This window comes from Ranitomeya imitator, chromosome 3 (genome assembly GCF_032444005.1).
Source record: "Ranitomeya imitator isolate aRanImi1 chromosome 3, aRanImi1.pri, whole genome shotgun sequence".
NCBI lineage: Eukaryota > Metazoa > Chordata > Amphibia > Anura > Dendrobatidae > Ranitomeya > Ranitomeya imitator.
In genome coordinates this window covers 787929437-788001525 of record NC_091284.1, presented here as the reverse complement: position 1 = coordinate 788001525, position 72089 = coordinate 787929437, and the positions used below count along the sequence as shown (strand labels likewise).

The 72089-nt window shown below is 45.8% G+C and overlaps 1 protein-coding gene across 1 annotated transcript; it reads right to left on the bottom strand.

Moving 5' to 3' along the window:
• Positions 1-15122: 15122 nt before the first annotated feature.
• On the bottom strand, positions 15123-56579 carry ENDOD1 (endonuclease domain containing 1). The gene is made up of 2 exons (XM_069759175.1): positions 56175-56579; positions 15123-21878 (listed from the first exon to the last, which is right to left on the bottom strand). The coding sequence occupies exons 1-2, from the start codon at positions 56460-56462 to the stop codon at positions 20817-20819; spliced, it is 1350 nt and encodes a 449-aa protein (XP_069615276.1). The 5' UTR covers positions 56463-56579; the 3' UTR covers positions 15123-20816.
• Positions 56580-72089: the final 15510 nt, after the last annotated feature.

Below are 72089 nucleotides of genomic sequence, written 5' to 3'. Positions count from 1 at the left end.
AAAAAAACGTCCCAACAATTTCCTTCTTTCACTCATTTATTTAAAAAAAAAAACCACACCAGTCCACTGTAGTCCAAATGGAGGTCCCACATCGATCCCTTTCTCCGTCTTCCAGTGTATGGAGCCCTTGGCTTCATAGACTGGAGCAGCAGCCACTGGCGGGTCTCGTGGAGTCCAGTGTGAGACCCGGAATGATGAGCAGTGACCGAGAGTGACCTATGTAGCTTAGATCTCATGGCTGCATAGGTCACTCGCGGTCATGTCTCGCAGGCTCATCCCTAGCACCTTGTTATACTACTACAGTGCACCAGGTGGCAGCAAACACCAGTCCAACTATAGGAAACTTGCATACTTTTGATTGCTTTCATTCCAGCATTGGGATGGAACATGACCAACAAAAACCATCTCTGGAAATTGCATTTTTTTGTGCTTACTGAGCAGGAAGAATAAGCTATTTTGGATCATTATTGATGCAGCAATACTAAATAATTCCTTTTTTTTTTTTTTTGAGTATACTTATTTATAGAAATGTGAAGAGTGGGTTATGGTAGTTTTTGTGAGCTTTTTTTTGTCTTTCAAATTTTTTGAACGTTTTCTGAGACATGAACCTGTTATCATTTGATCACTGGTACAGTACGGTGCAAATACTAATGCATTGCAGTGTATTGTCCTGTTCAGGCACGGACTGGCCCACGGGAGAACAGGAGAATTCTACGGTGGGCCGCTGTGCATGAGTGCATATTTTTTTCTGTGTCAAAAACGCAGCGTTTTACCATTCCAGCAAAGTGGATGGGATTTATAGTTATCTCCTGCCCACTGTGCTTCTTTTTAACACAGCATAAACTGACCTGCAGTGCCAGTTTCAAACCTGCAGAAAGTAAAATTCTCTTATGGGTACGCCGAGTTTTTTGGGCGGATTTTCACCATAGATTTGCTTTAGATGCAAGTGCATTTTCCACAGTGGAAAAGCAACAAAAACGCATGTAATTCACACCTATCATATCAAAGTTTTGTGAAAACCAAATACCTGGAAGTATAAGAAATGCAGACTCAAAAATGCAATAAAAAGTTATGTTAAAAAAAACACATTAAAAAATGCAAGTAACCTAATTGACATGATAGGTGCAGAAATTCTGCAGCATCAAAAAGGACGGGAAGAAAAACATTAGACTCGAACAAAGAAGACCCAGGAAAACATACTCAGAAGGGAGGTAAGAACATTTCTAAAACAATCCACAGCAAGGAGATTGGAACAAAACAAAATCCTCTAAACTGCATGCTCGCAAACGCCAGAAGCCTGACAAACAAGATGGAAGAACTAGAAGCAGAAATATCTACAGGTAACGTTGACATAGTGGGAATAACCAAGACCTGGTTAGATGAAAGCTATGACTGGGCAGTTAACTTACAGGGTTACAGTCTGTTTAGAAAGGATCGTAAAAATCGGAGAGGAGGAGGGGTTTGTCTCTATGTAAAGTCTTGTCTAAAGTCCACTTTAAGGGAGGATATTAGCGAAGGGAATGGGGATGTCGAGTCCATATGGGTCGAAATTCATGGAGGGAAAAATGGTAACAAAATTCTCATTGGGGTCTGTTACAAACCCCCAAATATAACAGAAATCATGGAAAGTCTACTTCTAAAGCATATAGATGAAGCTGCAACCCATAATGAGGTCCTGGTTATGGGGGACTTTAACTACCCGGATATTAACTGGGAAACAGAAACCTGTGAAACCCATAAAGGCAACAGGTTTCTGCTAATAACCAAGAAAAATTATCTTTCACAATTGGTGCAGAATCCAACCAGAGGAGCAGCACTTTTAGACCTAATACTATCTAATAGACCTGACAGAATAACAAATCTGCAGGTGGTCGGGCATCTAGGAAATAGCGACCACAATATTGTACAGTTTCACCTGTCTTTCACTAGGGGGACTTGTCAGGGAGTCACAAAAACACTGAACTTTAGGAAGGCAAAGTTTGACCAGCTTAGAGATGCCCTTAATCTGGTAGACTGGGACAATATCCTCAGAAATAAGAATACAGATAATAAATGGAAAATGTTTAAGAACATCCTAAATAGGCAGTGTAAGCGGTTTATACCTTGTGGGAATAAAAGGACTAGAAATAGGAAAAACCCAATGTGGCTAAACAAAGAAGTAAGACAGGCAATTAACAGTAAAAAGAAAGCATTTGCACTACTAAAGCAGGATGGCACCATTGAAGCTCTAAAAAACTATAGGGAGAAAAATACTTTATCTAAAAAACTAATTAAAGCTGCCAAAAAGGAAACAGAGAAGCACATTGCTAAGGAGAGTAAAACTAACCCCAAACTGTTCTTCAACTATATCAATAGTAAAAGAATAAAAACTGAAAATGTAGGCCCCTTAAAAAATAGTGAGGAAAGAATGGTTGTAGATGACGAGGAAAAATTATTAAACACCTTCTTCTCCATGGTATTCACGGTGGAAAATGAAATGCTAGGTGAAATCCCAAGAAACAATGAAAACCCTATATTAAGGGTCACCAATCTAACCCAAGAAGAGGTGCGAAACCGGCTAAATAAGATTAAAATAGATAAATCTCCGGGTCCGGATGGCATACACCCACGAGTACTAAGAGAACTAAGTAATGTAATAGATAAACCATTATTTCTTATTTTTAGGGGCTCTATAGCGACAGGGTCTGTTCCGCAGGACTGGCGTATAGCAAATGTGGTGCCAATATTCAAAAAGGGCTCTAAAAGTGAACCTGGAAATTATAGGCCAGTAAGTCTAACCTCTATTGTTGGTAAAATATTTGAAGGGTTTCTGAAGGATGTTATTCTGGATTATCTCAATGAGAATAACTGTTTAACTCCATATCAGCATGGGTTTATGAGAAATCGCTCCTGTCAAACCAATCTAATCAGTTTTTATGAAGAGGTAAGCTATAGGCTGGACCACGGTGAGTCATTGGACGTGGTATATCTCGATTTTTCCAAAGCGTTTGATACCGTGCCGCACAAGAGGTTGGTACACAAAATGAGAATGCTTGGTCTGGGGGAAAATGTGTGTAAATGGGTTAGTAACTGGCTTAGTGATAGAAACAGGAACACATGGGCTACTTGCACAGTGAACAAGTCTGTATGATCATGTTCACACACCACCAAGAAACCTGAAGACACAAAAGAGAATAGTAAAACCAAAAACACTCAGTTTGAAAAAATGTTGCAGTAATCCGCAAGTGCTAGTAAAAGATGTAAAAAACAGGGTATTTGGTTGATACGTTTTTTGCAAAAAATGTATACTAAGCTGCTCTACCAATCTTCACGGTATACCCTTATCAGAGCAGTCCTAACTAATGTATGCAATCCCTATCTGATGTATTTAAAAACCTGATCTTAGTATACATTTTTTACTCTTTTGTGTCTTCTTAGTGATAGAAAGCAGAGGGTGGTTATAAATGGTATAGTCTCTAACTGGGTCGCTGTGACCAGTGGGGTACCGCAGGGGTCGGTATTGGGACCTGTTCTCTTCAACATATTCATTAATGATCTGGTAGAAGGTTTACACAGTAAAATATCGATATTTGCAGATGATACAAAACTATGTCAAGCAGTTAATACAAGAGAAGATAGTATTCTGCTACAGATGGATCTGGATAAGTTGGAAACTTGGCTGAAAGGTGGCAGATGAGGTTTAACAATGATAAATGTAAAGTTATACACATAGGAAGAAGGAATCAATATCACCATTACACACTGAACGGGAAACCACTGGGTAAATCTGACAGGGAGAAGGACTTGGGGATCCTAGTTAATGATAAACTTACCTGGAGCAGCCAGTGCCAGGCAGCAGCTGCCAAGGCAAACAGGATCATGGGGTGCATTAAAAGAGGTCTGGATACACATGATGAGAGCATTATACTGCCTCTGTACAAATCCCTAGTTAGACCGCACATGGAGTACTGTGTCCAGTTTTGGGCACCAGTGCTCAGGAAGGATATAATGGAACTAGAGAGAGTACAAAGGAGGGCAACAAAATTAATAAAGGGGATGGGAGAACTACAATACCCAGATAGATTAGCGAAATTAGGATTATTTAGTCTAGAAAAAAGACGACTGAGGGGCGATCTAATAACCATGTATAAGTATATAAGGGGACAATACAAATATCTCGCTGAGGATCTGTTTATACCAAGGAAGGTGACGGGCACAAGGGGGCATTCTTTGCATTTGGAGGAGAGAAGGTTTTTCCACCAACATAGAAGAGGATTCTTTACTGTTAGGGCGGTGAGAATCTGGAATTGCTTGCCTGAGGAGGTGGTGATGGCGAACTCAGTCGAGGGGTTCAAGAGAGGCCTGGATGTCTTCCTGGAGCAGAACAATATTGTATCATACAATTATTAGGTTCTGTAGAAGGATGTAGATCTGGGGATTTATTATGATGGAATATAGGCTGAACTGTATGGACAAATGTCTTTTTTTCGGCCTTACTAACTATGTTACTATGTAAAAACTCATTGCTTGAACGTAGCCCAAGAGTTTGGGGATTTTCAGCTAAACTTCATTAAACTGGATGTAGCTGATCTACATTATCACACGAAATTTGTGGTAGGTGTGGCATTATTTTCGGAAGAAAGTGCAGCAATGTTTTGCTTATCTAGTGGAACCCCTTAACTGCCAATGACGGACATAGGATGTCATAAGCGGGTGTCAGTTCCCGCAGCAGGACGTGCTATGCCCGCTATGACATTAAACTATCACTGCACAGTGACAGTTCCATGTCGACAGCTGTCACAGGAAGAGGTCCAGGGACCCATGCCGCGGGTCCCACACTCAGATGGGTATGATCGGTCACTGCCAACATGAGAAGTTTTCATCTACATATGGGGTATATGCATACTCAGGAGAAATTGCACAAAACATTGTATGATGCAATTTCTCCTGTTACCCTTGTGAAAATAAAAAAATGTGAGGCTAAAAGAACATTTTTGTGGGAAAAATTAGATTTTTTATCTTTTTGTATTTTCACGGCTCTACCTTATAAATGTCTGCAAAATACTTGGAAGTTCAAGGTGCTCACCACACATCTAGATTCATTTCATGTGGGGTATAGTTTCCAAAATGGTGTCACTTGTTGGTGGTTTCCACTGTTTAGGCACTTCTCCAAACGCGACATGGCATCTGCTAATGATTCCAGACAATTTTGTGCTCCAAAAGTCAAATGGCGCTCCTACCATTCCAAGGTCTGCCGTGCGCCCAAACAGTAGTTTCCCCCGCCCCCCCACTCCCCACACACATATGGAGTATTGGCGTACTCAGGAGAAATTGCACAACAAATTTTTGGGTAACTTTTAGGTATTTTCTGTTATATAGGTCCCCTAAAGTCACTTCAAATGTGATGTGAGTTGGTCAACTTTTAACCTTTCTAACTTTAATTTTTTTTTTGCTCAAATTTATCACATCCCTGCAAGTTGCTGAGCTGAACAAGCATGTTCAGCTCAGTGTCTCTGCTGGATGGCAGGCTGTATTGTTGCATCATGCAACAATACAGCCTGCCATCAAGATGTAGCTGAGCTAGACCCGTCGCCAGACAATTGAATTATTATCTTCACGTCAGGGACAGGTGAGGGTGCTGTTGCTTTATTATTTTATTTTTTTTTTACAGGGGACATGGGCTTCAATGAATTGGGTGTAGAGGGGAGTATAAATGTTCTTGGTTAATTTTAATTCAATAAAGGAGTCTGTTTTTTTTTTTCAAATAAAGGACTTTATTCTGGGTGGGTTTTTTTTTTTTTACAATTTGACTATGGGGTTAGTAATGGGGGTGTCTTATAGACCAGGGGTGTCAAACTGCATTCCTCAAGGGCTGCAAACAGGTCATGTTTTCAGGATTTCCTTGTATTGCACAGGTGATAATTTAATCACCTACACACATCATGATTGCAGCACCTTGTGCAAAGCTAAGGAGATCTTGAAAACACGCATGGTTTCTGGCCCTCGAGGAATGCAGTTTGATACCCCTGTTATAGACAACCCTCCAATACTAACCACTGGGCTTGATGTCACCTGACAATAAAAAGGTGACTCAACCCCAATACGATCACCCCACTTGCCACTGCACCAAGGCAAGTGGGAAGAGCGAGGCTAAGCGCCAGAATTGAATGCATCTTATGGATGCGCCGTTTCTGTGGAGGCTGATGTTTTTAGTCTGGGAGGAGACCATTATTCATGGTGCCTTCCTAGGTTATAAATATCAGGCCAAAGCTGTCGGCTTTCCCTCTGCTGGTTAATCAAATTTCTGGGGATCCCATGCCATTTTTTTTAAAGAAAATAATTTATTTACCAATAAAATACATGTACAGTAAGCTACACAGGCAAAGCACTGATTATTATTATTATTTATTGTTATAGCGCCATTTATTCCATGGCGCTTTACATGTGAGGAGGGGTATACATAATAAAAACAAATACAATAATCTTAAACAATACAAGTCATAAATGGTACAGGAGGAGAGAGGACCCTGCCCGCGAAGGCTCACAATCTACAAGGGATGGGTGAGAATACAGTAGGTGAGGATAGAGCTGGCCGTGCAGCGGTTTGGTCGATCGGTGGTTACTGCAGGTTGTAAGCTTGTCGGAAGAGGTGGGTCTTCAGGCTCTTTTTGAAGGTTTCGATGGTAGGTGAGAGTCTGATATGTTGTGGTAGAGGGTTCCAGAGTAGGGGTGATACGCGAGAGAAATCTTGTATGCGATTGTGGGAAGAAGAGATAAGAGGGGAGTAGAGAAGGAGGTCTTGTGAGGATCGGAGGTTACGTGCAGGTAAGTACTGGGAGACGAGGTCACAGATGTATGGAGGAGACAGGTTGTGGATGGCTTTGTATGTCATGGTTAGGGTTTTGTACTGGAGTCTCTGGGTGATGGGGAGCCAGTGCAGGGATTGACAGAGGGGAGAAGCTGGGGAATAGCGGGGGGGCAGGTGGATTAGTCGGGCAGCAGAGTTTAGAATAGATTGGAGGGGTGCGAGAGTGTTCGAGGGGAGGCCACAGAGCAGGAGGTTGCAGTAGTCGAGGCGAGAGATGATGAGGGCATGGACTAGAGTTTTTGCAGATTCTTGGTTGAGGAATGAACGGATTTGTAAAATATTTTTGAGTTGAAGGCAGCAGGAAGTGGAAAGGGCTTGGATATGTGGTTTGAAGGAGATATCAGCGTCAAGGATTACCCCGAGGCAGCGAGCTTGTGGGACTGGGGAGAGTGGGCAGCCATTTACTGTAATGGATAGGTTCGTTGGGGGGGGGGGAGGGGTCACGTGAGATGGGGGAAAGATGATGAATTCTGTTTTGTCCATGTTAAGTTTCAGAAATCTAGCGGAGAAGAAGGATGAAATAGTGGACAGACATTGAGGCATTCTGGTTAGTAGGGAGGTGATATCTGGTCCAGAGATGTAGATCTGTGTGTCATCAGCATAGAGGTGATACTGAAAGCCGTGAGATTCTATGAGCTGTCCCAGGCCAAAAGTGTAAATGGAGAAGAGCAGGGGTCCTAGAACTGAACCTTGTGGGACTCCGACAGATAGGGGGCGAGGTGAGGAGGTGGTGTGTGAGTGGGAGACGCTGAATGTCAAGTCTGTTAGGTATGATGAGATCCAGGATAGGGCCAAGTCTGTGATGCCAAGGAATGAGAGGGTCTGTAGTAATAGGGAATGGTCCACTGTGTCAAAGGCAGAGGACAGGTCCAGGAGGAGGAGGACAGAGTAGTGTCGCTTGCTCTTGGCGGTTAAGAGGTCATTGGTGACCTTAGTTAGGGCAGTTTCAGTGGAGTGGTGTGATCGGAAACCTGATTGTAGGCGGTCAAAGAGGGAGCAAGAAGAGAGATGGGAGGACAGTTCAAGGTAGACGTGTTGTTATTATACTTCACTCACATATTTATCTCTATCTCAAAATATGTACAATATATAAATTTAGGGAAGAATATTTCCTTGGAAAACGGTGTGTAAATTGACAGAGAATTCCTCTATGAAAAAGCTAATGGTAAAATCGCATTTCAATCGGATGTCATTCATGTGCTAGATGATAAATATCGCACTGTACTTGCATGAAAATCCCTTGACACTTTCTGGACAGAAATTGTACAGTTTTCTTTTTACGATGATGGGTATAAGTCATAACTTTGCAGGCAGCAGCGTATCCTTGGGATACACATAATGTCATCACATTGTTAAAAATAGCAAATAGAACCGAAGCAAAATTCTCAGTTTTCCACTTATTTGGAAGTGATTGGCTATTTTTCAGTTTAGACTGGACCTCCGCCATCAATGCACCGAGGCTGATAACTGGCAACGCCCGGACCCGAGTCATGTGCTGGTCTGCACGCAGTGAGGACAAATAAAACAGGCAATTAAGGGCTGTAGAGAGCCTGCAGTAATGTGGCATATAACTCATCCAATGATGCGCTGAGCTTACAGCGGCTTCCATAAAGCTGGAATGTGCATTTATCAAGGGAATTTTAGGTAAAATGATGAATTTGAGAAACACAGAAAGTAAATCTCTTTATAGATAGATCCCTTGTTTGCGGGTTGCAATGAAAAGATGGGGAATAAAACCATTGAATCTGGATGTGCGGCAGCTGTCACCCTTAGAAATTTCTGGTTTTAGAAAACCCTTGTCACCCAGCTGCAGTTCGTTACTCAAAAACACAACTGTGTTTTATTCACCCTCCCCGGGTCCAGTGCTGAATTTATAGTGTTTGTTATAGTCTGCAGCACAGATGTCATGTCGACAATGTTGCAGCAAGTATTGAGTACAGTGGTTCTGCCAGAGTCGTCGGCATGAGCCGTTGAGCTTAGTGATTGACAGCAGCCAATAAGAGGCACCAGGAGCCCCAATGGAGAGTCGACACAGGACCAGGGGAGGGTGATTAAATCAGAGGTTTTTTTTTTTGTTTTTTTTTAAACAAACTGCATGTGGGAGACAAAGGGTTTCTGAAAATGGTAAACCTAGTTAATTTCTCAACTGCATCGCCTCTGTATGCGAGATATTTACTCCGTTTCTTCATATCCAAAATAACAAGTGCGGATGTGTGTGTGTGTGTGTGTGTGTGGGGGGGTGTTGTGGATTCTGTTGTCGGGCTCCCTCCTGTGGTCATGAATGGTACTTCAGCTGGTTCTGTCCATGGGCTTCCTCTGGTGGTTGTGAGTGGGGCTGCGGCTTCTGAGTTTCCTTCCACAGCTGACGAGGTTAATTCGTTAGCTGGCTGCTCTATTTAACTCCACTTAGATCATTGCTCCATGCCACCTGTCAATGTTCTAGTATTGGTCTAGTTCGCTCCTGGATCGTTCTGGTGACCTGTCTTCTCCAGCAGAAGCTAAGTTCCTGATTTTCTCGTTTGCTATTTTTCTGTCCAGCTTGCTATTTTGATTTTGTCTTGCTTGCTGGAAGCTCTGGGATACAGAGGGCGCGCCTCCGCACCGTGAGTCGGTGCGGAGGGTCTTTTGCGCACTCTGCGTGGTTTTTTGTAGTTTTTGTGCTGACCGCAAAGTTACCTTTCCTATCCTCTGTCTGTTCAGTAAGTCGGGCCTCTCTTTGCTAAAATCTATTTCATCTCTGCGTTTGTGATTTTCATCTTTACTCACAGTCATTATATGTGGGGGCTGCCTTTTCCTTTGGGGAATTTCTCTGAGGCAAGGTAGGCTTTATTTTCCTATCTTTAGGGCTAGCTAGTTCTGAGGCTGTGACGAGTTGCATAGGGAGTGTTAGGAGCAATCCACGGCTATTTCTAGTGTGTGATAGGATTAGGGATTGCGGTCAGCAGAGTTCCCACGTCCCAGAGCTTGTCCTATATTATTGTAACTATCAGGTCTTTCCGTGTGCTCTTAACCACCAGGTCCATTATTGTCCTAACCACCAGGTCATAACAGGGGGGGTGCGTGGAAAATCTGAAATATGCCTTCTCTCTGAAGTTTTATTGGTGCCAAATAAAATGTGATTAAAGCCTCCTTCAGACATCCGGGTTTAAACTGATATGTGAAAAACGGTATCATCATCAGTATTGTGCATCAGCGTGTCATCAGTATGTCTGTGTTTTCCATCAGTTTGTCTTCCGTGTTTCCGTTTTTACCATCAGTGTTTTTTTCACCAGTGTGTCAACAAGGTATCATCAATGTATCCACATTTTCCATCAGTGTGTCATCCTTGTGTCTGTTTTTACCATCAGTTTGATCCTCAGTGTTTTTCATGGATGGATAAATAAATTACTAAGCTTCATCTATACTTTGCAATGTTAAACATAGACAGTACACACCGAGCTGCCACAAGGAATTTCAGGGCTCCATACTGGCAAAATTTTCAGGCCCCTTTAGACTCCACCCAGGTTCCACCCCAGCTCTGCCTCCATCCCCCGAACATTCCTCAGTCCCATCACCCACTCATGGAAAAACTCCACTTCTGCACCGTGACCTAACCAATCACACATTGACAGTTCCCATCGAACACCAGATCACATCCATAGCCATCAGCTTTTGTTTTGTTTTGGCCAAAAGATTTTTTTTTGAGCCGCCACCACGACAAGGTAGACTTTTTTAGCCGGGCTCTACTCCACTCTAACCTATTAAACATTTCTTGAAAAATATAATACTCTTTTTAGTTATATTTTTCCTTAAGGGAATGTGTCATATACATTTTTTTAAATAACCAACAATACCACAGACAAGGGACAAATACAGTCACACCATGGCCGGACCACATATTACCACCACATAGTGACCTATAATACCACATACAAGTGACAAATACCACCACACCATGACCAGACCACATATTACCACTACATAGTAATGGAATAATATCACATAGAAGGAACAAATACCACCACACCATGACTAGTCCACATATTACCCCACATAGTAACCAAATAATACCACATACAAGGAACAAAAACTGCCACGACATGACCAGACCACATATTACCATCACAGTGACCGAATAATACCACATACAAGGAACAAGTACCACCACTACATAGTAACCGAATAATACCACAAACAAGGAACAAATATCACCACACCATCACCAGACCACATAGTCACCAAATAATACAACATACAAGGAACAAACACTGCCACATGACCCGTAAACATATTACCACCACATAGTGACTGAATACTACAATACTGATCATTAATTCAAAAAAATACAATACTAATATTACCATAAGTACATTATAAACAGGAGCTCTGTACATAGCACACATTGTATAGTGTGAGTGTACAGTTAATAATGACTCACCAGTGACATAATATACAGTGTCAGTGTACAGGTAATACAGGGATCACCTGTGACATAACAGGTGCTCTGTATAGTGTACAAGTAATACAGTGATCGCCAGTGACATTAGACACAGGAACTCTGTATATAGTGTTAGTGTACAGGGATCACCAGTGACATTATACATGAGTACTCTGTATATAGTGTATAGTGTACAGGTAATACAGTGATCACCAGTGCCATAATATACAGGAGCTCTGTATATAGTGTCAGTTTGTATGTTCTCCCCGTGTTTGCGTGGGTTTCTTCAGAGTTCTCCGGTTTCCTACCACATTCCAAAGACATACTGATAGGGATTCTAGATTGTGAGTCGCATCGGGGACAGCGATGATAATTTGTGCAAAACTGTAAAGCGCTGTGGAATAGGTTAGCGCTATATAAAAATAAATATTATCATGGAGTAAAGTGTACAGGTAAGCCTAGCCAATCTCCAGACCTTAATGATCTGCAAAGATGAGTGGATCAAAAGTCCTCCTGAAATGTGCACTAACCTTATCAACTACAAAAACCATCAGCTGTGCTTGCCAACAAGGGTTTTGCCACCAAGTATTAAGTCTTGTTTGCCAGAGGTATCAAATACTTATTTCCCACTGCAAAATGCAAATAAATGTATATAATTTATACAATGTGATTTTCTGGATTTTATTTTTGACATTCTCTCAATGTTAAAATTAACCTACCTTTAACCCCTTAGTGACCGAGCCAAATTTTTGAAATCTGACTAGTGTCACTTTATGTGGTAATAACTCTACAACGCTTCAACAAATCCCAGTGATTTTGAGATTGTTTTTTCGTGACACATTATACTTTATGATAATGGTAAATTTTGTTCAACATTTTTTGTGTTTATTTATAAAAAATATCAAAAATTTGAGAAAAATGTTAAAAAATTAGCAATTTTCTAAATTTGAATGATTATCCCTTTAATCCTGCTGTCAGGTAGTTTATTAACCCTTCAGGTGCTTTACAGGGATTAATGCAAAGTGGTATGACAGAAATGAAAATGTGTATTTTTACCACCTAAATGTTGCTAACTTCTAAACAGATTACTATAGCCGTCAGACTCTAAGGCCGCTATTTTGTCATGAATTGCCATGGCAAACATCAGGACAACAAAATCATGATCTGAGGGCACCAATTGTGACAAAGAAGAAGCCCCCACACTCTGTTAACCATTTATAATGATGTAGTCACTATTGACAGCAGCATCTAAGGGGTTAAACAGATTTAGATGGTGCAAATACTGATCGTGGCTGGTACAGCAAGATGTCAGCTATAGTGTACAACCGACAGATGCTAGATTGTCATCTGTATGGGGAGGCTATTCTCTTATATCTCAGGTCAGTTAAAAGACGTATTGGCGGTCATTAAGGGGTTAAAATTTTAGACTGTTCATGTCTTTGTCAGTTGGCAAACTTAGAAAATCAGCAAGGGATCCAATACTTATTTCCCCCGCTTTATATATAATTATTTCATATTTTTTGGGTTAAATTTCAAGGACTAAAAAAGAGAAATTTGGGATTTGTTTTCCCGACGTTTACTAGTTTTAAAAATTTTGGATTATGATTGACCAGACTTATGGACACTACAATACTGAACATGCATATTTTTTTAAGGTTTTACTGGGGGTAGGTGATTATATAGAGAGAAAATGGTAAATGTCCTGAAAAATTAATTATATAAATATATATTACTCAAAAAAATAAAGGGAACACTAAAAAGCCACATCCTAGATATCTCTGAAATATTTCAGTTGCAAATTTTTATTCATTGCATGGTGGAATGTGTTCAGAATAATAAAACATAACAATTATCAATGTAAATCAAAATGAATATCCCATGGTGGTCTGGATTTGGAATGATATTCAAAATCAAAGTGGATAATCAAATTACAGGCTGATCCAACTTCAGTGGAAATGCCTCATGACAACGAAAAGATGCTCAGTATTGTGTGTGGCCTCCATGTGCCTGTATGACCTCCCTACTGTAAGCCTGGGCATGCTCCTGATGAGGCAGTGGATGGTCTTCTGAGGGATCTCCTCCCAGACCTGGACTAAAGCATCCGCCAACTCCTAGACAGTCTGTGGTGCAACGTGACTTTGGTGGATGGAGCGAGACATGATGTCCCAGATGTTCCTTGTCATGAGGCATTTCCATTCAAGTTGGATCAGCCTGTAATTTGGTTTTCGACTTTGATTTTCAACTGGAATTTCTCATTCAGAGATATCTAGGATGTGGTATTTTAGTGTTCCCTTTATTTTTTTGAGCAGTAAAGATATATGCTACCGTTCCAAAGTTTAGAGTCACTTAGAAATTTCCTTATTTTTGAAAGAAGTTTTTTTTCCAATGCAGCTAACATTAAATGATTCAGAAATACACTCTATACATTGTTAATGTGGTAAATGACTATTCTAGCTGCAAACGTCTGGTTTGTAATGCAATATCTTCATAGGTGTATAGAGGCCCATTTCCAACAACCATCACTCCAGTGTTCTTATGGTACTTTGTGTTTGCTAACTGTGTAAGAAGGCTAATGGATGGTTACAATATAGTGATGAGCAAGTATATTCGTTGCTCGGGTTGTCTCCGAGGATTTGTAAGTGCTCGGAGATTTACGGTAGTTTTTGGTGACGCAGCTGCATAATTTACAGCAACGAGTATACTTGCTCATCACTATTAGAATACCCTTGAAAACCCTTGTGCAAGTATGTTAGCACAGCTGAAAACAGTTTGGCTGATTAGAGAACCTATAAACCTGACCTTCCTTTGAGCTAGTTGAATATCTGGAGCATTACATTTGTTGGTTCCATTAAACTCTCAAAATGGCCATGAAAGAACTTTCATGTGAAACTCGACAGTCTATTCTTGTTCTTAGAAATGAAAGCTATTCCATGCGAGAAATTGCCAAGAAACTGAAGATTTCCTACAACGGTGTGTACTACTCCCTTCAGAGGAGAGCACAAACAGGCTCTAACAAGAGTAGAAAGAGAAGTGGGAGGCCCCGCTGCACAACCGAGCAACAAGACAAGTACATTAGAGTCTGTAGCTTGTGAAATCGATGCCTCACAGATCCTCAACTGACAGCTTCATTAAATAGTACTTGCAAAATGCCAGTGTCAACGTCTACAGTGAAGAGGCGACTCCGGGATGCTGGCCTTCAAGGGCAGAGTGGCAAAGAAAAAGCCATATCTGAGACTGGCTAATAAAAGGAAAATATTAATATGGGCAAAAGAACACAGACATTGGACAGAGGAAGAATGGAAAAAAGTGTTATGGATAGACGTATCCAAGTGTGAGGTGTTTGGATCACACAGAAGTGCCTGACGCCATCTGTCAAGCATGGTGGAGGTAATGTGATGGTCTGGGGTTGCTTTGGTGCTGGTAAAGTGGGAGATTTGTACAAGGTAAAAGGGATTTTGAATAAGGAAGGCTATCACTCCATTTTGCAACGCCATGCCATACCCTGTGGACAGCACTTGATTGGAGCCAATTTCATCCTACAACAGGACAATGACCCAAAGCACACCTCCAAATTATGGAAGAACTATTTAGGGAAGAAGTAGGCAGCTGGTATCTATATGTAATGAAGTGGCCAGCGCAGTCACCAGATATCAACCAAATTGATCTGTTGTGGGAGCAGCTTGACGGTCTGGCTGCAATGTCAACCTTTTGGTATCCCGCAATTTATGTTTTTGCGTATTTCTCAGCTGCGGAAACCATGTCCATCTCTCATACCACTAAGGCCACGTATAAGTGAGGCCTTACAAACAACCCTTCGAGCAAACACACAACTCAATGATGGGCTACAGACCATAGAGACAGCATTTTAAGTTACTTTATTTTCTTGTAATCATACATGTGAAAAAAAAAACAACATAATTTGACAAAGAACATGGCAAATGGTAACGACAGATTCCACAAGGGAGAGAAGCACAACGCTCGGGTTGTACGTGGTCTGTACTTTATTGCTGTGCAGCATGGATGTCGTAATGCCTTTCACTCTTGCACCATCATCCCTTTCTACAACTGAGGGTTGTCCTATTGCTTCGTAGCTCGTTTTACACAACACCAAGGTCAATGCCGTAAAAGCTGAGGAAGTTCTGCTCACCCGAAATTAGTTTGGGACCTTAGGTGCCATTATCTAAACCAGGCCTACGAAGGCGGCCATTTTGTGAGACTAATCTACAAGCATGAGATATTAGTAATATAAATACACTGGTGTCAGGCCTACAAAAGAGTCACCTATATCCTAAAGCCCCTTTAGAAAAAAAAAAACCTATACAAATAAAAAAAATAATACATTCGACCAAAAATGACAATAGTTATATAGGACATAGCAAATTTTTACAAATTATTTACACAGGTAATCCTACAGTCTTAGTATCTCTATGGGCTATGCTCACAGTATATAACAAGTAGGGTAAAGGTTAGTAACAGCAACATAAACCACCCAAATATTTCCCATAAATAAGACCAGACAAATTGCGTAGAACGCAAAACAAGACCCCCATAAATTGATTGCACATATTGATTAGCAAAATAATCATGATCAGGCAGATTTTTAAAATCTGCTTAAAAAGAACAAAAACTCCCTTTGTTGCCTATAGCAACCAATCAGAACACAGCTTACTCAACAATTCAAAAATGATTGGTTGCTACAAACAAAAATAGATCGTTTTTCATTTACAAACTTTTCATAAATCTCCCCCATTATTTTTTCGATAACACAAAAGGCATTGTAATATACATAAGAGAAGCTCCAAGATCCTACCCCAATATGTAGTAGGTGTTATAATAATACTATAAACAAATCCCTCCAATTAGAAATGTAGTATAGTTTTTCTGATTCACCATGTTTCTTTCCTCATGTGCAGGACCTTAGGTATCCATGGTTATGTCCACTAATATAGTGACAGCTAGTTGCTAGTGGTCGTAACCATGGATACCTAAGGTCCTGCGATGCCTGCACATGAGGAAAGGGACATAGTGAATCAGAAAAACTATACTACATTTCTAATTGGAGATATTTCCTAATATTATTACACGTACTACATATTGGGATAGGATCTTGGAGATGGGAATACACCGTTAACCTTACTGATATTTTATGGTCAGGTCATTAAAAATGTTAGAAAAAAAATAGGCAGACTCCCCCTCTAAGAATATATACGACCTGTAATGAATTTTAAGTATTTCTTATTAATTCTTTACTGTGTCACTGCCTATTAGTTTATAAGGAACGATACACCCCTGATGTGTCGCCCCCCACACCCCAATATCACATACTTTATTATGGCTATATATGTAGATGATAGTTTTATAAAGACAGGATCCGCTTACATCGCTTCATTATTAGTATATGTGATACTATATACTACAGTAATATATAGTTAGTATTATAAGGGATTTATGTGCCCTGTACTCCAATTAAAAATGCTAATTAGAAGCCGTATGGATTACTGCGAACACTACACATAACATGGTCACGGGAATCTTTGCTCGCTTCATTCGGAATACTTTTATCATTTATTTTAGGGTCTAATGTATCCCATTTATTGTTCTAAAAGAGAACCCGTCATTAGGTCAAAAGGGGACAATTTTGTTTCTCATCTTTATTCCCGCTGCTCCCCTGAGTATTCCATTATTATTTATTTATTTTTTAAAATCTCTCACAAGTTTCCAAAGATATGGGCCAGTTCATCAAGAGTTAATGGTTATAGTCTTTACTAAAGACCCGCCTCCAGGGAATCTTGTGAGCCACACCCACCTGGTAAAGAACACAGAAAGTGGCATCAAATAAAAGGGTCCATATCTCTGGAAACATATGGTGGATTTATATATATAAAAAAGGGTGAATATTCCAAAGAGCAACAGGAATAAAATAAGAGAAAAAAATGGCTACTTTAGATCCGATTTCGGAACCCCTTTAAGCTCATTAATTTTTGTTTGCATTTTATGTGTATTTCTATCACATCAATATATCTAGAAAACTATTTACTTAGCAAGAAAGGTTCATGATCACATATCAATCATGGATCGATAGAGGAAGTAAGAAATGGCTGCTCCTATTACTGCGGTCTTACTTTCGAGAAAGAACGGCTTAAGGGGACATGGTTTTCAAATATGGCCAGAATGGTGGTATCCATATTTGAGGTCCACAGATTGGGGAAAAAAGTATTACGATGAGTGGTAGATCTTGTTTTAGATACATGTGAAAAGGATAAAACTTCACGAAGAGTCGTCTCCGTAGACACGTCAGGCTTCAGTTTTAATAGTAGGCAGTTGGTTTGGAAACCATGAGATCACAGCTGGAATCTGATTGGCCCATATGGGTGAACATATCCTCATGCCTATTTTTTTTTTAGGAAAGAATCTTGGCAAATTTGTGTCCTCCTGAAAGTTAACACAGACCCCACCCAGAAATGGGTGTTTCTGTGTGGAATTGAGGGCAGGACTAAAGCGTCCATGTACTGTCATCAACACCAATGTTGGTAAGTATGAAAAGGGTGGTCTCAGACGCACCCCCTTTAACAGGGTTGTCCGGCCTTTGGGGAACAAGTCTGCAGTTTCTCTGTGCTGTGGGGATTCTGTAGTGCCAACGTCGGGCAGTCATGTGACCGTAAGTATGAGATTTGCAGACTTCCAGCCACATTCCAACTAGACGTTTCCGTCCTCGCTCAATTCACTTGCATTGAGTGAGGTCACGCAGGTCTAGTCGGCATGTGACCACATATATGCAAACCTCATAGTGCACCGATGCGCCCGCCTTCTTCCGATATCCGTACTGGAGAAGCTTGACAGCGCACGCTGTTGAGCTTCACATGTCCGCAGTCACATAAAATGACTGCAGTCTGGTATCCTAATACCGGACAACCCCTTAAAGGCTAGAAACTGGAAATGATGCCTGAATGAGATTTAGCGAGCTGTAATTTTCTATTTCCAACTATTGAGTCTGCTCAGGCATCTGGTGGAACGATCTGTTCTTCTACGATAGAAACCCTTAAAGCCATTTCTTTGATTTCTGCCTACTTCACAGGGTCAAGACTTTGCAATATCTGATTAAGAGGTCCTATAAATACGATTAACCAAAATTCAGTAGACAGGTCATAAAAAGTTTCATACTCACAATCTAGAACTTCAAACTATATGGAAAACCTCTAGGATTCAGACAAATGTATAACAATGTGGATTATATTAAGAGCAAAGAAGTTTTCTATGGAAGAGCGTTCCGTGGAAAAGGATCTTAAAGGGGTTACATTTTCTTATACTAGCACAAGCCATGAATATTTTCTTGGTAGTACTCCGACTCTTGGCACCACCAAAGGAGCTGAAGCTTCCCAGCTCCAATGTATGGAGCTCCATACGGTTGTGAATATGTCTGGTACCACGGCACACTCCGATCTACATGAAAAGGACGGAGCGGCAATACCAGACAAATGTGTGCTACCCCTTTAAGAAAAAAAAGCTTCCAAAAATCACACCAAAGGCTGCCCATACACATACAAGTACGGAAAGGTCGAACGTCACGTCGTCAAGACACGGAACAATTTACATGCTTATTTCTCGAGAGGTTGTTTCCAAAAAATGTTCCCTTTTTATTTTGTTCTCTTGAATGCAACTTTTTTTTTCATGAATTCAACAGGACATTTTTTTTTTCAGTGCAAACAGAACAAGGTGAGAAATAAACAATACGGATGGAAAGAAACAGGAGTATGACACGAGATGTAAAACACCAGGAATTTTCACATTCGGAATTTTGCTGAGTTTTGTTTCCCAAATTTAGAATTTTATTTTACTATCTAAAATAATACTGTTTTAACAAAAATCTAAGTAAGATGATAGATGTAAAGAATATAACACGTTATCAAGTGTCAACACAAGCTGCCCGAAATAAATAAAAAAATTGGGCCATCATACAGTCATAATAATCCGAACATGAAAAATTAATATTTATTCTAATTCAACTTAAATGTGGGGTGTTTTTTTGTAACTTTTTTTTTACTTTTGGATCAATAGCATTAAAAAAGTTGCTAAACCTAATCCATAGACTTTACATGCCATATTTGATTTCCCATTTTAAAGGAATTTGTTTAGTGACGAGGAAAACTCTTTCACTTGAGAATCCGCTCCCGAAAACTATTTATATGTGAATGTAGCTCTTCCCAAGACAAGTCCAGCAATACCTTCACATGGCCGGTCCGTTCTTCCTTTACTGAGAAATCAGCACTTGAATTTATATGCAAATGAGGCTGAAGGACCATGGTATATCTATAGCCTCTGTCACTCCAGCTCTATTCTCTACCCAGCGCCATCTCCTCCTGCTTGACTCTTGGCTCCTTTGCCTGAAATACAGTATAGAGGCTGTCAGTCAAGCTGGAGGCATCGATGCTGGGAGGGGAATAGAGCTGGATATAAGGACCATGGTATATCTATAGCCTCTGTCACTCCAGCTCTATTCTCTACCCAGCGCCATCTCCTCCTGCTTGACTCCTTTGCCTGAAATAATACAGTATAGAGGCCGTCAGTCAAGCCGGAGCAGTCGGTGCTGGGCGGGGAATAGAGCTGGAGTGACACAGGCTTTAGATCTACCATAGTCCTTAAGGCTCACTTCCATATCAATTCAAATGCTGATTTCTCAGTAACCGAGGAGCGGGCTTGGCCATGGAAAAGTATTGCTGGACTTGTCTTTGAAAGAGCTACATGACCATATAAATAGTTCTGGGAGGTGAAATCCTGCTGACAGAGTCTCTTTAAGGGCAGATTAAGAAAAAAAAAAAAACTACTAATTTCAATAATCTGAATCACCTGAAATTTGTCATAACCTGAAAGAGATTAAATCCCCCCTTTTTTTGCAGCAGTGCAGCAAGGTGAGGACAGCTGATTTTTGAGAATTTTTTTCTTGATTATAACATCTACAGTAAATGCTCTCTTTTTAAAAAAAAAAAAAAAAAAACAAACTTAGAAATCACCAAAGACAGAAGCCTACCCATTCTGTAATTTAAATCAATGTGACAGCTCACCGAAAAAGTAGTAATCATTTTATTTTAGCAATACTTTCTAAAAAATATGAAAAAAAAGCCACCAAACTTCCCTTTATAATTTATACCACAAAACGCCACCTATCAATCAAAAATCCTCATTTGATGTTTTTGCCTAGAATGTCAATTAACTGCATTCACTTTACTCATCACAAAATTGCTTAATTTTCAAATCTGCGCCATTCCATAATCGCTTATTATTTAGAGGGGTTATTACACCCGCCACAATAAAATATAGAGAAATGAGACTAAAAGCCGGCTGGTCATTCCTTTTTAAATTTACTGAAAAGCCGGCATTACCATGGCATGTAAAGGAGTTGAACTGTCGTGTGCTGACGAAAAATGCCGATAAGCAGGATAAAAATAAATGGAAGTTTCATAGAAATTCCATAAGAATTCCGAATGACTTGCGGTAAAGTGCGAGCGCACCTATCAATCAGCGGTTGGGTTGTCGGCCCTCGACTGATAATACCGGTCAATTTTCATAACCCTCAGACTGTCCAATGAACCTTTGGAAAACACTGCTTCCTGCAAACGATGCCACCGAGAACGAACCAAAAAATGCACCAAACACGGTTGAGAAACCCAACATGAACACCCCCCAGACACCACTTAATATGTCGATACCAACATCCGGTATGGCACAGATTGTATAATAGGGGAAGCTGGCCATGTCGCAGAGGAATCTTGTAGGCAGCCTAAGTATGAGGCATACAACTGAAAACGCATTGTTGAGGATTCTTACAAAGCCGCAAAGAACGTTGCCAAATACACAGAGGACATCATAAGGAATGTTCAGCAAGACTTGGCTCAAGGCCAAGATGTAGGTGGTGAGCGCCGTCCAGATCCAGTACAGTCGTCCAAAAATTAAATTACACACTTGTTTGAACAGGAACCATACCAAACACAGGACACTTTTTATAATTTCATATATGATACAAAAAATGAACTGGAAGAATCTAGAAAACGCTCCAGGGGTTTTAACTGGTGGTTCTTCCTCGGTTTGAGTTGAGGCATCGGAGGCTGATCTCAGTTCGGGGTGAACAGCTCCACCACCGCACTGGTCAGAGAATAACTTTACACCACCAGAGAGTTGGTTTTCTAGTTCCTCCACAGTGACTTGTTCCAAGCCCTCTACATCTCCAGTTCTCTTAATAACCGCTAAGGACCACGCTTTGGGGAGGTTACAACATGCTGCCAGCCAGACATACTCTGGAACAGAGACTTTATCATTTATTTTGGCATCAGATGGGACAGCTCCAGCTATGAGGTGAAGGTTCTCTCCATTCTCGCAATGAGGCAATAACTTCTCCTTAATCAGAAGATCCACATCTGAAGCCCATTTTTCCTTGAAGTCTGGTGTCACTGGCACAGCGCTGGTGAGAGCTGGGGAGGCTCTATGGTAGAGTGGACCAGGCTGGTAATCTGTTGAGGCATAGTCTTCTTCTAAAGCCTGATTTGTTCCTAGAGTAGCAACCTTATCGGATACTTCAGAACCTGTGCTGACTTCATCTAAACTGCTCTTGGAATCGTCCACCTGCAAATGATCAGAAGATAAGAACTGTAAGTAAGTGCAAAAATGGCGATGTAAGGCAATATTCAATAGCTCTTCTGTGTAAAGTTCTTCAGAACAAGTGCTTACTTTAAGAAGTATGCCAAACATCTACAAAAGGGACCTTAATTTGTAATGTGGTCTACACCTTCTTACAAAAACAAAAGCGTCCATAAACATATCAATGCTAATATATAGGGACCTTCACAATGGAAAGACTTCCCAAAAAGCATAAAAGTATAGGGGTGCAATAACCTCACACGGATCCAAAGCATCCAAACACACCACTCACAAAATGAGTGTTAAAGAGATAACAAATTTTATTAGAGGTATAGTTAATAGAAATATCATAAATAACATGTCACAATACTAAGTAGGAGGACAGGCTTTATACAATGCATGTTGATGTGTCAGCATTTTCACATGATCCCATAGCCTGTATGTATTCTTATTTTGGGCAATATACTCGGGTGAAAATTCTTTCCTCTTACTTAGTATTGTGACATGTTATTTATGATATTTCTATTAACTATACTTCTAATAAAATTTGTTACCTTTTTTTTTTTTTTTTTTTTTTTAATTCAAATAAATTTTTATTAAGAATAACATTGCATTTTACATATTAAATTCTTGTGTTCAGTACAAAGTTTTCTCAGTTTTAAAACCATTCCCAACTAATCCCTCCCCACCCCCATAAGACAGCTCGCCTCTTTTAGTAACACCTCTATCAATGATACTTAGAGGATTTTATCCCACTTAGGACTGCATACGCCATGTTTAGTTTTCACCGAGTCAGGCCCTTGACTTTCCCATCCTCTTTACCTGTCCACATCCCATTTCAATCCACGAAGACCACAGCTTATCAAACATTTCTATTTTCCCTCGTTTCTTGTAAATCCCTTTTTCCAATGTCAGACCCTGCTTTACATATTGGAGGAATTCTCGTCTTGTGGGCGGTTCTTCGTTAATCCAATTTCGTGCTATTACCTTTCGGGCCATATACAATAATCTGGCAATTGCTGTCTTCAGGGTGATAACACTCCAATCTCATCTACATACCCCAGCAAGCATACCATCGGATCCCTTGGTACCGTGCATCTATACGCTCCTTCCATACGACTCAAAACCACCAACCAAAATGCAGCCAGTCTCGGACACGTCCACATCATATGAAATATTCCAGCATCTATAGTCTTACACCTCGGGCACTCAGAATCAGCACGCAGACCTGCTTTATACAATACTTCCGGAGATTTGTAGACCCTGTGCACTATATTGAGCTGCGACAGCCTATACGGTTCACTTAGTGACAGCCATGGAACCCACTCCAGTACCGACTCCCAGGTTTCGTTCTCCATTGGGCCCAGATCCCTCTCCCACTTAGCTCTCGCATTTATCGGAAATCCCAAAAGGTATGTATGCAGTAAATCTTTATATAGGGTGGAGATAACCCCCCTCGTAGTCCCTTCACCACACACATATTCCAACACTATATCTTCTTGGACTCTAATACATTCGCCCCTGTTTTGAGCTCCAAATGCGTGCCTCATCTGCGCATATTGATATCCCCCGAGGACTTGAGTCCAAACTCCACCTGCAGTTAGGAAAAGGATTTCAGCTCTCGCTACTAAATTATCTGATACACGTAATGAATTCCCTTGGCCTGCCACTCTGGTAATACCCCCAGTGCCACAAACTCCGGTAAATTATTGTTATGCCATAACGGGGAGAACCTAGTCAGACCCGTAACCCCACAAATTTGTTTCAATCTACCCCACAGCTTACATATCAAAAATATAGTTGGATACAGTTTCCCCAATGCCCCCAGGGAACCATCTTCCAGAGACTATTACTGGACTTCTTTTCGTCACCGTTTCCATCAAATGCTGTACCGCACTGAACGACGCCTCATGCGCCCAGCCCTTTAAATGCTGACTCTAGGCTGCAAGAAAATATACTTCAGGGTTGGGCAAAGCCAAGCCACCATCTTCCTTGGGTCGCTGAAGCGTCTCCAGTCTGATACGTGGATACTGTCTCCCCCATACCAGACTCCTAAACAGGGAATTAATCTGCCGAAATTTCCCACGCAGTATCCAAACTGGCGCATTATGAAGAACATATAGTATTTTAGGCATCAAAATCATTTTAATGAGATGAACCCTGCCCACCACAGATAAATGTAACTTAATCCAAGCATCCACTTTTGCCTTAAATACACCTAAAACCGGAGTCAGATTACTATGTAGGAAGTCCGTGACTGGCACAGAGATCCACATCCCCAAGTATTTAAATTGATTTACCACCTTAAGTCGCCCATCCTCCAGAAGCTCACTCCCATCCTCTCCCACGTCATCCACTTTAAACAGAATTGACTTACTCAAATTTATTGTCAGTCCCGACAAAGAGCCAAATCTTTCAATGAGCCCAATGGCACTCCCCAAGGAAGCGGCCGGGTCAGCCAAAAATAGTAGAATATTGTCCGCGTATAGCGCCATCTTCTCTTCAATTATCCCGTATTTAAACCCAGACACCTCATCAGACTGTTGAATTTTGGCAGCCAATGGTTCCACAGCCAGAGCAAACATAAGGGGAGAGAGCGGACATCCCTGCCTTGTCCCTCTAGCTAAAATATGTTACCTTCTTACAAAAGTAGTCTGGTACACCCATTTTCAGATGTACAATTAGAAAATTATAAAGAAAATCCCTTATTCATCTATACGAGATTGGAGAGTGGTTAGATTGACTGTCTCTAGCTCTACAGCACCCAAAGCTAAGCGTATTGAATGGAAGTGTGTCATTTCACTTGTGTAAGGGATTGAACCACAGATTAAAAATGATTGGTGGAGATCAACCAGTGATCATCTTATGGTTAGAGTACAGAATAGAACAAAATTCTTGCTGCCCTGTACTGGCATCCAGTCAAGTTCACCGTGGCAGGACCAAAGCAGTTCTTCACTTCTGGGTGCCTCCTAAGACCGTATGTGACGTCATGTCGTGGGCCTAGTATGCTCAAGAGGTGCTCTAGGATGGACACTAGGCCCGGGCAGGACTGGACACTAGGCCCGGGCAGGACTGGACACTAGGCCCGGGCAGGACTGGACACTAGGCCCGGGCAGGACTGGACACTAGGCCCGGGCAGGACTGGACACTAGGCCCGGGCAGGACTGGACACTAGGCCCGGGCAGGACTGGACACTAGGCCCGGGAAGGACTGGACACTAGGCCCGGGAAGGACTGGACACTAGGCCCGGGCAGGACTGGACACTAGGCCCGGGCAGGACTGGACACTAGGCCCGGGCAGGACTGGACACTAGGCCCGGGCAGGACTGGACACTAGGCCCGGGCAGGACTGGACACTAGGCCCGGGCAGGACTGGACACTAGGCCCGGGCAGGACTGGACACTAGGCCCGGGCAGGACTGGACACTAGGCCCGGGCAGGACTGGACACTAGGCCCGGGCAGGACTGGACACTAGGCCCGGGCAGGACTGGACACTAGGCCCGGGCAGGACTGGACACTAGGCCCGGGCAGGACTGGACACTAGGCCCGGGCAGGACTGGACACTAGGCCCGGGCAGGACTGGACACTAGGCCCGGGCAGGACTGGACACTAGGCCCGGGCAGGACTGGACACTAGGCCCGGGCAGGACTGGACACTAGGCCCGGGCAGGACTGGACACTAGGCCCGGGCAGGACTGGACACTAGGCCCGGGCAGGACTGGACACTAGGCCCGGGCAGGACTGGACACTAGGCCCGGGCAGGACTGGACACTAGGCCCGGGCAGGACTGGACACTAGGCCCGGGCAGGACTGGACACTAGGCCCGGGCAGGACTGGACACTAGGCCCGGGCAGGACTGGACACTAGGCCCGGGCAGGACTGGACACTAGGCCCGGGCAGGACTGGACACTAGGCCCGGGCAGGACTGGACACTAGGCCCGGGCAGGACTGGACACTAGGCCCGGGCAGGACTGGACACTAGGCCCGGGCAGGACTGGACACTAGGCCCGGGCAGGACTGGACACTAGGCCCGGGCAGGACTGGACACTAGGCCCGGGCAGGACTGGACACTAGGCCCGGGCAGGACTGGACACTAGGCCCGGGCAGGACTGGACACTAGGCCCGGGCAGGACTGGACACTAGGCCCGGGCAGGACTGGACACTAGGCCCGGGCAGGACTGGACACTAGGCCCGGGCAGGACTGGACACTAGGCCCGGGCAGGACTGGACACTAGGCCCGGGCAGGACTGGACACTAGGCCCGGGCAGGACTGGACACTAGGCCCGGGCAGGACTGGACACTAGGCCCGGGCAGGACTGGACACTAGGCCCGGGCAGGACTGGACACTAGGCCCGGGCAGGACTGGACACTAGGCCCGGGCAGGACTGGACACTAGGCCCGGGCAGGACTGGACACTAGGCCCGGGCAGGACTGGACACTAGGCCCGGGCAGGACTGGACACTAGGCCCGGGCAGGACTGGACACTAGGCCCGGGCAGGACTGGACACTAGGCCCGGGCAGGACTGGACACTAGGCCCGGGCAGGACTGGACACTAGGCCCGGGCAGGACTGGACACTAGGCCCGGGCAGGACTGGACACTAGGCCCGGGCAGGACTGGACACTAGGCCCGGGCAGGACTGGACACTAGGCCCGGGCAGGACTGGACACTAGGCCCGGGCAGGACTGGACACTAGGCCCGGGCAGGACTGGACACTAGGCCCGGGCAGGACTGGACACTAGGCCCGGGCAGGACTGGACACTAGGCCCGGGCAGGACTGGACACTAGGCCCGGGCAGGACTGGACACTAGGCCCGGGCAGGACTGGACACTAGGCGAGGGCAGGACGATTCTTTTTTACTCAACTCTAGTAGAGTACCTCCTACTAAAAAAGGATTGTTCAAAATGGTGAAACCCTTTAAAAAGATTGTTTAAGCTAATATGTAAAAGTAAAATACCAAAGATCATTTTTTGCTATCTTTATCTCAATGTATTTTATCTCAATGTCTTTCCATCTGTTCCCATTTAGCTAAACTCTGGGTAAGCCATGTCGTTAATATGCGCACCCTTTCTAAATAAAGGATGATAGCAATGTACATATTCGCTGAAGATAAAGTAGTCATAGCTTCCCTCCCCCATGCCAGATTTTAGCTTTCCTCCTTGGCTAATGACCTTGAAATAGGACAGAGACACTTTAATGCTCTCCTGAGTGCAAGCGTGGTCAATAACAGCCTTTAGCAAAGATTTCTAATGCTTCCCCTCCTTTGTGCCTGGAAGCCTGCTAACGAAGAGGAGCATACAGTGCGGTATGACGTGTACCGATGGATGTCCATTTACCGCAATTAGCTAATGTGCTGAAATGCAAGCTGACAAAATCTACTGTTTCGTCTGGGACGTCTCAGATGTTGAGTCAGCAGCTTAGGTATTGATCCAGAAAAATAATGAAGAGTTGCGTTAAAGGCACCAAAAAAAAAGCCTTGTTCATAAGAAAATTAGACAAGAAATTGATTTAATGTATATGCGTGATTTTTTTTAATAACAATTGATAAAGGGACCTCAAACCCTTAGAGTTTGCACTATTTTGGAACTGTCTACAGATTTTACAATGCAAACTGCATACTTCTTAAATAGATCTCTTTAAAGAAGCCCTCTTCCCATGAAAATGTTTATCCTCTTAATATATTGCACTCATCATACTATATAGCACTGTGTACTTACAATTGTTCATTTTGCCTTTCTACCCAAGTAATTTGCCTTTTGTCTATGACATCAAGTGATTGAAAACTGACTAACTGAATTCTTCTACGCTCTATGTAGAAATAAGAGGTCAATTTTCCCTGTATGAGTCATAAGTCACTGTAATAGTCACTGGCGGGGAGGTGGAGGGAGCAGCTGGGTCAGGAGTTGACAAGAGGAATGATTTCTGCAGGGACAAGAGGCTTCCTGTTTTTACATAGAGCAAAAAAAAAAAACAGAAGAATTATCTGGGTGGAAAGGCAAAATGAGCAATTGTAAGTACACAGTGCTGTATAATATGATGACTGCAATATATTAATTCCTTCACAACCAATGACGTACATGCAAATCATTGCCCATGTCCCTGCCTTTGATGCTCACAGGCCGAGTCCCCCCACCTTTCCTCACACTTGATGGCTGACAATCAGCCATCAAGTGCCACTAACACCCACGGGTACTAACCAGTTAAATGCCGCTGTCAATCACTGACAGCGGCATTTAACAAGTGCAGACGGGAAGTGAGTCCTTGATCCCGCCCATCACGTGACGGCGGGTTGCCAATAAGTTGTTATGACAGCTGGAGATCTGCTGAAGACCCTTGTGCCTGTCATTCTGATCCTCCTGTGAATGTCGGCCTGCGGCCGGTGTTCAAAGGAGATTGTGATTTTTGCTTTGCGGAGTCTACTAAGGGAACTATTAAATACAGTGAAAAGTGAAAAAAGTTTTTAAAAATATAAAACACAATCTGGGAGACTTTAAAACTTTTTTTCTTTACTGTATTTAACAGTCCAAGTTGCCCTATTAAAAATAAAACAATTAAAAATAAGAGGATAAAAACTTTGATGGGAGTGCTCCTTTAATGTGACTGTATTTACTTTGAAAATTTATGATAAAAATACTGTTATAATAATATTTTATGAAAGTTTAATTCAACTTCAACCCACCTAACCTGACTGACAGCTCCTCAGTATGCTTCCTACCTGCCAAAATCTCTCACTGCTCAGTACAAGCTGCCGCTGTCAGTCAGGCTGTGTGGAGAAAATGAGAACAGCTGGACTCATGAGGCAATTCATTCTACAGTTGGGTTTAGCAAATTCTTATCTAAATATCCAGTTATACAGTCAATCTGATATGAATTTACAAAGTAAGTACAAGAGTGTTATCTGCTTAATAAAAATAAGAAGTTTTTGTGCTGGCGCATTCTGAGAGCCCTAACTAGCTGAGCGAAACATCCAAGTACAGTGATCAGCCATGTCTATGACTCCCATAGACTTGAAAGGCGTGTGGCAGCATGCAAGGCCTCTACTCCTTCCTAGACTATCTGTGTTCTAACGATTAGAAAGACCCCCAACAATCAGCAACTGATCTGTGGATAGGTATTAGTTTATAATATAGGTACAACCCCTTTAAGGAGGACCTGTCACCAGATCAAAAGTGACCAGTGTTTGCTCTTATATTTCCACTACTCCCCCTCCCCTAATTTTTCTGGTCTTTACAAGGGGGCGTGACTCAATGGATCCTCTGGGGCGTGGCTTTTGGTTGCTCTGCATTATTACCCAATGAGAACCATCCCTTTTTGAAAAATGAGCATTAAACAAAAAAGCCCGTATCAGCTGAACTGAAACATTTATTGCTCGGAGAAGTAGGGGGAATAAAATAAGAGCAAAAAGTGGACATTTCTGACCTGTTGAGAGGTCCTCTTTAAGCTTCCCCTAGTGGTTGCTGTAATTAACCGTTATGTTACCTTTTAAAGGCGGATCTGTTACCAGATTTCACAATACAATCTGCATATATTATTAAATAGACCTAATGATACTGATATACTTATTTTGAAAACCCATGTTAGAATCGCTTTATAATCCCGATATTAAAATGAGTATTATAGAGTCCAGCTAAAGAGTGTGTGTTCAAACGTATTCAGTCTCCAGCCTGAAAGACCGCTGCAGCTTGTGCTAAGTAGTGTAAGATTTCAACAGCGGCAGGGAGGAGGAACACTGAGGAGCAGTAACTGTGGCTAGGTGGCAGAAATTGAGATTAACGGCCATTCTGACATGGATTTTCACTGTAAATACACCATGAGGTGTGCGGGATCTGTTTGCATTGTAAAAGCAGCTGATGGATCCATTGTAGGATTTCTGAGCAGGGAATCTGGAGTCCTGTGAAACAAGAAAAGTAGCTCTGAGAGTGTAGTGGATATATGAAGACAGGGTGAACTATTAGTCACTTGTTTAGCATGCTGACACCGTCATTGTCACGTCATTACTACATCATCCACGACCACCACATCATCAGCAGTCGTTAGAGGGACTGAACCTGTTAAACAACTGACACTAATGTCTAAATAGCAAAGACATGAGAAATGGGCAATACAGCAATTCAAAAACATTTACATCAGATGACCGATGAGGACTGATCATACGGATCATACATGAACCTATTAGCTATGCATTTTATTTAATGTGGTCATTCTGCTGAGAAACCTAAGGAGGTGAAACCATTCTGAAATGATAAGAATAGTGCCGGGCTGCAATACCAGGGCCAACCCCCAGACAAGAGTGGCACTGTTTGTGGAAGGACGCAGCTAGGTTTTGCGAATTTCATATTACTGGGAAAAAAGTGCTTGCTCACATTCTTCCCACCCCTGCCCTCATAGGTAAAAAATGCTGCACTTCAAGGGACTGTTTACACTATACACTTTTGCAGTATTTTTTCATCGGGGGATGTGACTGCTCTAACCGGCGATACACTGACAGGAGGTAATCGCTCCCGCAGTGTATCACTGAGCTGCTGTGAGTCAGTTCACAGAAGGTCATCAGCTGATTGCTCCGATGCGCTCACTTATGGCACACACTGCTGCGTGAGATCTTTCTCATACAACAGTGGTGCTGTAAGGGAGATCACCGTAGCTGATCAGCTGATGACCTTCGGTGAACTGACTCACAGCAGCTCAGTGATACACTGCGGGAGTGTTTGCCTCCGGTGTCGGTGTACAGCTGGCTGTCTTTGAGCTCTCAAAATCATCAGGATCATCATGGGACATTATGGATTATCTATTCTGCGGAGAGGTGAGGAATATTATGGTTTATTATTTTATTTTTATTGCAGGAGAGGTTGGCGTCAGTGGATTAGGTGTTCGGTGAGCATTGTTTAATTTAGATTCAATAAAGGAGTCTGTGTCGTTATTTCAATGAAGAACTTTATTCTGGGTGTCTGTGGTTTTTTTTACAATATCACTATGGGGTTAGTAATAGACGCCTCTCCATTACTAACCTCGGGGTTTGATGTCACCTGACAATATAAAGGTGACATCAACCCCCCCAACTATCACACCACTTGCCACCGCTACAGGGCAAGCGGGAAGAGCGGGGCTAAGCGCCAGATTTGGCACACCTTATAGATGCGCCTTTTCTGAGGTGGCTGAGAGCTGATGTTTTTAGTCTGGAAGGGGGACAATATCCAAGACCCCTTCCTAGGTATTAATATCAGCCCGCAGCTGTCTGCCTAGCCTTTGCTGGATAGATTTTATAGGGGGACCCCATGTCAATTTTTTCTGGGGTCTTCCTGTAAACTAGCCAGTAAAGGCTAAGCCATCAGCTGTGAGCTGATATTAATAGCCTAGGAACCTTTATGGCTATTGGCTCCTTCCCAGAATATTAACATCAGCCCTCCACCGTCGGCTTTCCCTCTGCTGGTTATGAAAATTACGCGGGAGCCCATACAATTTTTTTTTCTTTAAATTATGAGTTGGTTACAGCCTATGTAGGTTCATTGTTAACGCTCCTACATAGGCTGATGACAATGTGTGTGTTTGTGTTTACTTACCAGCTTAGTAATGAGGGTGTCTGGCTGACAACTTTCCATCACTAAGCCCAGGGCTTGGTGTCAATGACAGCTGCTGACACCAAGCCCTAATCCCATCACTCTGATGCTACTGCATCAGAACGAAAAAGGTATTGTGGAACCAAGAAATTCCATCACATTTTTTTTTTTTTATTTAACCCCTTTCTGCCATCAGACGTACTATTCCGTCCATGTGGGGTGGGCTTTACTTCCCAAGGACGGAATAGTACGTCATGCCCTTTAATGCGACACTGCGACTTAAGTCGCAGCGATCGCATTAAAATTCCGACGCCATCTTACCTGCAGGAAGATGGTGTCGGGATCCTAGGTCCTGTCGCCGCCCCCCCGGCCTCCCGATCGCTGTGATTGGCTGCTCAATTCTGAGCAGCCAATCGCAGCCTCTCTCATTGTTTCAGCCAATCAATTTGGCTGAAACAGTGAGGTCCCAGCCTAGGATCGAGTACCGATGTACTCGATCCTAGGCCAGTGCCTGGCAATGCCAGGCATAGGCCCAAACCCCCCCAGGATTGGCGCGATCGAGATCGATCAATCGCGCCAATCGCAGGGCACAGCGGCGGTGTTACCGCTCTGTGCCCTGCCTGTCCCTGCGCGCTCTGCAGCCCCGGGCCATGGCTCCGGATCCCCTGCCATGGCTCCGGAGCATTCAACGCTGATTGGCGCGATCGACGATCACATCGATCGCGCCAATCGCAGGACACAGCGGCGGTGTTACCGCCGCTGTGTCCTGCCTACCTGCGCGCTCTGCAGCACCTTGTTCCCTGCCTCTGTATCGGCATCCCTCTAGTCTGATTGGCGCGATCGATGTGATCGTCGATCGCGCCAATCACAGGGCACAGCAGCGGTGTGACCGCGCTGTGCCCTGATGGTGACCTGCCGGTCACCTGCTGGTGACCTGCCTATGATCGGAGCTGTGAGCTCCGATCATAGGCTGGTGCATAGCAACACCAGCGTCACCAGGGCCTTCTTTGATTGGTGGGATCGATGTGATCATCGATCCCACCAATCACAGGTCACAGCAGCGATGTGACCCCTCTGTGACCTGTCTCACCTGCCCCTGACCTGTGTAACTGCTCTGAAGGAATCCTCACACTTGGTGAGGATTCCTTCAGAGCGGTCACGCTGCGAGATCCCCTCCTGTGCTAAGACTTGTGGTGCCACAGTAGCCTGTGACACCACAATTCTTGCTAAAGAAAGAAGAGAGAAGAAAGAAGAGAGAAGAAAGAAGAGAGACTACAAACCGTAAGTGTTGATACCCCGATCCCGGCCCGATCTCTATTCATCCCCCCTTCTCCCATCCCCCCTTCTCCCATCCCCCCTCCTTGCGCCGTATCCGTGCCCAAATTTAGCAGCCGCCGAGCGTTGATTGGTGACGCAGTTCACCTATCAACACTCGTGCTCACTTTTTTTTCCCCATCCCCGTGCGCTCCCCCAGCCGCCGCGTCTAATCCGTGCCTTTTCTTTTTTTTTTCCCCATTCCCTTGCGCTCCCCCAGCCGCCGCGTTTAATTTGTGCCTTCCCTTTTCTTTTTTTTTTCCCATCTCCGTGCGCTCCCCCAGCCGCTGCGTCTAATCCGTGCCTTTTCTTTTTTTCCCCCATCCCCTTGCGCTCCCCCAGCCGCCGCGTGTAATCTGTGCCTTCCCTTTTCTTTTTTTTTCCCATCCCCGTGCGCTCCCCCAGCCGCTGCGTCTAATCCGTGCCTTTTCTTTTTTTTTTTCCCCCATCCCCTTGCGCTCCCCCAGCCGCCGCGTTTAATTTGTGCCTTCCCTTTTCTTTTTTTTTTTTTTCCCCATCCCCGTGCGCTCCCCCAGCCGCTGCGTCTAATCCGTGTCTTTCCTTTCTTTTTTTTTCCCCCCCATCCCCTTGCGCTCCCCCAGCCGCCGCGTGTAATCTGTGCCTTCCCTTTTCTTTTTTTTTGTTTTTCCCCATCTCCGTGCGCTCCTCCAGCCGCTGCGTCTAATCCGTGCCTTTTCTTTTTTTTTCCCCCCCCCCATCCCCTTGCGCTCCCCCTGCCGCCGCGTCTAATCTGTGCCTTCCCTTTTCACATCCCCGTTCGCACACCCAGCAGCCGCCGAACTCTGATAAGTGAACCGTGTCACTTATCAGAGCTCTCGTGCCTGGCGTTTTTTCCACATCCCCGTTCGTACACCCAGCAGGCGCCAAAATTTGATAAGTGACGCGGTTCACTTATCAGAGCTAGGGCCTGCTGTTTTAGACTTTTCCTTTCACAGGTATTTTTTTCTCCCCTTTGCTTTTTTTCCTTTAGCTTTTTCTTTTTAGAATAGTTTGCACCAAACACTATCCCCCCACACGTACACATAGTTCCCAATAAAGTACACAAAAGCACCATACTGACAAAAAAATGTCCCGTTCGTCCCAACAGCGCTATTCAGCGGAGGAGGCATATGCTTTCCTTGCCTCCGACACTGATAGCGAGGGAGAGGATCCCACTTTTCTTTATTTTTCTGATTCTTCCTCATCCTCTTCCTCATCCTCTTCCCCCTCCTCATCTTCCTCCTCCGGCCCTGCGGAACTGCCACGCAGACGCCGCAGGACAGAAGAAGTGCCCATCATTCATGAAGATGAGGCAGGGCCCACTCCTGAAGATGAACCAGCGCGCCCCTCTTCGGACCCCGTATGGACCTCGCCCCCCGAAAATTACGAGCCACTGATTCCTGATTTTGTGGCAGAATCAGGAATCAGGTTTGACACCACCGGCCTCACAGAAATAGACTTTTTCAAAGTCTTTTTCTCTGAGGATTTTGTTAACCTCATGGTGGAGCAAACTAATTTGTACGCTCGTCAATTTTTGGAGCAAAACACCGGTTCATCATATTCCAACTGGTCTCCTGTAGACGCAGTTAAGATGATGCAGTTTTGGGGCCTGATGCTTCATATGGGGCTCCTGAAGAAGCCAGAAGTTCGGCAATATTGGAGTGTTGATATTTTATTCAACACTCCAGTGTTCCGAATGGTCATGGTCCGAACGCGTTTTGAGGCCATCCACAAGTTCCTGCATTATTCCGATAATGCACAGTGTCCCGCACGAGATGACCCCAACTTTGACCGTCTGTTCAAAGTTCGGCCTGTCATCGAACACTTCAACAAAAAGTTCGGTGAAGTGTACGTGCCCAAAAGGGACATCTGCGTGGATGAGTCCTTGGTTCATTTTAAGGGGCGGCTCGGATTCCGTCAATACCTGCCCAGCAAGAGGGCCAGGTACGGAATCAAACTCTACAAGCTGTGTGAGAGTACCTCAGGGTACACCTACAGCTTTAGAGTCTACGAGGGGAAGGACAGCAGGATTGAACCGCCTGAGTGTCCCCCTGTCCTGGGAGTGAGTGGGAAAATAGTGTGGGATTTGGTGCACCCACTGCTGGATAAAGGTTATCACCTCTACACTGATAACTTTTATTCCAGCATCCCACTCTACAAATCCCTCTCTGCGCGAGGTACCGCAGCCTGCGGTACTGTCCGCAAAAATCAGAGAGGCATCCCAAAGACGCTACTTGGGCAGATGCTCAGAAAAGGTGAGAGCAGAGCCCAATGTAGCGACCACCTGCTGGTGGTCAAGTACAAGGACAAGAGGGATGTCCTTCTCTTGACCACCATACACGGTGATGGCAGTGCCCTCAGCACTGTACGGGGTACCTCTACACAGGTCTGCAAACCGGACTGTGTACTGGGGTACAACAAAAACATGGGGGGCGTTGATCTCTCCGATCAACTCCTCCAACCATACAGTGCTTTGAGGAAGGCCAAGGTGTGGTACAAAAAGTTGCACGTGCACATCGTACAAATGGCAATGCTCAACGCTTTCCTGCTGTCACGATGTGCACGCCACAGCGATACGTCGTACCTTCAGTTCCAGGAGGTAGTGGTTAAGGCCCTGTTATTTGGCACAAGGGAAGGAGCTGGCCCCAGTACTTCCGGAACTGAAGGTGCTCGTATCGTACCAGGTCAGCATTTCCCGGGGGAGGTCCCGCAAACTGCAAAAAGAGGTAAGTCGCAAAAAAGGTGCCGAGTGTGTTACAAAAGGGGAATTCGCAAGGACACCATTTATCAATGCGACACCTGCCCCGAAAAACCTGGCCTGTGTATGAAGGATTGCTTCAGAGTGTACCACACCTCCATGCACTACTAATTTACTTTACAGGAAACAGTAGATTAGTTCCAAAAAGGGGGCACATCTATGTAAGTTCATTGGGGGTCTAGTTTACAAAATGTCACTTGTGGTTTTTTTTTTACTGTTTGGGCACATCATGGGCTCTGCAAAACGGAACATGACGCCTGCAGACCATTCCATCAAAGTCTGCTTTCCAAAACGTCACCACATCCCTTCTGAGCCCCGACGTGTGCCCAAACAGTATCTTTTCCCACATGTGGGGTATCACCGTATTCAGGACAAATTGGACAACAACTTTTGGGGTCCAATTTCTCCTGTTACACTTGGGAAAATTAAAAATTGGGGATTAAATGATAATTTTTGTAGGAAAAAATAGGATATTTTATTTTCACGCCCGGGCGTTATAAATTTAAGTGAAACACTTGGGGGTTCAAAATTGTCACCACACACCTAGATAAGTTCCAAATTAGGTCTAGTTTCCAAAATGGGGTCACTTGTGGGGGATTTCTACTGTTCAGGCACATCAGGGGCTCTGCAAACAGAACATGATGTCTGCGTACCATTCCATCAAAGTCTGCTTTTCAAAACGTCACTACTTCCCTTCCGAGCCCCGAAGTGTACCCAAACAGTAGTTTTCTCCCACATGTGGGGTATCAGCGTACTCAGGACAAATTGGACAACAACTTTTGGGGTCCTATTTCTCCTGTTACACTTGGAAAAATTAAAAATTGGGGACTAAATGATCATTTGGGAAAAAATAGGGTTTTTTTTTCACGCCCGGGCATTATAAACTTTCGTGAAGCACTTGGGGGACAAAAGTGCTCACGACACACCTAGATAAGTTCCTTAGGGGGTCTAGTTTCCAAAATGGGGTCACTTGTGGGGGGTTTCCACTGTTTAGGCACATCAGGGGCTTGCCAAACGCGACATGGCGTCCGATCTCAATTCCAGCCGATTTTAGCTTGAAAATGTCAAACGGCGCTCCTTTCCTTCTGAGCCCTGCCATGCGCCCAAATAGTGGTTCCCCCCCAAATATGGGGTATCGGCGTACTCAGGACAAATTGGACAACAACTTTTGGGGTCCAATTTCTCCTTTTACCCTTGAGAAAATAAAAAATTGGGGACTAAACGATCATGTTTGTGGAAAAAATAGGATTTTTTATTTTCACGCCCGGGCATTATAAACTTTCGTGAAGCACTTGGGGGATAAAAGTGCTCACGACACATCTAGATAAGTTCCTTAGGGGGTCTAGTTTCCAAAATGGGGTCACTTGTGGGGGTTTTCCACTGTTTAGGCACATCAGGGGCTCGCCAAATGCGACATGGCATCCGATCTCAATTCCAGCCGATTTTAGATTGAAAATGTCAAACGGCGCTCCTTTCCTTCTGAGCCCTGCCGTGCGCCCAAAAAGTGGTTCCCCCTCACATGTGGGGTATCAGCGTACTCAGGACAAATTGGACAACAACTTTTGAGGTCCATTTCATCTTTTTACCCTTGGGAAATTAAAAGAATTATTGCTGAAAGATCATTTTTGTGACTAAAAAGTAAAATGTTAATTTTTTCCTTCCATGTTGCTTCTGCTGCTGTGAAACACCTGAAGGGTTAATCAACTTCTTGAATATGCTTTTGCGCACCTTGAGGGGTGCAGTTTTTAGAATGGTGTCACACTTGGGTATTTTCTGCCATATAGACCCCTCAAAATGACTTCAAATGTGAGGTGGTCCCTAAAAAAAATGGTTTTCTAAATTTTGTTGTAAAAATGAGAAATTGCTGGTCAACTTTTAACCCTTATAACTCCCTAACAGAAAAAAATTTTGTTTCCAAAATTGTGCTGATGTAAAGTAGACATGTGGGAAATGTTACTTATTAAGTATTTTGTGTGACATATCTCTGTGATTTAATTGCATAAAAATTCAAATTTGGAAAATTGCGAAATTTTAAATTTTTTTGCCATATTTCCGTTTTTTTCACAAATAAACGCAGGTAATATCAAAGAAATTTTACCACTATCATGAAGTACAATATGTCACGAAAAAACAATGTCAGAATCACCGGGATCCGTTGAAGCGTTCCAGAGTTATAACCTCAAAGGGACAGTGGTCAGAATTGTAAAAATTGGCCCGGTCCATAACGTGCAAACCACCCTCTTGGGGGTAAAGGGGTTAATATCTTTATTTAGCTCAAAAAAGCTTTCATTGCTGGACAAAAACGCATGCAAAATCGCAGCAAAAATAGGGAAAAACGCAGAAACTTTGCAAATATTCAACGTGCGCACATAGCCATGGAAATGACGTGCTGCAGTTTTTCAAAAAAGCAGCAGCTTCCCAATTCAGTCAGAAACAAAAAAAAAACAATGCGCGTGCAAGAGAATTCTGAAATCTTTTTGCTTTTTCTGGTACTGTTAAACGCAGCTTAAAATTTGCATTACAAAAACGCAGCAAAAATGCAACGTGTGAACATAGCCTTAATGTGTGAACATACCCTAACAATACCAACAAAGTGAATGAGATTTCTCAAGTCTTATACATTCGCTGCTTATTTTCCTCTTGTGGATTTGAACCCAAAAATTGTTAATCAAATCTGCAGAATGTCCAGGCTAGGACCTGCCCACAGGAGAACAGGAAAATCCTCCGGTGGGCCACTATGACAGAGTAAGCCACTACCCACAACATGAATAGTAGTAGAGCAGCAGCTCAACATTCATTCAACAAACCACTTAGTTTATTCTTACATAGAAGCAGAGGTAAATTTATGAGAAGGTAATCTAATACTTGCATGCAGCTGCACAATGGGCCCCTCAAGTCAATGTTACTGGCGGTCCTTGCAACCAGTCCAACACGGAGCATGTCAATTCCTTCAGCAGTTTTTGCAGCATCTTTCACGTATTCAAAAAAATGTAAAAAAAAAAAAGTGTAAAAAAAACCAAACCCTCAAATACAGCACTTTTCCTGCCAACAGGAAAATCTGTTGCAAACACTCAACATGTGTACATACCTAGTTCACAAAGTACAAGGCAGCATTACAGGAATGCAGCGCTACCTTTGTTGATCTTGTGACACAATGTAAGGACCTCAATCTACACTAATCCCACTCCATCGGTTCAGTGGTTACAAGGTATGTGCCTCGTCCTAATTAAAAATCACAGGTGAACAGAAAGCAAGCATGATATTGAGCTATTTTTCCACTTAAATTAATGTATTTGGGGGCAAAAAATCATCTTTACAATTGGGTTTTATTAAAAAATTTGCACTGGTGGCCTTCTTTAGCGTCTGTGTAGCATTGTCTATTGCTGGCAGCAGAATGAGTTAACTGAGAAACTGTCAGGGAGCTTGTTCTGAGGGTCTGACAATTGGTAACTCTTTTCTGTCTGTTCCTGAGACCCTCTAAGCTGATTCAGGACCACAGAGCACAAAAAATTTTCAGCTGCAAATACATGCAAGTAAAAAATTTTCAGCTACAAATACATGCAAGTAAAAATTTTTTTTTTTTTTTTTTAAATAACCAGAAGGACAACCCCTTTACCCAGCTATTCCCCAAATCAAAAGCTATCCCCTATTGTTTGTATAGAGGATTGCATGCTGCCTTGTTGGGGGTCTGACAGCTCCTAAGACTCCCATCAATGACAAGATTGGGGAGTTGAAACCCCCGAGAACGAGCCCCAAACTGAATGGAGTGGAAACTAGCATTCTCGGCCTCAGCCCCATTCATGAGACTACTGGAGAAAGCAGAGAGCCGGATATTTTTGGCAGTTCCATGGACAATTAAAGGAACAGAGGCTGAAAGTGAACACCAGCGCCCCAATCAGGAGGACCCTAATTTTGTGATTGTGGACAGTTGGACTCCAACAATCGGCAAGTTCTCCCCAAACCTATAAATTAGAGATAACTCTTCCATTGTAACTATCCATATAAAATGAATAAAACGCTGCAGCTTGATTTAATATTGGCCACTAGATGTCAGTACAGAAGGCATCTCACTTTACAGCCTACAGTAAAAGGGAATAATAGGACTTCATCATCACAATTAAGTAAAAGATTAAATTAGCTGATTTCGCATTAAACTTACATCAGCACTGAAATTTCAAAACATACGTTTCTTGTCATAGATCAAGGTGTAACTCTTTGTACAAAGTAGGTCTCATGTGTTTTGCACGCTACACCTCGTACTGATTGATTAGCAGAACTGGACAAATTGACATTGTCCACCGCTGACGCTATCAATCGGCATAAGGGGGATAGTTGACTCCATCGATGGCAATGGACCTCCCACAAAGCACTTGTGACCTCATTTGCATAAAGAACAAAATGTCACTTTTTTGTGACAGTTAAGGCTCATTCACGTCAGTTTTTCATCACTGATTTCGGGGAAAGTCTCATCAGAGTTTGGACTGAGTTTCAACAGTTTCTCAAGTCAAGAAAGAAAAAAAAGTTTCTTCAATTTCTTCTGTCAGTCCGTGAAAATCGTACCGCACTCGGGTGGCATCCGATTGCGGTCTGATTTTTTTTCCCCCAGTCTCATACACTTGCATTGCCAATTTTGATCCAACAGCGAGTCATGTCTCTGCGATTTTGGGTGGACTTCTCGGTCTGCAAAAACTCACAGACATGTGAATGACGTGTTCACTCTAAGGAGTCGTTCACACATGCGTGTTGCACGTACGTGATCTATCCATTTTTACTTCACTAATAAAACACAATCTATGGTGCTATTCACATTTCTGTTTTTTTAATGGATAGCACTCGTACGCAAAAAGCGGGACATCAGTATGCGCCCTCAGTAGTAAGTCCATGTGTAACAAGAAAGGGGTCTACATTAATGTCTTTATGTGTAAGACCCAGGGCTGGTTTTCAATTAGAAAGAAGAAATATGCTGACAGAATCCCCCTTAAATGCCAAAATATCAGGGCTACGACACTGCGCGAGTCTAGATAAGCTGCTTCCACAATGGCAATAGAAATGGGAAAGAAGAACAAAATCCTTCACTTTGAGACCATGGACACCAGCTGCCCTGAAGGGAAGGTGTGTTCTCCAAAGCGAGCGTGCGTGTGGAGGACCCGGCCTCCCCGGCGCAGAAATCACAGCGTAGCCTATTATCAAGCTGGTAAATGTCAGTGTGTGCACAGGCGGTGTGGGATCAATGGCTTATATAACAAGGCTTGGCATGTGGTCATACTTCTACTAACATGGAGGAAGCCATTATACTGGGTGTATTAGACCTAATTACCTGAGGGAAGGAGCAGGCCGCCCTGGAGAATAAAGCCTCACTCCCACAATGTAGGTGTAAATGTGGATAAGAGCTCATAGACACCAGGAGATATTATTAATAATAATAATCTTTATTTATATACCGTAGCGCCATATTACAAGCCTATTACAGCTTCATAAAACCTACGGGACCTACCGTACTTCTGTATGTGGCACAGGCTAGGTTACTATCGCATGGGCCACCAGACATGATACTACCGGGCCGATTCTTCTGTAGAACCATGGCTTCCGACCACAATTATTGATAATAAAATATTTTGCACTAATGACCTCGTTATCACTAGTGGAATGTTACCAACAACAAAATAGGTGCATGGTACTGTGCAAATCAAGATAAGCAGATTTCACAATGGTAACGGCAATGAAATAGGGGGCAAGAATTATACCCGATGTACTAAAAAAGTAAATGAACATTTAATACATACATGATACGAATATATAAAAACACACGTGCCCTTTTAACTTCAACTTCAAGCTTATCAGTGGGTCCCAAGACCTCCACCGGTCACAGCTCAGAAGACAGGAGCGCACGCACACAGCAGACTACAGATGTAATAGGAAGCCTATTCTTTCTATTGTATCTGTACTGTGCTGGGTGTCCGCACTCAGGCAGGAGCTGTGCACACTTCTTGTGACACTGAGTGATCGATGGGTGGAGTGGGGGGCTCAGGACCAACCAACCTGCTTGCAATTAAAAAGGCACTCGCATACGTAACCAAAAAAAGGTTTAGTTACTCTTTCAATGTACATGTGCATCTGCACTTGAAGTTGTCTGACTGTTTGAATGACTTGTTACGCCTGATATGGACCAGGGCCCGTTGGCATCGCAAATCGGAACATTTTTTAACATTTACCTGTGATGTAGGCATTATTGATAAGCGAACGGGCTCGAAGGACGTCTTATCCGAGCGTGCTCGTGTATTATGTTCTAGTCCCTGCAGCTGCATGATTTGTGGCTGTTAGCCTGAACACGAGCATGCCCAGATAACACCTCAGTGTGTTCAGATAAGATGTTATGATATCCGATAATGTTCGCTCATCACTAGTAGGAATCTAAAACTGCATTTAAAAGCTTCAGCGTGCCTAATTTTATGACCAAATTTCGAAATGAGAAGATAAATGTGGCAAAAAAAAAAAAAAAAAGATTCGGCAAATTTGGCACGACTTTTAAAAGGTGTACAACTTGCACCGAAATCAGGCACAATGCAAAATAAATGTGGAGCCATGTGAAGCCCTAAAGGGTCCTGTCTATAGATCTACTGTGTGTAAAAGGGGTAACCCTACTTCCCCATGTGATACCCACGTTGTGGTCCGCAGGTGCACTGTGTGTAGGTATAGGGACTTCTCCATGGGAATCTGGTGCACTCATATGGGACAGTACTGACTGCGATAGTGGCCATCCGGCTCTAGGTTTTGCTCTGGAATTTATACTCCGGTATTTATGGGCAAAGGAGTCTCCATCCTTTTCGAATACTTGCTGCATTTCAAAGGAATGGTGACATATTACATAATGCCTCACTGTGTACGGTCATAGGAAGAGAATGAGGCAGTGCCGAGGAGCAGCGCTCACACCCATCCAACATATCCATCCATATCAGTATTCCAGCAAGAAGAACCCGCTATCTCTGCGTGGCCAGACCTCAGCCATTACTCTCCCCTCCCTGACTCATGATCTCTTACAGGATCCCTGACAAGTGAAAATATCAGACATTACACATAACGTCCATACTTCATATAGTGAAAAATATATTCCCTCCTTCCAGTAAGGCCTCTTTCAGTATTTGATACGTCTGTAATACGGATCCGCAATACAGGCATACAGTATGATGAAGCAGGACAAGTCAGTATTGTATCTGTATTTAATCAGTATTTTCAATCAATGTTACTTTTTTTCCTATTGGACAAAAACAGATCAATTTTCACAAAATAAAAAATAACAATAAATGGAAATACAGATGCAAAATACTGCTCAAAAACGGATGCAGTACGGATTCATCTACGGTATATTTTAAAGAACTTCCCATAGAATTTATATAAGCCAAGGGCTCATTCAGAGAAGTCAGGTTTTTTTCACGTACAAGAAAAACGGGACCGAGTTTCGTTTCGTTAGTGATTTTCACAAAAGTTTCATCAGTATCATCCAAAGATTTGTAGTATTTTATCTTGTACATAAAAAAAAAAAAAAGTTTCACCACCTGGTACCCCGAGTGTTGTGTTCACAGACCCATAGACATGCATTGCTGATTTTGATCCGGCACTCGGATCTATATTGGACATGCCTCAGCGATATTGTATGGACCACTTGATCCGCAAAAAAATCACTTACATGTGAATGGCCCCATTCAATATTATAGGTACGAGTGCTATGCTATGGATGCAAGAAAACGGACGTCTGAATGAGCCCTAAAAGAGATTTATATGGCCAGGATCAAGAAAACCTATACGGCCAGAGTTATGGCATACAGTTGCTTGAAATTTCTCTACGTTTTAGTGCAACTTTTGTCAATTTTACAAAAACATTTTTAAAAACCAGGCAGAGATTGGCAGTGAGGAGGTGCGATTGAACTCTTCCAAGAAATTCATAATTTACACCTCTTAATAATTTTGGCGCACGTTACTCCAGCGCAAACTTCATCAAAACATCATACAAAACGCTACTCTTGATAAACCTTGACTTAGCCGAAACATGTTGGTAATAAAAACACCATGTCTATACTCTCCGGATCTCATCCTTTCCGTGAGCGCAGCCCTCACATCCTGATAATCTCCACTTTGCCCGTTTTGATAAATCGAGACCATAAACTTTTACAATAGATGTTGGACTAGTGGACTATTGTCCACAACTACTTTTGGGGATTCAGACACCATCTTTATTCTCTTATAACTATGTAACCCTGTAATAAACAAAAAAGAAAAACAAAAAAAATAAAATAAAATAAAATGTAACCCTGTAATAAAAAAATATAAAGATAAAAATAAAAAATATACAAAGATAAAAAAAATGTAACCCTGGAATAAAAAAATAGAAAGACAAAAATAAAAAATATGTACCGTAATCCTGTAATAAAAAAATAGAAAGACAAAAAATACATATGTGATCGAAATTGACAGCTTTCCATCGGTGTGCTGGATCAGATTTTCATAAGTGTTTGGTTTGTGTGTCAATTTTTATCATCAATGCATCATCAAATTTTTCTGGAATGCTCAACCCTCGTCTTCCACCCCCCTGAGGTTTATGGAGGCTTCTCAAGCTTCTCGGAGTTTTGATTTTTTTGGACCCAAAGACTTCTATTTTGCGAATATGGGCTGTAACTCGGATCAAAAATGACAATGGCTCCTTTTTTTGGCAGCCCCACAGGCTATAAAAAGGATACATGTTCTATCCGTGGAAAAAAATACGGTAGACCAAACATGTGGATGAAAAATGGAGGTCAGAATTAGGGTATGTTCACACGTTCCTGATTTCCATCCTTTTTTTTTCAGGACTGTTTTTTAAAAAACTGCAGCTCTTGGCAGAAAACGCAGGTCCTTTTTTTGGTCGTTTTTTGATGCGTTTTTTGATGCGTTTTTTGATGCAGTTTTCTAGCCAGAGTCTGTGTGTTTTCTAGGAATTTTTTTAGGGTTAAAATGGCTGAAAATACCCTAACCCTACCCCTAACCCTATTCTAACCTTAGTGAAAAAAAAAAAAAAAAAATTCTTTATTTTTTTATTGTCCCTACCTATGGGGGTGACAAAGGGGGGGGGGGGGGGGGGGTCATTTACTATTTTTTTTATTTTGATCACTGAGATATAACCTATCTCAGTGATCAAAATGCACTTTGGAACGAATCTGCCGGCCGGCAGATTCGGCGGGCGCACTGCGCATGCGCCCGCCATTTTGCAAGATGGCGGCGCCCAGGGAGAAGACGGCCGGACGGACAACGGGACCGGGTAAGTATAAGGGGGGGAGATGGGGGGAGATGGGGGCACGGGGGGGGGGGCGTCGGAGCACGGGGAGGTGGCATCGGAGCATGGGGGGGTGGGATTGGGACACGGGGGGGCAGCCACACTGCATCGGTTCTGCACCACAAACCGCAGTAAAACCCGCAGATATTTTTTTCATCTGCGGGTTTTACTGCGGCTTTCACCTCACAATGGAGGTCTATGGGTGCAGAACCGCTGCTGTTTTACAAAAAGAAGTGACATGGTACTTCTTTTTTACCGCAGCTAATCAGTGCGGTTTTTTTTTTTCAATTCAGGACCATGTGCACAGTGGGTCCTGTTTTCCATAGGGTACAGTGTACTGTACCCTGCATGGAAAACAGCCGCGGAACCGCAGCGGCAAAACCGCTGCGTTTCCGCGGTAAAAAACGCACTGTGTGAACATGGCCTTAGTGTAACCTAGCACCGATTGTTATCCATGTTGCTCGCTAGTGATGTCTAATGGAAAAGAGCAGCTTGGATAGATTTTGTTCTTGCATAGAAGAAATACGGTAAGCAAAATAAAAACAGAGACAACCCCCTCCCCCCCATCAAAAAAAAAAGATTTCAACTGGATACAAAAAAAAATAAAAATAATAAAAAGCAATCAATTATTTGTGTACTCAAACGCTCTCCCGCACACACAAATAAATATATATGTATGTATGTTTGAATGAACCCTTAGGATAATATGATTGGGGCGGGTTTTTCTGCCTCTGATTGTAACCAAGAATTTTGAAACTCAAAGATTGGAATTTTTCAAAAAAGTTCATTAGAATTATTAAGCTTTATTGACATAAAACTCCAAAGTTCATTTAATGCATTAAAAGGCAAAATTCCCACAGCGCAAAATAACGGCAGATTTTCCACTGTGTATTTTCTTGTGGAAAATACACTGCATTTTATAGTGCCAGCAAATGCTGAGGAAAAATATCCTCAATATACGGTAAAATCGACAAGAGCTTTAGGTTTAAGATCATGTCAGTATATGGTGCAGATATAGGGGCAAGTTACACATCTTTGTCGCACTCATATCCGCAGCAGATTTTATGCTGTTTTCAAAAGCATTTTCAATTGGCAAAACTGGATTTGGATTAAAAAGGAAAAAAAACTATTTCTGTCTATATTTCCTCTTTTGGTTTCAGCTAGAAAACAAAAAGGAGATTTAAAAACTTCTCTATGGAAATGAGGCCTATAACTCAAGTAGGTAAATGAAGCCTAATCAAAACAGTGAAGATGACCTTGTTGCCCACAGCAACCAATCACAGAGGAGCTTTCATTTTTCCAGAGCTATTTAACTGATGAAAACTTAGCTCTGATTGGTTGCTAAGGGCAGTGAGGCCTGCTTCTCTTTCCTGATAAATAAGGCCCATACATAATAAAACCCCGAAAGATTTGATGTTATCATTTTTTTATTTTACTTTTTCCTGGTGCCGTCTGTAATTCTTTCTAGTGTCTGGCTGCTATAGAAAAATATAAAAATCAAAAAGGCGTCTAAGGGGCTTCAAAGTGGCTCTCGGGACCAATTTATTACAGTCTCACTAATTAGAATAGACAGCCATAATGGACACCTTCGCTATCTGAAAAGGAGGCACAATGGCATTCAAGGCATCCAGTAAAAAGATAATCAGTGCTCTAAAAAAAGCAACACCATGGCCCCGACTCATCATTGCCTTTATGCCTGTTTTTTCTCTAGTTTTGCACCTGACTCATTATTCTATTTGTGTCTTTTTAGAAGTCTATGTTATATGCGCCTGCATGTTGTTTTTTCCCCCGTTTTGTGGGCGGAGCTTAAAGGGGCATTTCCCTCATCGAGATCGTATCCCAATAAGGAGTAGGTGTAATAATAATAATATTAGCAAATACCTCCAATTAGAAATCTATAGCACCAAAAAACTACCTTCACACAAGGTCAGTAAAAAAAAGATAATTTTATTAACCAAACAAAGAAATATATATATATATAAAATACAGTGGGAATACACCTAAAGCACAGGAATAGGCGGGCTACCCAGGCATGAACCCCATAAGTAAAAGTATCATACTAATGACAACCAAACCATATTAACGCAAATAATCTGACCCCCAGACGAAGCATTTCGGTGCAAAACGCGCGTCGGGTGTTGGTGGGTCCCCCAGGAGTGCCCCATTTGGTAATTATATCATGATTTTGTACTATTATACACTGTTAGTATTTATTATTGCCTAATCTATTTTCTGCATATTTGTACATGGTCACTTGTACAATGATTATTTGCGTTAATATGGTTTGGTTGTCATTAGTATGATACTTTTACTTATGGGGTTCATGCCTGGGTAGCCCGCCTATTCCTGTGCTTTAGGTGTATTCCCACTGTATTTTATATATATATTTCTTTGTTGTTTGGTTAATAAAATTATCTTTTTTTACTGACCTTGTGTGAAGGTAGTTTTTTGGTGCTATAGTTGTTTTCCTTCATGGTCTTCCTTTTGAGGGATTTATTTTGGTGTTGTATCCAATTAGAAATCTAGTATAGTTTTTCTGATTCGCTATGTCTCTTTCCTCATGTGCAGGCATTGCAGGACCTTAGGTATCCATCGTTACGACCACTAGGAACTGTCAGTATATCAATGGTCATAACCATGGATACATAAGCAAGGTCCTGCAATGCCTGTACATGAGGAAAGAGACCTAGCAAATCAGAGAAACTATATTACATTTCTAATTGGAGGGATTTGCTATTATTATTATTACACCTACTATTTATTGGGATAGGATCTTGGAGATGGGAATATCCCTTGAATGATTCCAGATATTTTTGTCTGATTAATTAATTGCAACTTTTTAAGTCACAAAATTTTTCGCAGCTCTGCTGCGGTGGAGTTTTGTGCATCTTTTCAAAAAGCCACGTGTTTTGCGACTTTTCACTTAAAAAGTCATAAAAATGGTTAATGACAGGAGAAATGTTTTTTGCACCATTTTGATGAATTTCATGCAATAAATGGCAACGAGACAAGAAAAGAGATGTAAAGAAACCCCGTAAATAATGAATCAAGCCCTAGGACAACAATTAAAACCAAATCATACAATATAAACACTATAAGGACAAAGCTATATAACACTTATCTGAATCCAGTGATTAAGTTTTTTCCCCCAGTCCCATTAGCCCCCCAACATCCCACGTGCCTTTCCACCAGCAAAGTCTATCATGTTGGTAAAGAGCTCACTAATAATACCAGCATGCTCCTGTATAGGAGCCTCCGGTGTAATAATAATCTTTATTTTTATATAGCGCTAACATTTTCCGCAGCGCTTTACAGTTTGCACACATTATCATCGCTGTCCTCGATGGGGCATGTGGGAGGAAACCGGTGTAACAAGTCAGGTCATGATATTTCTTCCTCCTGGATCTTCCCCATCACCTGTGAGTGATATTATTGAGAAGTGGAAGGAAATACAGCAACTCGGCCACGAAGTGGAGACCCCATAACCATACAGATCGGGGTCACTGAGGGCAGAAAAGTCACCAACGCTCTCCTGACTCCATAACTGCAGAGTCCAGACCTTCTCTGGTATTAACATCAGCACAAACACTGCATGGCACACCATTTGTATTTCATATGCCACAAAAAGTGGCATTTTGTGGCCAGTGGCTCTTATATCCAAGCACAATGTGTTGAAAAAATAAGGTTTTGGGTGTTTTTTTTAATTCTAACAAGAGACTTTTTATTACATATGTTTTAAAAATCCCCCAAAAAAGGCTTGATCAAAAGAACTAAATAAAAAAAAATCAATTAAAAATGAATACAAAAACATAAAAACTGCTGCATGATAGAATTGTAAAATAAATGAAGTAAATGTAAAAAAAAAAAAAAAAAAAGTACCGTACTATAGAAATGATGTAAAAAGCATAAAATATTTTACATCTAATGTAAGGTTGATCTGGAAGTTTACAGAGACTTTACCATCATGCCAAAATAATGGAAAACGGCATGAAACTGAGGGCGGATTGTGGGTGTGGGGATTCTTGGGACTCTCACCAACGTTACCCACACATAAAGGAATATTGGGGTCACATGATAATTCTTGCAGTCCAGGATTTTACACTGGAACTCGAGAGTAAATCCTCAAACAATATTATTTTTTTAGCATCAGCATTTCCAGGAATGGAAACTACAGGCACAAAATATAACCTTTTCTGTTTATTTTTTATTTATTATATTTTTAATCTGGTTTATAATAAATAGTGACTGAACTAGAGGAAACCTTACTGCTAGATTAATAAAGTCTGACGATGGCAATAACCGCCTATAATATCCTTTGTTTTCTTACTGCCTCCATATTTGTACAAACAAAGCCTTACAGAGTGCAGCCGTGCCATGCCATTGTGCCCGCTGCCGCTGGCATCCTCGCTAGTCGTACAGTGACAGCGGCAGGCACACGGCCAGCAGGAGGAGGCACGGCGTGGTGACAATGCCTCCCGTTCACAGCCCACGTCAGGCAGATCGGTGACAGCAGATACAAGCGCTTCATTCTTTTCAGCTGATCCATCAGGAACGAATTCTCGGCCTGTCACAACATGCTGCCTCCCATCACAGCAGCTCAGCTGAGCAGTCATCTGGCCAGTAATGAGAAGAGGCCAGCGTTCCAGCATTATTTCCTGTTATCAGAAACTGTATCCATGCAGAATCGTTACATTACACAGCACACTGAATACATGGAGATTGATCAGCTCCATTATGCAGGACGATGGGCCGCTGTACGGAGATGGTTGCAAATCTATATCAAAAAGGTCAGATTTACTGTAGAAATTAGAATTTGCAGTCTAATAGAAATATATATTGCGAGTGTGTGATATATATCAGAGCTGTGGAGTCCGTAAGCCAAACCTCCGACTCTTCAATTTCCATGACACCGACCCCACCAAAATGGGCTCCAATTCCACAGCCCTGATTATATATATATATATATATATATATATATATATATATATATATATATATATATATATATATATATATATATATATATATATATATATATATATAAATTTTATTTTTAATAAAGGCTTATACGGTAATTACAGTCAGGACATATTTGGCCCACGATGCCAGGCAGGCCCCTCACCCGGGATTGCATTTTCAACTTTATCGGCATCCTGAACGCGGATACAGTTATAAGCAATGATGGAGGAGGAAGCGTCAGCTGACCCTCCCTCCGCGCCTGACGTCTCAGCACAGCGAGCACGATACATCATTACAACACGGCCACCGTCCCGTGCAGTGAGGAGCTTCACAGCGCCATCATACTGTATGGAGCACTATGTGGGGCCATTATACTGTATGGAGCACTATGTGGAGCCATCATACTGTATGGAGCACTATGTGGAGCCATTATACTGTATGGAGCAGTGTGTGGGGCTATTATACTGTATGGAGAACTATGTGGAGCCATCATACTGTATGGATCACTGTGTGGAGCTATCATACTGTAGGGAGCACTATGTAGGGCCATTATACTGTATGGAGCACTATGTGGAGCCATCATACTGTATGGAGCACTATGTGGAGCCATCATACTGTATGGAGCAGCGTGTGGGGCCATTATACTGTATGGAGAACTATGTGGAGCTATCATACTGTATGGAGCACTATGTGGGGCCATTATACTGTATGGAGCAGTGTGTGGGGCCATTATACTGTATGGAGAACTATGTGGAGCCATCATACTGTATGGAGAACTATGTGGAGCCATTATACGGTAGGGAGAACTGTGTGGGGCCATTATACGGTAGGGCAGGGGTGTCAAACTGCATTCCTCAAGGGCTGCAAACAGGTCATGTTTTCAGGATTTCGTTGTACTGCACAGGTGATAATTTAGTCACCTACACACATCATGATTGCAGCACCTTGTGCAATGCTAAGGAAAGCTTGAAAACACGCATGGTATGCGGCCCTCGAGGAATGCAGTTTGACACCCCTGCGGTAGGGAGAACTGTGTGGGGCCATTATACGGTTAGGAGAACTGTGTGGGGCCATTATACTGTAGGAGAACTGTGTGGGGCCATTATACTGTAGGGAGAACTGTGTGGGGCCATTACTGTGTGGGGCACTATGTGTGGCCATTATACTGTATGGAAAACTATGTGGGACCATCATACTGTACGGAGCACTACATGGGGCCATTATACTGTATGTAGGGCTGAGTGGGGATTACAGTGTGAGAATCATACTGTGATGCGGTTACCATACTTTGCTGGGGTGGTTGAGGAAGGGGGGGGGGGGGGGGGGGGGAGTACAGTAGGGTCATCATACTGTGAGTGTAGAGGAATTCACTGTTGGGCATGTTTTTAGCAACATACAGTACATTATTATCTGCATTATTCAAGTTTTTTTTTACCCTTTGTTATTACATATCTAAATTAGGCTATTGGGCCATATGCTTTTATCTAATTATATTATAATATTCCAATATTTATTCTAAGATCTATTCATTAAAATGCAATTTGCTTTGTGGGACAACCCCTTCAACTTTGTTTCTGAGGATAAGGAAAAACTTCCTCAATTATAGACATTTTCTTTTTTCCTAAATATCTTGGCCTTCTGTGCATTGGAGTCGGACACCCCTGCACTAGGACCCTCAAACAGTTTGAAATCATCGGCATCCACTGTTTTCAATGGAACCTGACCATTGACTAATTTATATGGGGGACTCCGAACTCTCACCTGACAGATGATATTGGGGGAAAGAAAGATCAAGCAGTTTACCTAATCCTTTTATTCTATGGGGGAGATAAGTAGCTGCCAGGGGTGTTCGGCAGTGGCTTTTTTCCCCCCACTGAAAACACATGAAAGCGAAGCATTCACGTGCTTAGGGGAATCTCCGCTATAAAGCACCACTTAGGCTACGTTCACATTTGCGTTGTGCGGTGCAGCGTCGGCGACAACGCACAATGCAAATGTGAACGCATGCACAACGCAGAATTTTGTGACGCATGCGTTCATTTTTGCATGATTTTTGGTGCAGAAAAAACTGCATCATGCAGCGTCCTGTGCGCCCTGACAGTTGCGCCAAAGTGACGCATGCGTCACAAAACGCAAGAGCAACGCATGTCCATGCGCCCCCCATGTTAAATATAGGGGCGATTGACGCATGCGTCGCCGCGGCTGCCCCCGACGCTGCGCCGCACAACGCTAATGTGAACGTAGCCTAAAATGAAATCCTTTCCGAATATCGCTGCAGGTCCAGCACATACAATCACTGACGATCATCAGCCCATCACCGAGGGCAGCTCCGTGCTCCAATACATTTTCCCAACAGAGACCACCACAGGCAATCTGGAGTATTACACCACCCCATTCAAATCAATGCACGCACATGGTCGGTCTCAGGTCACCAGGGAGAGATCTGCTCTGACTCAGAGAAGAGGGGTCCTTGGTTTAGGATATTCCTACCAGGTACAAATAAAAGATTTGCGCTACCCCGCTCCGGTGTCCACGTCAGTACCACTTACCAAAAGGGTCAGGGTAGTGCGAACTTCCTTAGCCCGCCACTCAAATAATGGCAACCCAGGTGTCTCTTGTGATTACTAGGCCCCCCATGACATTACAGGGGCATAGTGCTGGCAAGAGGTGCCCTGGTCCTTCTGTCACGGAGCACCACTGTGGACCAGGGTAGTGCTCATCTCTGTAAGGGGCATATTAAAGGGTTATTCAAGAGCAAATTATTTCTAATCCACAGGATATAAGGCATAACTTACTGCTCAGTGAGGGTCCGGCAGCTGGGACCCCTCGCCAGCCTGAGAACAGATCGCTGCAGAAACCAATCATGAATGGAGTGGTGGTCCATGTGTGTGTGACCTGCACCCCATACATCGTCTGTGGGACTGCTGGAAATAGTGGACTGTTGTGAACGACCGCAGCAGGCCGGACACATTGAAGCCTCAGATGCCACATTACTATGTGGATCTATTCATCCAGAACTGCCTGGTTCCTGGTCTACGCTGCAAACCGCAACAGAGGCAGAAGAAAACACACAGGACAATGTGGCGAGGGGGTAAACTACTCCACACAAAAAAGAACGTGTCATTGTGGGGCTGGTGGCACAATACAGCAGGTATTGATAATCAACAGAATCTAGTTACCAACCATGGCCTCATACAGAATCTACAAACAAGAACGATCTCATGTACAGGAAAAGATACAACAGGGACGCCTTTGTATGGAAACAATGTACAAGCCGGATACTGGTGCACATTACTAAGTGCCCCTGCCCATAACGCACAGCTCATCCATTACCACGTGCCCCTGCCCATAACACACAGCTCATCCATTACTACGTGCCCCTGCCCATAACACACAGCTCATCCATTACTACGTGCCCCTGCCCATAACGCACAGCTCATCCATTACTGCGTGCCCCTGCCCATAACGCACACCTCATCCATTACTACATGCCCCTGCCCATAACACACACCTTATCCATTACTACCTGCCCCTGCTCATAACACAGCTCATCCATTACTACCTTCCCCTGCCCATAACGCACAGCTCATCCATTACTACGTGCCCCTGCCCATAACGCACAGCTCATCCATTACCACGTGCCCCTGCCCATAACACACAGCTCATCCATTACCACGTGCCCCTGCCCATAACACACAGCTCATCCATTACTACGTGCCCCTGCCCATAACGCACACCTCATCCATTACTACGTGCCCCTGCCCATAACGCACAGCTCATCCATTACTACGTGCCCCTGCCCATAACGCACAGCTCATCCATTACTACGTGCCCCTGCCCATAACACACAGCTCATCCATTACTATGTGCCCCTGCCCATAACGCACAGCTCATCCATTACTACGTGCCCCTGCCCATAACACACACCTCATCCATTACTACGTGCCCCTGCCCATAACGCACAGCTCATCCATTACTACGTGCCCCTGCCCATAACGCACAGGTCATCCATTACTACGTGCCCCTGCCCATAACGCACAGCTCATCCATTACTACGTGCCCCTGCCCATAACGCACAGCTCATCCATTACTACGTGCCCATAACACACAGCTCATCCATTACTACGTGCCCCTGCCCATAACACACAGCTCATCCATTACTACATGTCCCTGCCCATAACGCACACCTCATCCATTACTACGTGCCCATAACACACAGCTCATCCATTACTACCTTCCCCTGCCCATAACGCACAGCTCATCCATTACTACGTGCACCTGCCCATAACACACAGCTCATCCATTACTACCTTCCCCTGCCCATAACGCACAGCTCATCCATTACTACGTGCACCTGCCCATAACACACACCTCATCCATTACTACATGCCCCTGCCCATAACGCACAGCTCATCCATTACTACGTGCCCATAACTCACACCTCATCCATTACTACGTGCCCATAACACACACCTCATCCATTACTACCTGCCCCTGCTCATAACACAGCTCATCCATTACTACGTGCCCCTGCCCATAACGCACAGCTCATCCATTACTACGTGCCCCTGCCCATAACACACAGCTCATCCATTACTACGTGCCCCTGCCCATAACACACAGCTCATCCATTACTACGTGCCCCTGCCCATAACACACAGCTCATCCATTACTACGTGCCCCTGCCCATAACACACACCTTATCCATTACTACGTGCCCCTGCCCATAACACACACCTTATCCATTACTACGTGTCCCTGCCCATAACACACAGCTCATCCATTACTACGTGCCCATAACGCACACCTCATCCATTACTACGTGCCCCTGCCCATAACGCACACCTCATCCATTACTACGTGCCCCTGCCCATAACACACAGTTCATCCATTACTACGTGCCCCTGCCCATAACGCACAGCTCATCCATTACTACGTGCCCCTGCCCATAACGCACACCTCATCCATTACTACGTGCCCCTGCCCATAACACACAGTTCATCCATTACTACGTGCCCCTGCCCATAACGCACAGTTCATCCATTACTACGTGCCCCTGCCCATAACGCACAGCTCATCCATTACTACGTGCCCCTGCCCATAACGCACACCTCATCCATTACTACGTGCCCCTGCCCATAACGCACACCTCATCCATTACTACGTGCCCCTGCCCATAACACACAGTTCATCCATTACTACGTGCCCCTGCCCATAACGCACAGCTCATCCATTACTACGTGCCCCTGCCCATAACGCACAGCTCATCCATTACTACGTGCCCCTGCCCATAACGCACACCTCATCCATTACTACGTGCCCCTGCCCATAACACACAGTTCATCCATTACTACGTGCCCCTGCCCATAACGCACAGTTCATCCATTACTACGTGCCCCTGCCCATAACGCACAGCTCATCCATTACTACGTGCCCCTGCCCATAACGCACACCTCATCCATTACTACGTGCCCCTGCCCATAACGCACACCTCATCCATTACTACGTGCCCCTGCCCATAACACACAGTTCATCCATTACTACGTGCCCCTGCCCATAACGCACAGCTCATCCATTACTACGTGCCCCTGCCCATAACACACAGCTCATCCATTACTACGTGCCCATAACACACACCTCATCCATTACTACGTGCCCCTGCCCATAACACACAGCTCATCCATTACTACGTGCCCCTGCCCATAACACACAGCTCATCCATTACTACGTGCCCATAACGCACACCTCATCCATTACTACATGCCCCTGCCCATAACGCACAGCTCATCCATTACTACGTGCCCCTGCCCATAACGCACAGCTCATCCATTACTACGTGCCCATAACGCACACCTCATCCATTACTACGTGCCCATAACACACACCTCATCCATTACTACGTGCCCCTGCCCATAACACACAGCTCATCCATTACTACGTGCCCCTGCCCATAACACACAGCTCATCCATTACTACGTGCCCCTGCCCATAACGCACAGCTCATCCATTACTACGTGCCCCTGCCCATAACACACAGCTCATCCATTACTACGTGCCCCTGCCCATAACGCACAGCTCATCCATTACTACGTGCCCCTGCCCATAACACACAGCTCATCCATTACCACGTGCCCCTGCCCATAACGCACAGCTCATCCATTACTACGTGCCCCTGCCCATAACGCACAGCTCATCCATTACTACGTGCCCCTGCCCATAACGCACAGCTCATCCATTACTACGTGCCCCTGCCCATAACGCACAGCTCATCCATTACTGGGGGCTTGCTGGAGACCCCACCTGCACCCCCCATACATTTCACCCCTGTATACCGCGCTGCCTTTGTGATGGTGGTGATGTCACGTGTGGCAGTGCCCACCATTGTCCCCTCTTACCTGGGGCTCCACCATCCAGCCTGCCCATGCCGCCCCCGCGTCCTCCTGGTACCGGAATGCGGAGTACACCGGGATCTTGTGCTCGGTGCTGTACAGCGTGGCATAGCGCTGCTCCCCCTGGTACCGCTGGCAGATCTTCACGTTTGCCGGGTGGCTGAAGCCCTGGGGGGGGCTGCTGTGGTGGAAGAAGTCGTTGCACTCCGAAAAGCCATCCTCACCCTCATGCACCAGGCGGGCGTGCAGGGCGCAGGGCAGAGCCGCCAGGCAGAGGAGCAGAGCCGCCGTCATGTTCCTCGCTGCGCACAACCGCACACTACCTGCCCGGCCGGGGATGGAGGAGGAGGAGGAATGAGCGGCCGCTCCCTCCCCCGGTGCACGTAACCGGCCGTGCTGCAGTATCAGGCGGACTGCGGGCGCGCACAGGCTGCTGGGAGATTCCTCTCTGCTCTGTCAGGAGGATGCAGCCTGTCACTGTCCAGGGCAACAATGCTGCCTGCCAGGGGAGAGGGCTGCCCAGGGCAACAATGCTGCCTGCCAGGGGAGAGGGCTGCCCAGGGCAACAATGCTGCCTGCCAGGGGAGAGAGCTGCCCAGGGCAACAATGCTGCCTGCCAGGGGAGAGGGCTGCCCAGGGCAACAATGCTGCCTGCCAGGGGAGAGAGCTGCCCAGGGCAACAATGCTGCCTGCCAGGGGAGAGGGCTGCCCAGGGCAACAATGCTGCCTGCCAGGGGAGAGGGCTGCCCAGGGCAACAATGCTGCCTGCCAGGGGAGAGGACTGCCCAGGGCAACAATGCTGCCTGCCAGGGGAGAGGGCTGCCCAGGGCAACAATGCTGCCTGCCAGGGGAGAGGGCTGCCCAGGGCAACAATGCTGCCAGCCAGGGGTGAGGGCTGCCCAGGGCAACAATGCTGCCTGCCAGGGGAGAGGACTGCCCAGGGCAACAATGCTGCCTGCCAGGGGAGAGGGCTGCCCAGGGCAACAATGCTGCCTGCCAGGGGAGAGAGCTGCCCAGGGTAACAATGCTGCCTGCCAGGGGAGAGGGCTGCCCAGGGCAACAATGCTGCCTGCCAGGGGAGAGGACTGCCCAGGGCAACAATGCTGCCTGCCAGGGGAGAGGACTGCCCAGGGCAACAATGCTGCCTGCCAGGGGTGAGGGCTGCCCAGGGCAACAATGCTGCCTGCCAGGGGAGAGGGCTGCCCAGGGCAACAATGCTGCCTGCCAGGGGAGAGGGCTGCCCAGGGCAACAATGCTGCCTGCCAGGGGTGAGGGCTGCCCAGGGCAACAATGCTGCCTGCCAGGGGTGAGGGCTGCCCAGGGCAACAATGCTGCCTGCCAGGGGTGAGAACTGCCCAGGGCAACAATGCTGCCTGCCAGGGGTGAGGGCTGCCCAGGGCAACAATGCTGCCAGCCAGGGGTGAGGGCTGCCCAGGATAACAATGCTGCCTGCCAGGGGAGAGGGCTGCCCAGGGCAACAATGCTGCCTGCCAGGGGAGAGGGCTGCCCAAGGCAACAATGCTGCCTGCCAGGGGTGAGGGCTGCCCAGGGCAACAATGCTGCCAGCCAGGGGTGAGGGCTGCCCAGGGCAACAATGCTGCCAGCCAGGGGTGAGGGCTGCCCAGGATAACAATGCTGCCTGCCAGGGGAGAGGGCTGCCCAGGGCAACAATGCTGCCTGCCAGGGGTGAGAGCTGCCCAGAGCAACAATGCTGCCTGCCAGGGGTGAGAGCTGCCCAGAGCAACAATGCTGCCTGCCAGGGGTGAGGGCTGCCCAGGGCAACAATTCTGCCTGCCAGGGGTGAGGGCTGCCCAGGGCAACAATGCTGCCAGCCAGGGGTGAGGGCTGCCCAGGATAACAATGCTGCCTGCCAGGGGAGAGGGCTGCCCAGGGCAACAATGCTGCCTGCCAGGGGAGAGGGCTGCCCAGGGCAACAATGCTGCCTGCCAGGGGTGAGGGCTGCCCAGGGCAACAATGCTGCCAGCCAGGGGTGAGGGCTGCCCAGGGCAACAATTCTGCCTGCCAGGGGTGAGGGCTGCCCAGGGCAACAATGCTGCCAGCCAGGGGTGAGGGCTGCCCAGGATAACAATGCTGCCTGCCAGGGGAGAGGGCTGCCCAGGGCAACAATGCTGCCTGCCAGGGGAGAGGGCTGCCCAGGGCAACAATGCTGCCTGCCAGGGGTGAGGGCTGCCCAGGGCAACAATGCTGCCAGCCAGGGGTGAGGGCTGCCCAGGGCAACAATGCTGCCAGCCAGGGGTGAGGGCTGCCCAGGATAACAATGCTGCCTGCCAGGGGAGAGGGCTGCCCAGGGCAACAATGCTGCCTGCCAGGGGTGACAGCTGCCCAGGGCAACAATGCTGCCAGCCAGGGGTGAGAGCTGCCCAGGGCAACAATGCTGCCAGCCAGGGGTGAGAGCTGCCCAGAGCAACAATGCTGCCTGCCAGGGGTGAGGGCTGCACAGATTAGTAATGATGCCATGAGTGAAACAGCTGGCAATTCTTCCAAAGTGTGCTATGGTCAATATGTGTATCAAAATTACCTGTGCCAGGTGAACTGAGACGCCTATACAAAGTCACGCAGCTGCCTGTGCTAGTAACCTAATGTGCCAGATGGACAGGCAGTGGCTACCATGTGCTATGGGCAATGTGCACATCAAAATCACCTGTGCCAGGGAAACTGTCTCTTCCTGTTTACAATGTCATGTCAGCTGCCTGTGCCAGGGGTCTAATGCACCAATGTCTATTGCTCCAGGGGAACTGACAGATGCGTGCTGTGCTGTGGGCGATGTGTGTATCAGATTCACTGCTGCCAATTACCTACATTGGTCTATAAGTGTCATGCCAGCTCCAGTGCTACAGGCTATCCCATGCCAGGATGATGGGCTGGATCCACCCTGTGCTGTGGGCAATGTCCCAGGAGTATTGTCTCTACCAGTCGGTTAGTGCCATGTTACCTTCCTGTGCCAGGGGGAAGGCAGCTGCCACCCTGTGATATAGCTTCGCTTGCAATTGTATTTTCCATAGAGAAACTGAGTTATGTGTATTTGCTGCCACCATGGAGCCTTATAGTGTTTCATTATGACAACCCCTGTGTGTATGCACTAATAGTAGGGGCGTAATTATAGTTTGTGCAGGGGTTGCATTTGCTCCTTAAGCCTAATGGACCAAAATGTCGTTTTGGACCTTATGAGAAGACCAATACACTTAAAGACCGATGATATTTGGGGGCCATGTTGGAAATTTTGCATTGGGGCTCACAAAATTGCCTATTAGGACATTTCAGCATTCCCATTCACTGCTTTAGACCACCTTCCACGAGCCAGAATTGTCCCTTTATCTTCTATCCTACACTTTACCATCTATGGTTGTTAGTACTGTTGGACTTTTCTTGTTTCTTGCCACAAATCAACAAAGGGTTAAAAATGAGATAGTATTGTAATAGCACCAATGATCATCTCTTATCATCAAAAACGGTGATATGCGATGTCTTTGAGTAACAGATATCTATCTGATCCGGAGGAAGCTGTTGGCAGACACCATCGATCACTTCAGATTTCCAAACAATCTCTAAATGGAGGAGGAGAAGAAGACAATACAAAACCATACCATTAACCTGTGACCTCTCTCATGGAGGTTTGCACTTTGTGGACTTTTCAGGCCATGACCTCAAATTGATCCAACTAGCAAACAATGAGGTCACCAGACTGGAATGGTGGCTTCACCCAACACCCCCCCCCCAACGCCCCCCCCCCCCCCCCCCCCCCCCCGCTCAAGATCTTATGGCTAGAGAGGAATCACAGGAACTGTGTAGACCACCCTCCCATCTTGTACTCCGGCTTTCCATCCTAAATAATACACTTTGCTCTTTTTCTGTGCCTCTGCTGCTCATCTCACTGGCTCTGATGCCAAGAGACATAATTTGAAAATATTAACAATGACATACAAGGAAGTCCATCCATCACCTGTCTGCTCCGTACATTTGTGACCCAATCTCCCAACACCTAATTTTCGACCTGTAAAACCTGTCTTCTCTTTATATATCAGTGCCCTAATTTCCCGATATGTTCCACACGTAATCTCCAATCCTGGACCAGTCCCTTTCATACTGTACATCTCCCTCCTAATCTTCCAAAACCTCCTCACACGTAATCTCCTGTCCTCATATGATCCTTGATCCTCGTCCTTTGCTCTCCGAGCATCAACATCAAGATTTTTCCCGCGCTTTCTTCATACTTCTGAAACTCACCGCCCCAACAGAATAGGCTCTTCACCATCCAAAAATTGAAGGGCGACCTTAGCCCTGCTTCAGAAAAGCTTACACCCTGCAATAATCCTAAAAAGAAAAAAAAGCATAATAAACCTACAACTCGTCTAGTAAAAAAAACATGCAAGTCCACTGACCCAAAAATGAAAATATCACATGAACGTTATAAATAGTGTTGAGCATTCCGATACCGCAAGTATCGGGTATCGGCCGATATTTGCGGTATCGGAATTCCGATACTGAATTCCGATACTTCCCGCGTATCGGATACCGGAATCGGAAGTTCCCAGAATTCAAATTGAACGCAGCAGCCAATGAGGAATGAATGAAAGTGTGGGCACATCCTGTTTAGCATGGTGGGCATGTAAGTACTGGCAAGGCTGGGATTGGCTGCTGAAATGATGTCACTCTGCACTATAAAAAAGCGCTGCCGCCATTTTGCGCTCACTCTGCTGTGATTTCAGTTAGGGACAGGACGCTGTGTTCTAACTGAGGGCCAGTTGAGCTAGCTAATTGCTTTATTTTCCTTTCCAAAGGCTAATTTAGCAAAACGCTGTGTGTTCTTCACTGTTCACCTTGCTCTTGCCTTGCAGCGCTGTTTTAACAGCGTTCTGCAAGGTCTCTGTGTGTGTGTGTGTGTGCAGCTCACTCTGTAGTCTGTGTGCAGCCATATACCCGGTTGTATTCAGCTCAGGGGGGGTTCACACTGCCTCACACAGTTGTTCTTTTTTGCTCTTAGTGCAGCCTGCTGCACATTTTTTCTCAAATTTCCTATTAGTGTTTTTCCACCAGTCTCCAGCTCTATTGTGGAAAAACACTACATAGGATAACCTAGAGGGGGGGTTTTGGGCCTTGCAGCGCCGTTTACGGCTGTCTGCACGGTCTCCGTGTGAGCCCAGCTCGCCCTGTAGTCTGTGTGCAGCCATAGCCGGTTGGATTCAGCTCAGGGTTCGTTACTGGCTCATACCTTGAGAAAATTTTTCCTTTTTTTCAAATAGTGCAGCCTGTTTAAAATTTGAAAAAAAAAATTCCTATTAGTGTCTTTCCACTCGTATCCAGCTAAATAGTGGAAAAACACTATATAGGATAACCTAGAGGAGGGTTTTTTGGCCTTGCAGCGCCGTTTACGGCTGTCTGCACGGTCTCCGTGTGAGCCCAGCTCGCCCTGTAGTCTGTGTGCAGCTATAGCCGGTTGGATTCAGCTCAGGGTTCGTTACTGGCTCATACCTTGCGAAAAATTTTCCTTTTTTTTCAAATAGTGCAGCCTGTTTAAAATTTGACAAAAAAAAATCCTATAAGTGTCTTTCCACTCGTATCCAGCTAAATAGTGGAAAAACACTATATAGGATAACCTAGAGGAGGGTTTTTTGGCCTTGCAGCGCCGTTTACGGCTGTCTGCACGGTCTCCGTGTGAGCCCAGCTCGCCCTGTAGTCTGTGTGCAGCCATAGCCGGTTGGATTCAGCTCAGGGTTCGTTACTGCCTCATACCTTGAGAAAAATTTTCCTTTTTTTGAAATAGTGCAGCCTGTTTAAAATTTGAAAAAAAAAAAATTCCTATTAGTGTCTTTCCACCAGTCTCCAGCTCAATTGTGGAAAAACACTACATAGGATAACCTAGAGGGTTTTTTTGGGGCCTTGCAGCGCCGTTTACGGCTGTCTGCACGGTCTCTGTGTGAGCGCAGCTCGCCCTGTAGTCTGTGTGCAGCCATAGCCGGTTGGATTCAGCTCAGGGTGCGTTACTGCCTCATACCTTGAAAAACAATTTCCTTTTTTTCAAATAGTGCAGCCAGTTTAAAATTTGAAAAAAAAAATTCCTATTAGTGTCTTTCCACTTGTATCCAGCTAAATAGTGGAAAAACACTATATAGGATAACCTAGAGGAGGGTTTTTTGGCCTTGCAGCGCCGTTTACGGCTGTCTGCACGGTCTCCGTGTGATTTAAACTAGCTCTGTAGCCCGATCTGCACCAAAAAAAAAGTTAAGTTCACCAAACACAACTTAACACTTGTGTAGGCCACATTTGAAAAATAATAAAGTTTAGTCCACAATTTACAACATTAGTGTTTCTTACACCTGTTAGGAGGAGCATTACAGGAATAAGCACACTAAGGCCTTAGTACTTTTCTGCTTATCTTTATCTGTCAACCAAGATGAAGAGGGCAGGGAGTAAGGCACGTGGGCGTGGGCGCGGAGCAGGGAGAGGAGCAGGGAGAGGACGTGGTGATTCTGTGCCTGCTGCGGGCGCCGGTGACTCGTCGTCACTCAGTTTCAGCAGGGAACAGTCCTTCATGCGCAGCTTTGTCGGAGAGCGCCGTGCACCGCTGCTGCGTGAAGACCAAATTGAAGCCGTTGTCGGGTGGATGGCAGCTAACGCCTCGGCATCGACTTCAGTTAGTGCCACATCCTCTCAGGCACAGAGCACTGGAGAGCAGCCATCTGTCTCTTCACCACCTGCCAAATTGGCCAGGCAGTCAGAGAGCCCAGGACAGGAGCCGTCTCTACTTCTGTTCTCTGAATCTCTTGGCTTGGAAACAGGGGGCCAGCCAAGCAGCATTGGAGAAATGGAAGAAGAGGCAGTATGCAGTGATGCCCAACACCTTTTTCTCTCTGACTCTGAAGAGGCAGGTGGGCCAGTGCCTCCGGTGACCACAGCGCAGTACGCATCTGATGATGAAACTCAGGTGCCGCTTTCTCGTGCGTACTGTGCTGCTGAGACTACCCAGGAGGAGCAGTTGGTGGCAGAGGGTAGTGGAGATGATGAGGTCCTTGACCCATCGTGGCGTGAGGAACAGGAAGGTGGTGGGAGCAGCTCAGAGGAAGAGCTTCCTCTTACGGGCCAAAGAGGGAGAGGGAGGGGGAAGACTGCGGAGCCTGTAGCCTCCACTTTGGCACCCGTTAGGAGCCTGTCTCTTTCCAAAGCCAAAAAGGGCGCTCCCAAGACTTGCAGTGCCTGGTCCTTTTTTGACACAGTTGCAGATGACATTTGTTTTGTCAAATGCAAGCTGTGTCATCATAAAGTAAAAAGAGGGAAAAATGTCAGCAACCTCAATACCACAAATATGTGGAAACATGTGCGGACCAGGCACGCGGTGGAGTTACAGAAACACACTGAAGATGTAGGCCAACCAACAGCGGCAGCTACCACCTCTTCAGCTCGTGTTGCCTCTTCCTCCAGCTCACGCACAGCTGGTTTGGCTTCCTCCCAGAGACCTTGTGTAATTCCACCCACAGCACCACCTTCCCAGTCATCCTCACACTCCCAGTCTACTCTACAGCCATCGGTAGTACAGGCATGGGAGAAAAGGCGGGCATTCTCGGCCAACCACCCCCGAGCACAGGCTCTGAATGCAGGCATTGCCAAACTGTTGTCCCTGGAAATGCTCTCGTTCAGGCTGGTGGAGACTGACAGCTTCCGTGACTTGATGGCATTGGCAGTCCCACAGTACAAGGTGCCCAGCCGCTTTTACTTCAGCAGGCAGGCTGTCCCTGCCCTGCACAGGCATGTTGAGGCAAATATAAAACATGCGCTACTGAACGCCGTCAGTAGCAAGGTCCACCTCACCACCGATGCGTGGACCAGTCAGCATGGACAGGGGCGATATGTTTCCCTCACTGCCCATTGGGTTAATGTTGTTGAGCCAGGTACAGATCGTGCGAGTGGCGCAGGACGTGTCCTGCCCACTCCAAGGATTGCAGGAATCCAGTCTGTACGCATCGACTCCTCCTCTTACACCAGTTCCTCTGATTCCTCTCTGCAGGATCCGTCACAGTCCACCCCCACATGGACCCGTGAACGTTTACCTATGACCGACATGAGCACAGCCGTGGCCAAACGTCAGCAGGCCGTCTTGAAACTAGTTTCATTGGGGCATCGAAGCCACACAGCGCAGGAGCTCTGGAATGCCATAAAGCAGGAGAGCGATGTGTGGTTACTGCCAGCGAATCTCCAGCCAGGCATGGTAGTGTGTGACAATGGCCGAAATCTGGTGGCAGCTTTGGCCCTTGGCAACCTCACTCACATCCCATGTCTGGCACATGTGCTCAATTTGGTTGTGCAGAGTTTTCTGAGGGACTATCCGGATCTTGATGCCCTGCTGCACAAGGTCCGCCTAGAGTGTGCTCACTTGCGGCGTTCCAGCTTGGCCAGATCCCGCATTGCTGCTCTGCAGCGCCGATTCCGCCTTCCGGAACACCGCATCATATGTGACCTACCTACCCGGTGGAATTCCACGTTACATATGTTGGAGCGGTTGTGTGAGCAGCAGCAAGCAGTTATGGAGTACCAGCTGCATCAGGCGCAAAGAAGTCGCAGTCAGCGCCGATCAGACTTCACAACCACAGAGTGGGCCACTATGAAGGACGTCTGCCAGGTTTTGCGTCCTTTTGATTATTCCACGCGGATGGCAAGTGCAGATGATGCACTAGTCAGCATGACTGTCCCCCTTATCTGCCTGCTTCAGCAAACTTTGCAAGGGTTAAGGGATGATGTGGTGGAAGAGGTGGAGGATGAGGAGTCACCTTTTCCATCAGCTTCTGGAGAGTCAGCGCCACGTGGTTCCTCACAAAGGGGTACGCAGGGGCCAATTTGTGAGGAGGATGAGGAGGAGTCAATGGAGGAGGAAGAGCTCCGTCCAGAGGAGGGAGCGACACAATTGTCCAGTGGTCAGTGTGTACAGCGAGGGTGGGGTGATGACGAGCGGGCAGAGATCATGTCTCAAGCAGGGGACAGCGTTTCTGGGCCAGTTGGCACTCTGCAGCACATGGTGGATTTCATGCTGCAGTGCCTGAGAAACGACCGCCGCATCGACCACATTCTCAACATGCCTGATTATTGGGTGTTCACCCTCCTCGATCCTCGCTACCGGGACAACGTCCAAAACCTCATCCCTGCGTTGACCCGGGAGCGTAAATTGCGGGAGTACCACGACACACTGGTGAATTCCATCATCTTCTCCTGTCCAACTGAGAGGAGTGCTGCTAGTGCTTTACAAAGCAGCTCAGTGCGTCGAGGCAGTGGGGGAGGCTCTGCCCAAAGAGGGAGCAGAAGCAGTGCCTCTGCCCAAGGCAAGCCCAGTATGGCACAACTCTGGCACACTTTTGTGTGCCCGCCCCAAATGTCTACACCATCACCGGCGGCTCCAGTCAGCAGGAGGCAACGGTTCCGTCAGATGGTGACAGACTACATGGCTTGCCCTCTTACTGTACTCCCAGACGGCTCTTCCCCGTTCAAGTTTTGGGTCTCTAAGCTGGATACATGGCCAGAGCTAAGCCAGTATGCATTGGAGGTGCTGGCTTGCCCTGCGGCTAGTGTCTTATCGGAACGTGTCTTTAGTGCCGCAGGTGGTGTACTAACAGACCGTCGCATGCGACTATCCTCCGATAACGTTGACCGGCTTACTTTCCTGAAAATGAACCAGGCCTGGATCTCGCAGGAATTTGCCACTCCTCTGCCTGATTAAGTAATTGGGTATCATCCAGGTCTCCTGCTGTGTTCATCTTTCTACCACCTGAACTGCTATTCCTGGGCTCCAACACCGCCAGTTGCGGCTCAGAAGTGCAGGCTGCACAGTAAAAACATACGACCCAGTGTTATTGGGTTTCAGTAACGTCAGCTGATCCCCAGCTGTGTAGCCGGCAATGTGTCCTGCGACCGCCACGCTGGCACAACAACCTAAATGTAAGGGAACCTGTCCCCCCCCCCCCCCCGTCGTTTGTTACTGAAAGAGCCATCTTGTGCAGCAGTAATGCTGCACAAGGAAAAGGTAGCTTTTTTTTTTTTAGCTCTTTGCACACGCAGAACTTAACACTTATAAAATGTGTTCACTGATACCGTTATACCGTCCCGGAGCTGGGACTTTCCTTCGTAATGTGACGCAGCACAGCCGTCATTCCTACCCCCTTGGTGCCATGCGCTGCCTCCTCAGCGTTGTTTTAAGCTGTCACGGAGCCTGCGCTGTTCTGTTATCCCTTGGGCATGCCCTATTTGCGCTGCCTGTCTTCTGACATAATTTGGTGTCAGGCTGGCTGCGCCTGTGCGGCCGCGGTGCCCGAGATCCCGCCTCGCAGTGTCTTCTGATTGAGTCACACTGCGGGCCTGGGATCCATGGGCATGCGCAGTGCATATCTTCCCCTCGGGCTCTTGCTCATTTCCCTCCGCCTTCTTTAGACTGTGCGCCGTCAGCTGATCCCTAGCATGCCACGGCCGTGACACCGCACAGTCTGAAGAAGAGGGAAGGAGGGGAGTGAGAGTCGAGGTTATGCACTGTGCATGCCCATGGTTCCAAGGCCCGCAGTGGGATTACGTTAGATGAGACTGCGAGGTGGGATCTGGAGCAGCGTGGACGCACAGGCACTGACAGCCTGACACCAAATTATGTCAGAAGACAGGCAGCGCTAATTGGGCATGGCCAAGGGCTAACAGAACAGCGCAGGCTCCGTGACAGCTTAAAACAACGCTGAGGAGGCAGCGCACGGCATCAAGGGGATAGGAATGACAGCTGTGCTGTGTCCCATTACGAAGGAAATTCGCACCTCCGGAACGGTTTAACGGTATAAAGGGACACATTTTTAGTGTTTACTTCGGTGTTTGCAAGGAGCATAATTAAAAGAGCAACCTTTTCCTTTTGCATCCTTAGTGCTGCACAACATGGCTCTTTCAGCTACAAACGTCTTGGGGGGGGGGTTAAAGGTTTCCTTTCAACTTGCTCCAATCAGGCTTCGGCCTACACTCTGTTCCTCTGCTCCTCCTGCTGTCCCTGGGCTCTAACACCGCCAGTTGGTGCCTGGAAGTGCTGTGTGCACAGTCAACAGTCGCTCCTCTGTTATTGGGGTTCAGTAACGTCAGCTGATCCCCAGCTGTGTGTGCGGCAATACCTCCAATCTGCTCCTCCTGCTGTCCCTGGGCTCTAACACCGCCAGTTGGTGCCTGGAAGTGCTGTGTGCACAGTCAACAGTCGCTCCTCTGTTATTGGGGTTCAGTAACGTCAGCTGATCCCCAGCTGTGTGTGCGGCAATACCTCCAATCTGCTCCTCCTGCTGTCCCTGGGCTCTAACACCGCCAGTTGGTGCCTGGAAGTGCTGTGTGCACAGTCAACAGTCGCTCCTCTGTTATTGGGGTTCAGTAACGTCAGCTGATCCCCAGCTGTGTATCCGGCAACGTGTCATGCGACCGCCACGCTGGCACAACTAAAATGTAAGGGGACCTGTCCCCCCCCCCTAGGCGTTTGTTACTGAAAGAGCCACCATGTGCAGCACTAATACTGCACAAGGGAAAGGTCGCTCTTGAAATTATGCTCCTTGCAAACGCTGAACTACACACTCATGTAATGTGTCCCCTCACACCGTCCAACCGTCCCGGAGGTGGGACTTTCCTTTGTAATGTGACGCAGCACAGCCGTCATTGCTACCCCCTTGGCACCGTGCGCTGCCTCCTTAGCGTTGTTTGATTCCGTCATGGACCCTGCGCTGTTATGTTATCCCTTGGCCATGCACAGTTTGCGCTGCCCGTCCTCTGACATCATTTGTTGTCGTCCTGGCTGCGCCTGTGCGTCCACGCTGCCCGAAATCACACCTCGCAGTGTCGTCTAATGTGATCCCACAGTGGGCCTGGTATCCATGGCCATGCGCAGTGCATATACTAGCCTCTCACTCCCCTTCTTCACGCTTCTTCAGACTAGGCGGCGTCAGCTGATCCCTAATAGCATGCCACGGCCGTGACGCCGCACAGTCTGAAGAAGCAGGAAGGAGGTGAGTGAGAGGCGATGATATGCACTGCGCATGCCCATGGATCCCTGGCCCGCAGTGGGACTACATTAGATGACACTGCAAGGTTGGATCTCGGGCAGCTTGGACGCACAGGCACTGCCAGCCTGACACCTACATGATGTCAGAAGACGGGCACCGCTAACTGTGCATGGCCAAGGGATAACATTACAGCGCGGGCTCCGTGACAGAACCAAACAACGTTGAGGAGGTGGCGCCCGGCACCAAGGGGGTTGGAATGACGACTGTGCTGTGTCACATTACAAAGGAAAGTCCCACTTCCGGGATGGTTTGACGGTGTGAGGGGACACATTATATGAGTGTGTACTTCAGCGTTTGCAAGGAGCATAATTTTCGGAACAACCATTTTCCATGTGCAGTATTACTGCTGTACAAGATGGCTCTTTCAGCAACAAATGCCTGGGGGGGGGGGGGGTTAAAGGTTCCCTTTCAACTTGCTCCACTGCAGGCTTCGGCCTACACTCTGCTCCTCTTTGATTCCCTGGGTTTCAACACTGTCAGTTGCCACCTGGAAGTGTTGTCTACACAGAAAAAACACTAGGTGATGTGTCAGTGGGGTTCAGCACCGCCAGCTGTTCCCCTGCTGTGTAGTCGGCAACGTGTCCAGCACAAGCCACGCTGGCACAACAGAACAAAAGCTGCCACCAGTGCAGGCTTCGGCCTACACTCTGCTCCTCTCCTCCTCCTGCTGACCCTGGGCTCAAACACCGCTAGTTTTTGCCCGGAAGTGCTAGCTGCACAGAGAAAAACACCAGCCAATGTGTTAGTGGGGTTCAGCAACGCCAGCTGTTCCCCTGCTGTGTAGCCGGCAACGTGACCTGCAAACGCCATGCAGGCACAGGAACTGAAATTAAAAGGGAACCTGGCCCCACCCCCCCAGGTGTTTCTATGTATAACAGCCACCTAGTACAGCAGTACTGCTGCATTTGTACAAGGTGGCTGACTTTTTCTCCTTGCCCACGTGGAACTCAACACGTACAAAATGTGTCTCATTGAGACCATTCCACTGTCCCTGAGGTGTGACTTTCCTTTGTAATGATACGCAGCACCCCCCTTGGTAGCGTTTCCCGTCTTTTGTCATCATGGTTAGCTGGCTGCGCCTGTGCATCCGCCCTGCTAGAAACAACGCCCCTCGTTGTCATATTTATTTTGTCAGCGAGGGTGTGGTTTATGGGCACGAGCAGTGCATATGTTCGCCTGTCTTAACTCATCTCCTTCCGCCTTCTTCAGACTGTGCGGCCTCCTGGCCGTGGTAGGCGATAAGGGATCAGCTGAGGCCGCCCAGTCTGGAGCAGGTGTAAGGACATGTGTAAGCGGCAAACCTATTTACTGCACAAGGCCACGAATCCCAGCCACGCAGTGTGATTTTTTGAAAACACACTGTGGGTCTGGGATTCATGTCCATCGCTAACCGCAACGGCCGACATGAAATGAGGTCAGAAGACAGGAAGCGCTCACAGCGCATGGCCAAGGGATCACAATAGCGCAGACTCCTGTACAGCAAATAACAACGCTCATGAATCTGCGCCCAGTACCTAGGTGAAAATTTTGACACCTGTGCTGCGTCTCGTTAAAAAGACAAGTCACGCCTCCACAACTGTTTGACAGTATAATGGGCTAAATAGTGTACGTGTTTTAGTCAGCGTGTGCAAGGAGCAAAACAAATAGAGCAACCTTTTACTTGTGCAGCATTAATGCTGCACAAGGTGTGGCTCTTGTACCTTGCAACACCTGAGGGGGGTTAAAGGTAACCTTTGAAATTGGTTCAACTAGGCTTCGGCCTACACTCTGCTCCTCTACTCCTCCTGCTGACCCTGGGCTCAAACACCGCTAGTTTTTGCCCGGAACTGCTAGCTGCACAGAGAAAAACACCAGCCAATGTGTTAGTGGGGTTCAGCACCGCCAGCTGTTCCCCTGCTGTGTAGTCGGCAACGTGTCCAGCACAAGCCACGCTGGCACAACAGAACAAAAGCTGCCACCAGTGCAGGCTTCGGCCTACACTTTGCTCCTCTCCTCCTCCTCCTGCTGACCCTGGGCTCTAACACCGCTAGTTTTTGCCCGGACATGCAATCTGCACAGAGAAAAACACCAGTCAATGTGTCAGTGGGGTTCAGCAACGCCAGCTGTTCCCCTGCTGTGTAGCTTGCAACGTGACCTGCAAACGCCACGCAGGCACATGAACTGAAATTGAAGGGAGCCTGCCCCCCACCCACAGGTGTTTCTATGTATAACAGCCACCTTGTACAGCAGTACTGCTGCATTTGTACAAGGTGGCTGACTTTTTCTCCTTACCCACGTGGAACTCAACACGTACAAAATGTGTCTCATTAGAGACCACTACAATGTCCCTGAGGTGTGACTTTCCTTTGTAATGACACGCAGCACCACCCTTGTTAGCGCTGCCCGTCTTTTGACATCATTGGTTAGCTGGCTGCGCCTGTGCATCTCCCCTGCTCGAAACAACGCCCCACGGTGTCTTATTTTTTTGGACAGCGAGGGTGTGATTGATGGGCATGTGCAGTGGATATGTTTGCCTGTGTTCACTCATCTCCTTCCGCCTTCTTCAGACTGGGTGTCCTCATGGCCGCGGCAGGCGATAAGGGATCAGATGAGGCCGCCCAGTCTGAAGCAGGTGTAAGGACATGTGTGAGCGGCAAACATATTTAGTGCACCAGGGCACGAATCCCAGCACCGCAGTGTGATTTTTTAAAAACACACTGTGGGTCTGGGATTCATGTCCATCGCTAACCGCAACGGCCAACATGAAATGAGGTCATAAGACAGGAAGCGCTCACAGCGCATGGCCAAAGGATCACAAGAGCGCAGACTCCTGTACAGCAACTAACAACGCTCAGGAAGCTGCGCCCATGCAAAAAGGTGTTGTTTTCGACACCTGTGCTGCTTTTCTTTAAAAAGACAAGTCACGCCTCCACTACTGATTAACAGTATAATGGGCTAAATAGTCTACGTGTTGCATTCAGCTTGTGCAAGTAGAAAAATTAATAGAGCAACCTTTTACTTGTGCAGCATTAATGCTGCAGAAGGAGTGGCTCTTGTACTTTTTAACACCTGAGGGGGGGTTAAAGGTAACCTTTGAAATTGGTTCAACTAGGCTTCGGCCTACACTCTGCTCCTCTCCTCCTCCTGCTGACCCTGGGCTCTAACAACGCTAGTTTTTGCCCGGAAATGCTAGCTGCACAGAGAAAAACACCAGCCAATGTGTTAGTGGGGTTCAGCACCGCCAGCTGTTCCCCCGCTGTGTAGCCGGCATCGTGTCCAGCACAAGCCACGCTGGCACAACCGACCAAAAGCTGCCACCAGTGCAGGCTTCGGCCTACACTTTGCTCCTCTCCTCCTCCTCCTGCTGACCTTGGGCTCAAACACCGCTAGTTTTTGCCCGGAAATGCTAGCTGCACAGAGAAAAACACCAGCCAATGTGTTAGTGGGGTTCAGCACCGCCAGCTGTTCCCCTGCTGTGCAGCTTGCAACGTGACCTGCAAACGCCACGCAGGCACATGAACTGAAATTGAAGGGAGCCTGGCCCCCACCCCCAGGTGTTTCTATGTATAACAGCCACCTTGTACAGCAGTACTGCTGCATTTGTACAAGGTGGCTGATGTTTTCTCCTTGCCCACGTGGAACTCAACACGTACAAAATGTGTCTCTTTGAGACCATTCCACTGTCCCTGAGGTGTGACTTTCCTTTCTAATGATACGCAGCACCCCCCTTGGTAGCGCTTCCCGTCTTCTGACATCATTGGTTGGCTACTTGCGCCTGTTCGTCCGCCCTGCCTGAATAAAATGCTCCTCGTTGTCTTAATTATTTTGACTGCGAGGGTGTGATTGATGGGCACGAGCAGTGCATATCTTCGCCTGT

Bases quoted from the DNA above. Each gene is read 5' to 3' on its own strand.
- ENDOD1 (XM_069759175.1), bottom strand. From the start codon at position 56,462: ATGACGGCGGCTCTGCTCCTCTGCCTGGCGGCTCTGCCCTGCGCCCTG. The intron at 21,879-56,174 runs GTAAGAGGGGAC...GATCATTTGCAG, and splicing joins GCTGGATGGTGGAGCCCCAG to GTGGACGATTCCAAGAGCAG.